This window comes from Adelges cooleyi, unplaced genomic scaffold (genome assembly GCF_023614345.1).
Source record: "Adelges cooleyi isolate 19-005CV unplaced genomic scaffold, UGA_ACOO_1.1 ACOO_flye_CR_arks_rails_tigmint_CR_PRNA_23, whole genome shotgun sequence".
Taxonomy (NCBI): domain Eukaryota; kingdom Metazoa; phylum Arthropoda; class Insecta; order Hemiptera; family Adelgidae; genus Adelges; species Adelges cooleyi.
The window spans coordinates 13,116,824-13,171,914 of record NW_026095893.1 but is presented as its reverse complement, the minus strand read 5'-3'; the positions used below and the strand labels follow the sequence as shown (position 1 = coordinate 13,171,914).

General features: G+C 29.9%; 5 protein-coding genes and 1 long non-coding RNA gene across 12 annotated transcripts; 2 read left to right on the top strand and 4 right to left on the bottom strand.

The window, feature by feature from the left end:
* Positions 1-214: 214 nt before the first annotated feature.
* On the bottom strand, positions 215-24,829 carry LOC126836059 (WD repeat-containing protein 47). 3 transcript variants are annotated; one of them, XM_050569044.1, is made up of 6 exons: positions 24,097-24,829; positions 8,475-8,686; positions 1,465-1,805; positions 1,238-1,374; positions 757-979; positions 215-662 (listed from the first exon to the last, which is right to left on the bottom strand). In XM_050569044.1, exons 1-6 carry the CDS (start codon positions 24,721-24,723, stop codon positions 514-516), a joined length of 1,689 nt encoding a protein of 562 aa, XP_050425001.1. In that variant the 5' UTR covers positions 24,724-24,829; the 3' UTR covers positions 215-513. The 3 variants fall into 3 exon arrangements, with proteins under 3 accessions (XP_050425001.1, XP_050425002.1, XP_050425003.1); XM_050569045.1 differs by lacking the exon at positions 24,097-24,829 and adding an exon at positions 13,597-14,105 and having other exon boundaries at positions 218-662; XM_050569046.1 differs by lacking the exon at positions 24,097-24,829 and adding an exon at positions 20,040-20,330 and having other exon boundaries at positions 223-662.
* Positions 24,830-26,389: 1,560 nt separating this feature from the next.
* On the bottom strand, positions 26,390-27,758 carry LOC126835896 (WD repeat-containing protein 47-like). The gene is made up of 3 exons (XM_050568759.1): positions 27,475-27,758; positions 26,575-27,357; positions 26,390-26,519 (listed from the first exon to the last, which is right to left on the bottom strand). The coding sequence occupies exons 1-3, from the start codon at positions 27,756-27,758 to the stop codon at positions 26,390-26,392; spliced, it is 1,197 nt and encodes a 398-aa protein (XP_050424716.1).
* A 3,495-nt stretch (positions 27,759-31,253) lies between these two features.
* On the top strand, positions 31,254-35,560 carry LOC126836060 (tubulin-specific chaperone E). Of its 3 annotated transcripts, XM_050569047.1 has the most exons (12): positions 31,254-31,896; positions 31,979-32,089; positions 32,234-32,497; positions 32,561-32,755; positions 32,981-33,169; positions 33,231-33,378; positions 33,465-33,589; positions 33,685-33,793; positions 33,871-34,002; positions 34,192-34,348; positions 34,439-34,656; positions 35,227-35,560. In XM_050569047.1, the coding sequence occupies exons 3-12, from the start codon at positions 32,304-32,306 to the stop codon at positions 35,317-35,319; spliced, it is 1,560 nt and encodes a 519-aa protein (XP_050425004.1). In that variant the 5' UTR covers positions 31,254-31,896; positions 31,979-32,089; positions 32,234-32,303; the 3' UTR covers positions 35,320-35,560. The 3 variants fall into 3 exon arrangements, with proteins under 3 accessions (XP_050425004.1, XP_050425005.1, XP_050425006.1); XM_050569048.1 differs by lacking the exon at positions 31,979-32,089; XM_050569049.1 differs by lacking the exon at positions 31,254-31,896 and having other exon boundaries at positions 31,921-32,089.
* On the bottom strand, positions 35,333-38,440 carry LOC126836061 (general transcription factor 3C polypeptide 5). The gene is made up of 2 exons (XM_050569050.1): positions 37,235-38,440; positions 35,333-36,371 (listed from the first exon to the last, which is right to left on the bottom strand). The coding sequence occupies exons 1-2, from the start codon at positions 38,068-38,070 to the stop codon at positions 35,675-35,677; spliced, it is 1,533 nt and encodes a 510-aa protein (XP_050425007.1). The 5' UTR covers positions 38,071-38,440; the 3' UTR covers positions 35,333-35,674.
* A 1,050-nt stretch (positions 38,441-39,490) lies between these two features.
* LOC126836058 (cleavage and polyadenylation specificity factor 73) lies at positions 39,491-46,100 on the bottom strand. Of its 3 annotated transcripts, none has more exons than XR_007685268.1 (14): positions 45,790-46,100; positions 45,361-45,424; positions 45,186-45,283; positions 44,989-45,117; positions 44,313-44,580; positions 43,950-44,100; positions 43,680-43,855; positions 42,919-43,048; positions 42,685-42,860; positions 41,608-41,757; positions 41,400-41,508; positions 40,758-41,086; positions 39,742-39,938; positions 39,491-39,671 (listed from the first exon to the last, which is right to left on the bottom strand). XR_007685268.1 is itself a non-coding variant. In XM_050569041.1 (14 exons), exons 1-14 carry the CDS (start codon positions 45,867-45,869, stop codon positions 39,579-39,581), a joined length of 2,076 nt encoding a protein of 691 aa, XP_050424998.1. In that variant the 5' UTR covers positions 45,870-46,100; the 3' UTR covers positions 39,491-39,578. The 3 variants fall into 3 exon arrangements, 2 of the variants coding, with proteins under 2 accessions (XP_050424998.1, XP_050424999.1); XM_050569041.1 differs by having other exon boundaries at positions 39,816-39,938; XM_050569042.1 differs by lacking the exons at positions 45,186-45,283; positions 45,361-45,424; positions 45,790-46,100 and having other exon boundaries at positions 39,816-39,938; positions 44,313-44,599; positions 44,989-45,111.
* Positions 46,101-50,586: 4,486 nt separating this feature from the next.
* LOC126835356 (uncharacterized) lies at positions 50,587-52,744 on the top strand. Its single transcript, XR_007685193.1, has 4 exons — positions 50,587-50,910; positions 51,170-51,274; positions 51,380-51,471; positions 51,935-52,744. It is a non-coding gene; the product is annotated as an uncharacterized LOC126835356 (long non-coding RNA).
* Positions 52,745-55,091: the final 2,347 nt, after the last annotated feature.

Here is a 55,091-nt window from a genome sequence, read left to right as displayed (position 1 = left end):
TTACAAAACTATTGTTTCACCATTAAATACTTATGATAAACCAGAAGGCTATTTAAAAAAATAAAAATGATATTGTACACTATATTTTGTATAAGCAACAAATGTAATTTTATTACAAGTACTTACACACTTGTTTTTTTATTTTTAACGCATATTGAATGCGCACAATTAGGCACATATTTTATTATTAAACATTAAAAAATTTTAAAAAAATTAACAAAAACATTTGGTAGAATTAGAAAAAAGCAACAAACAAATATATACGTAAGTAGTAATATAATATATCTAACTAATAATAATAATAAAATATATAAAACAGATCGTAAAATTTTATAACACTATCGGTTAAATCATAAATTGTTAGCTCAATAAGTTAGCAAAAATAAATAATTGTTATTTAGTTTTTAAATATATTTAATTTAAAAAAATCGTTCAGTAATAAGCATGTGTTCAAAAGCTGGCGTATATTGCATAATAATACATAGATCGTTGATTATGATTAATTGTAAATAATTATTTGTACGGCGGCAAAGCCCACAATGTGGTTGTCTTGTCAGCGCTGGTGCTCAGAAATGAAAAGTCTGTCGGGTGCCATCGGCCAGATATCACTTTATCTTGATGTTGTGCCACTACAACACTTGGTAAAGTGGTGGTCAAGTCGCCTGTAACCAAATTATAATATAATGTTCATAAACTAACTGAAATCACAAACATATTTTCCAAATTACATATTGTTTGCGAACATTTAAAATTTACCTTGCAAATCGGTGAGCACCAGTTTGTTGTCGTATCCACCCGTCAATAAGTAATAGGCACTGGGCGAAAAGCGCAGCGACCGTACATCGGCAGAGTGTGGTTTAAAGCATTGCAAACTCCTCGATCCTCGAATATCGTAAAGAACACAAGCCGAGTCCTCGTGACCGCTGACCAAAAGACGACCTGAAGGTTCTACACAAACTGCAGCCACCGGAGAACCTTGCTGTAAATGTAAAATAAGGATAATTAGTTGTTTAAGGGACATGCATGTGTTGTTGGTGGTAACGCTTGGCCCTGACAAAGTAGGTTATTTACTGCCTTTTTAAAAACGACCACTAAACCAGAACGATATTTGTATTAACAATTCATAAGAATTTAGAATCCAATTCTAAGAATTACTAGTTTAGCCACTTTATTTCGGGTTTGAAACTATACTTTGAGTCAAGCGTTTCGCATGGGTCAGTCACGGCACTAAACTTACCCGACTGGTCGCCGACGTGATCGGTGTCACTACGTTTACACATCCTCTCGTTCGCAAGTCCCAAAATCTGATTGTTCTGTCGTTGCTTCCACTTACGAACATGGCTCCTCCCCAATTGTATAACGTCAGTATGTGCCCTGCGCATTATAATACACCGTTGAAACATTATTGTGTGCAACTTTATGTGCTCTTACTGCTATAATAGTTAGGTAAAACAAACAACACACCGGAATGGCCACTAAGCGCCTGGTAAGGTTGTGCGGTTTCGCAGTCGGTCACATATATCTTGCAGTCGCCAGCACCTCCGCTGATCAGCAAGCTGCTCCTGTTGATGGTGTCCTCGATGAAGCAAACGTCCCTGACGGTACCGTCGTGCATAGCCAGCTCGATTTCTTGGCCTTCCAGATTTGAAGTCTCTGGATTGAACTTCATCAACTTGACCGTTTTGTCATTGCTACCGGTAGCTATCAGCGAACCGTCGGGTGTCCATGCCATGCAGTATATCGAACCTTTGTGGTGTCTGGTACGTTTGAACAACACCGTCGGTTGTTGGGCCACATGGTTTTCTCTGAAATATTAAGTAACATAAAGTTTTTTTCCAAAGCATAAGCAATTGACATTAAATTAAAAACATTTAATTCGATCCATTGTTTGAATTGAACAAAACTACAGTTTACTTATCTCGTCTAAACCTACAACGAATACCCAAAACATAATTAAATACACCTGTCATGTTCACCCGAGTCAAACTCGTTTAGGGCTTTTTTAAATAAATTAATATGCGAGGTACGTTGCAATGTATCAAGGCAAAGCGAATATGTTACGTGACAGATTTATGCAAAACAATAAATCATCCGAATACCGTCTTTACTTTCTAATAACTCTATTAAAGTTTTCATTTTAACGTTAAAACCCGAACGGAAAGCAGAAATTCTGACGACACACCAGATAAGGTAAATGTAGTTCCAACATACTTTATGCAAAAATCTCAATTAGGGAGAAAATAACATTTTTGTTTATAAAACATATCCGCCCTGATAAACGTCTCTTGATACAATACTGTTCACGACTCTCATCAATAATGCCATTTAACCATATTCTAATAAAAAAGGTTGTCTGTAATTCGTGTGGTCCGCGTACCACGTGAAAGTTAATGTTGGCAGCGACGGGCCTTGGGGTCACGGCGATTATTGAGATTATACAAGTCTATATTATTTTTATAATATCTCAATTACTACTGCCTACGTTTTATTTTAACAAACCGATGTAAGGCGGAATTAAATCGATTCTCTATAAAAAAAAAATTTTAAAAAAACATAGAAAACCAACAGAGTGATTAACGTTGACAGTCGCGCGAAAGGCGGAAACTGTTGCTATAATTATTATATTTTACTACTAGATATGTTTTATAATGCATTAAATCATTGATGTTTTAATACTATGTGTATTGCACAATATTAATGTCAAATCTACTCAAGTTCGGTACGCTCGAGGTTTAGACCACAGTCCACACACGTTTTCTTATGCAAACAGCATTTAATTACGACCAAAAACGAACGACTGCCACCAAATCCGCGGCAAATTTGACGAAAGCAGCGAGTAGAGCAAAAACAGACGCGTTCAATGTTTATCTCATTCTTCGGCTAATGATGCTTCGGCTTTTGATGGTTTGGTGTGAGGTATGTAGATTGTAGGTATTGTATAGGACTTTTGCGATGTTACACAATTATTAGTTATTATTGAAATACACGTTTTACGCGACAACACGAAACACGATTAGTGAAAGCCGGTATTGAAATAAGAATCCTGGCGCAGGTCGACGGATTCTCCGGAAGAAAATTACGTTTTAGTTTCGATGCGAAGCCAAGAAGATAGTTTACTTTGTATAATTAACTCCTATATATTTGACCAAGGGTTATAAAAGCGATAGAAGGTAAATCATTTTCTGCGATAACGGTTGCGCAACGCGTTGGTAAATATTATGGCTTAAACCGGTCCGGAAGATCACGTAACGCGCTTTGACATTTAAGTATAATTTTATTTTTGAAATGACATTAAAAAACCGGAAGAACTAAAAAACCATAGATCTCTTTCTGTGCGCAGGTCTTCTACACTCGGGCATCCGCCGAACTGGTTTTGTTTATTCTTTTACTCGTTTCTTAAGTTTTACCGCCACCATTGATCGCCCACCACACATAGCCGTATTGGATTACTTAAAATCGCGTTATTTGTTTTTAGGTTTGATTTAAACTGAAAAGGTTTTAGTTTTACAATAGTAATATAATAGTGGCTAATATAATATATTGTTTGACGTTTTCGTTTAATAGTACACAAAAAGGCTCACACTCTGATGTGCAACAACACTGGTTGACGGCAATCAAATAGTAACGTACCGATTAAATTTACCATAAGCCGAAATATCAAAACAATATAATGTCTACCTACACCTACTATCTTTTTTAAACGTTTAAATTTCAAACGCACATTAAAGGACGACGGAAATAGTAATCCGTTCACCTTAGAAATGATTCAGGATAACCAAGGACCCGTAATCCCTAGAGTGAAGCAATTCGGACAGAATGTACAATAATCGTGTTTTAACTGTATAATGAGAATGTTTAATTACTATGACCCAGTCAATATCTTAAAAAAAGATTAGACTTTTTGAAATTATTATTTTTTATACTTCCACAATTAGCCCAAATTAGATATATTTTTCAACAATATAACCTTATACCTTTTGTTTTAAGACCGTAACCTAACTTAAGGGTTTTTTATGGTATCGTACATATTTTACTAACATTTTAAATTAAGAATAATTTGCTAAACAATTTGGCTATATTCGAAAACCAGTTTTGAGTCATAAATTTGAGTTTAAAGTTATCAAAGCTTAAAATGTAGGACGGGAGGTGGAATGCGGTTGAGTAACGCGCGAAGATAACACTAATACTACACTTCACCCTTCCTCCCGTCTTAAAGTTTCAACTTTTATAGTAATTATTCAAACTGGTTATTGACCAGTCGATATTTTCAGCAAATTATTTTTAATTTAAAAAGTTAATAAAATATATGCATTACTGTTTAAAATGTTTAAGGTTTTAACACATTAGAAATTGGGTTATTTTTTGAAAATTATATCAAAATTGGGCTAATTATTAACTATTAACTATAAAAGTATAAAAAAGAATAATTTTAAAAAGTCAAATATCCACTAAGATATTGGTCATAGTAAACCAATTATCCTGTAGTATGCGTGTAAGGAGTCTGCACAAATGAAGATAGATAATATATAATAGATACCAAGTAGCAAGTAGTAAGTACCTACTATTAATTCTACAATTTTTCGAGGAAACAACCAGTTCCAACAACAACAGTAAGATGGATATTTGAGCTTGGATATTTGATAATCTTGGATGACTATAAAAACTGGAAAAAGTGTGTTATGTTTTCCATCGAGTATGTTTAATTTAAATCCAATAATTTGTATTATGTTAGCCATTGAAGTACCAAAACGAACTGTTTTGCTATTATGGCTTCGCGTGAGAATCCTCCGTGAACAAAAAAAAAAAATCGCGTAAAAGATTTTTTTCCAAACACCGTAAATCAAAATAAAACCTCAGCGGTTTCCCTCTAACTAAGCTACACTAAAAGAGAAGAGAGACAAATCACTATAAATTCGGCCATTAGAATTGCACGTAAGCAGTAATAGCTTTCACTCGGTTTTCAATTGCGGCGGCTAAGCACCAAAAAAAAAAAATATATATGTATAAAATATTGTAACAAACCACTACGTTGCTGACCATTGAAGGAGCAATATCAAAAGTACAATTTTCTTCTCGGCTCATTACTGAACAGGCCGAGTAAACGACCATGGTTACGACGGCTTATCCATAAACCGCAAACGACGAATTGTCTATTAATCGATCGCGTATGTAATGCAACGTAAGATTTCTTTGAACGTCTCGAAATGGTTGTTCGAACCGTCACGAAACTTATATTATTATGCTGTTGTTGTGTGAACACCTTTACGTATAATATAATAAAGGTATACGAGAAAAGCGCGTTGACTTTCAGAATTATCAGTCCGCGTCTTGACTCGTGTACAAATGCGTAAGACGCCGCGCCGGAGAGATCATAATCCCACTAGATCGTATATTAATATCTTTACTCACAATACACATTAACACACAGATTCTAAGAAATGGTACATCATTGCAACAATGAAATTCATACCCGCGGGATTCGAATTAGACTACGTTAGAACTTATTTCGAAAATGATTTGCTAATAAGTAATAACAATATAGTTATATTGAAGTACTTTAATACATCAATACGATAACCAAACATTAATGTAAATTGTTAATGTATTAAACTTTAATTAAAAATGAATATGAGGCCAAATTTAAAATTTGAAAAATAACTGGTATAGCGTTTGTAATGTACATATAACGCTATTAAATAACACAGCTTTCAGATATATATCCTTAAAATATTTCCAAAGTACTTGAAAATAACAACATAAATCGCTGGATCGTGTATTACGCGTAGATAAAACAATAGTGACATAAACTAATATGTATAAAATAAAAATAATTCTAATACTTAGGGTTTAAATATTTAAAATTAATACATGGGATGCATTTTTTCACGACTTCATCGATTTGCTTATCACGTTCTTCCCGATTTTCCTCAGTTTATTATATATTATCTGAAGGTCTTTTTTGGTAACTTCTCTTTTCTTCTTTTATACTTAAGCAAAGTTGATAAATGAGGTACCATTTTAAAGATTAAGTTCCCCGGTTCTGACGAATCGTTACTTTACAGTTGCACATTGTATTAATTGGTTAAAAATCTAAGTTGAAGATTGAAAAATAGTATTCGTGTGTCAAGTATAATACTAGATATTTGTACCGGTTGATTTTTTTACCATTTAGTGAAATCGTTTTTTTAACTCAACGGCGGCACTGGCAACAACCATGGCGGCGGTTCTAACGATTATATTTTTATTATTATATTAACGCTGTTGTTCAACTGCGGAGTATTCGCACGGGCCCACTAGTATGTTAATATTCTTACTCTATTATATTATATTGTAGTAATAACATATGTAGATGGGGAGTGTAGAAGTCTATGAGTTAAACAAAACAGTAATTTCAAAAAGACTACGACCTCATGCAGCCTCAGTATAACAACAACAATAAACTATTCATGTATAAATGGATAAATACATTTAATATTCATGGATTCCACAAGACAATCGAACGGTAGTTTCTTTTTGTATTACAAAAATATTCGTGTCAACAAATTATTATAATGTTCGTCTGAGTATAAAACGACACGTTTTTATAACTATTAGTGGTAAACCGAAAGATTCCAGCCGTAGTTGACCACAAGGATTGTACGATTCCCCGGCTTTAAGTGTTATTCGCGTAAAAGGCAATGGTCGAATGAATACATATATACTTATAAGAAAATTGCGCGCCAAAAACGAAACAACACATTCACCAAAAAAACCGTTAACACTGGTTCACCGTTGAATTGGTCGTATAACATTATGAAAATCTAAATAGCAAAAAGATATCACCGACACACTTGAATACGCGTCATATGCGATTCGGTCGGTTGCAAAAGAGTTGACTTTATCGGATATAATCGTACAGTAAATAATGCATCAAAACGTTTTTGACGCGGACATCAGTGTACACGACAAGACCGTTGAGAATATCATTCCGTGTAATTTTTTAAAAATATATATTATTACTATAATATATGATACCCGGCACGAAGTATGCTGACAAACAGAACGCAATTATGTGTAAAACCGTCAATATAAACAAGAAACGTCTAGACGGATGTGAAGAGTAACTACTTACTTCGCGAGATAGAAAGACGTTAGGAACACAATATAGTAAGCTGCGTGAGCATAATAAACGCTAGAACTGACTCCGGGACGTTGCATTTAATCAACATGAAAACGACTGAACAAGATGATTTAAACATATTATATGTTATATTATATTATATATAAACAATTACTTTCTTGATAAAATTTATAAATACATAAATATAGTTATAGTTTATAGGAAATCCTGTGAAAATATACGATTAATGAGAAAATTAAAGTTTGGGTACAATTTAAGTGTTAGATCTGGTGTTCTTAAATTGGGTTAGATTAAGTTACTGTTTGAGGCACCTATAGCTAATCGACGTCCGACCCTTCAATAACGACGGCCAAGGCAAAAATATAAATTATATTTATGTTAAATCGTTTTAATATGACTTAATTTTTAGGTACTTTTTTAGTATTGCGGGTTAACTCAGTAACCGGCTTTAATTGCAAGTCATTTAACACGTTTAATGCAGCAATTAAACGACATAATTTGCGTAAAATAATCTTTTATTAGTCGATTTAATTCCACAGTTCTTGTATTATGCTTGAAAAATGTAAAGGATGCAAATCAGTAACGTTTAAAATAAAAATCTCTTATTTTAATAAATTTAAGGAAGATAATTTTTCAATCACTATATTTGTTAAATAAAAAATGCAAGGGTTATTTAAATTCGCATAGAAAATACGAAAGTCAGCCCGCAATTACAATTTTCATGTTATTCGCTTGATAACTTAAGAGAACGTCGATGTCACGAATAATAATAATAATTTGAGGACAAGGTACCTAAGCTCTTAGCTCGATGCATAACAAACGTTACGCAACTTTAAAGAGTATTTTTTATATTATGATATCCGTCGCCTACACGGCATTCACTCACCATGACGAGTAAGTTTTATTTTCTGTATAGACCTTAGCTCTCGGTCAATATAATTCTATTCGAACCGGTTTTTAAACATAATTTTTGTTTTTGCATTCTTCGACTCTTTTAGCCGGTAATTTTTGATGTCTATCATAAACGAAACGATTTCAGTCCCTAGTTCACAGAAGTACCACTTCTAGAGTATGTTCGCGCTATACTTAGATTGCGCTAAAAAAATACAGCCCATTAACAATAGAGACCTTTCGAGACCTCTTAACGATTCACCTAATCTTTTAACAGCAAACAAATGAAAACGCTATTGAGTTTTTACCCTAATTTCCCTAAACTAAGCATTGACCACTCGATTTTTACTCATTAAATATGAGACCAGATTCTGTAAGTAAGTACTGAACCAACCTGCAGTCTTCACAAACTTACTAGTAATTATTATTTAAGTATTAAAAGATTATTTGTGTTTGTGCTGACCTGATGTCCGTCACTTTGGGATAAGCGCATATACGCAATGTCTTGGAGTTGGAACCCACAGCATACACTGATCCGTGGGGGTGAAATTCAGCGCACCGGACCGCTTGCACGTCTTCAAGTCGGGTGACGGCCATAAATCTTGGTTTGCTACCGTTGTCGTTGCTATATATATCCGAGCCATCACCGTTGTTGAGAGTTTTAGTCGCCGTCGGCTGCAAAACAAAAAAAACCATTACCATTAATTATTATTGCTATCATTATCGACTTAGGTCTGGATTAATAAAATGTAACAAAATTGTTGTCACATTCGGTCACGGTCGTGTTGGTTTCTAGTGCGCGCCCTATAGAACGTGGCGTTTGGTCAGCCCGAAGCTAATAAATCCGTGAAAATCGGATTTGGGCTATAACAACACAAACAGATACACATAGCGAAAAATAATAAAATGCCAGAACGGTTAGAGTTTTATTTTTTTTTCAACCGGTCGTTTGACCCATTCGACATTCCATAAATTCAAAAACAACTTATATGTGTTAACCAATTAAGCGGACTATCAGTTTCCCGCGGCTGTAGGCCACCAACACTACAACAGTAGTGTAAAAGTCGTCTGATTATTGATAAAATTAGGTTAGTCTGTTATCTTGGTTAAGTCGATTAAAAAAAAAATACTAACTCTTACTGACATAGCATAAATATTTAATACGTTTTTAAGGTTTTCTTAAATACTCAGCCGAAGCCGTAAACATCAAAATATAATAACCAATAAACTTGTTTTTTGTAACCGTTCACTTTAGTAATTAATACTAATCACGTCTAGACCAATTTATAATTTCTCAGTTTCTCAGAGAATGTATAGATAATGTTTCAATTCTCACTAAATATCAAAAACAACCAAAAGTCGATACTCAACTACTACTAGATATATCACTAACAGTCATTATGAACATATACAATGTTTCATAATTAATGAGAGTATACACATATTCAGCTGCTGACAATAACTTTCATAAATAAAAGCAGCAATAAAACATATTAAAACCATTGATTTATTATTAAAAAAAAAAAAATGTATTTGATATTTTCATTCAATAACATTAGTGCTTGATTGCATGAACGTTATTGAAAGCTGAATGAATTATTAGACATTTAGTGATTCCTCAAACATTACAAATCATTTGATTCCGACAACTCGACAGAAGCATGTGAACTGTGAAGTATTTGACTACTTCATTTATAATAAAATATTAGATTTGAATACTAATTTTATTTTGTTCTCTAATCACAGGTTAACAAAATACCAACAAATTTTAATACCAAAATTCGAAATTAAGAAAAATTTAGTACAGTAATATCAAATACAATACTTTAAAGAGAAGATTACATTTTTTAAAAGATTAATCACGGTATTTAATTATTTTTATTAGAAATTTATTTTTTACTTGTGTGAACATATCGTCAGCTAAATTATAACAACCATACTAGTAATTACTTCGTGTTATAAATAAACATATAATTAATTAAACTAATACAACTTCCTAGGAACCTACTAATAATTAATTTTTGTAATAGCTGTACTGATAGTGTTATGTAGGCATTCTACATCATAGGTGGGCGATTGCACAAGTTTTACATATGAATCATAATTGCTTTTAGTCTTTAATGTTAGTTTTGTTTCCAAGTTTTCACAATAAATAGTCATAGCAGTTTATTATGTAGTTCATTGAATAATACATACATTCCATATTACCAGGAAATACAAATTAAAGACATGAAAATGTAACATTGAATATTAATAAAACACGTCACCTACATTTGTTATAATACTGATTACAAATATAATTAATATTTTTAAAAACCATCACATGCTTTTGTGACCTAAGTATTGTATCCTTTAGCTTTCTTTATCATAATACAATATAAAGTATACTATTTAAAAGTAACCTATAGTTTAAAAAAAAATGTAAATACAATTTTAGAATAAACATTTTAAAGAAAACCATTTTTTAAATAAGAGCGATTTGTGTTATTACAAATTTGCTACGTTCATTAAGAAGGTAAATATAATCAGGTTTCGCTAAAATAAGTGGGGGTGCTACTGAAAATGTAAGAAAATTGTCTTATTCGCACAAGTAGTATGGTATGAAACATAAACACTTTTAAGGTGCTAAGAACATCCAAACCCCCTAATTTATCTTATACGTATAGTATTTATTATACAAAAACAGATTGTAATCACATTGTTCAAGGTAAATCTTTAATTTGTTTGTCTTGACACAATGTTTGCGTATAATAGGAAATTCTTTTAATAAATTAATAGATTTTAGTTAAATTAAACCATAACGAATTGACTTAGTCTCCAAGCAAGTCATGTTGTATGTTAACACGCTTTCTTTCAAATTTTATTTATAAGTCTAACATTTTAATTTTCATAACACAGAAAACCATTTTTAAAAATCTAAAGATAACATTAAACGATAAAACTGTATTACACCCCTATTGGCTTGACAAACCGCTTATAATTAAATACAAAATATCTATTCATGCTGTTATATGTATATTATAAATGTTTTATAGTTTCCATATTGCAAACTTTAAAAATTTCAATTTACTCTTACATTTTGACATGTTTATAAGGGGATTATCGGTTCCCTATTACCGCCATCCCCTCCCAATCTTATCCCCCCCACCCACTCCTTATCCCTCTCTGCTCCTTTCCATTCCTGGCGTTACGAAATTTTGAGTGTTTGGTCTGTTTACTGTGTTCTAATTAATATATTGCATTTTGTTACGAATTTTCAAAGGTTTTGTAATAGTAGTTGTAAATAAATCACTTAATAATTGCTTGTTTTGACTGGAAAAGTTGAAATAATGAATTTTCAATAGAACGCTAGAATGATCACAAATTTAATTTCGCTATGCAACTGTTGCATGGTATTTATTTTTTTTGTTACATTCAAATCCACCGGAGGTAAAAATATTAACATTTTAAACCTGCGTTGCTTTGCTTTTATTGAATAAAAAATTTCAAACGATATTTAATTTGCACGTTGCGGACGCACTCGGTAGTACACGATTATATTGTAATGATCACTGAATAGCGGTCGTGCAAACGAATCACCGAGTGCGTACATCTCTAATGGATCTGTTTCACTCTTATCAATTATTAAGATTTCTATACAAGATTAGAAACGGCCGCATTTCATCTGGCCGGCACAGTTTTGTAAGGACTATAAAAAGGCGATCATCGAACCTGACCAACCACAACAATCTTTTAATTTTTCCTAATTTGGACCCTGTGTAAAAACTTTTTTTTTGTGTTTTTATTATATTTATTTTAAAGTTTTCCTGGCTTAGTGCCATCTAAACTTAGAGTTCATTTACAAATAGAGTTTTCGACGGTTTTAAATATGATCACTATTTACAATAAAAATAAAAGAAAAGATTGTATAAAAACTATTATACTACTAAACCTTCCAAGAAATTTCCTAACTACATATATAATAGACAAAAAATATATGTAGATTTACTCAGTAAAAATTATGATTAAATAGAATTCAAAATCTCGGCGAAATATTATTTACTATAAAATCTCTGGTCATATAATATTATCCTAGTCAATCGCAATACATTGTAAAATATAATATATTGTGTTTAAGAAACACCAATAATTAGCGACCACCAAGTCGGCGGCGATGGAAGAGTTTGATGAAAAGTGAAATTAAACATCGCCATATACCTATTTTTCTTTGCGGTCGCAATATTTCTTTTCCAGTTGACGATAACTTTTCGCATAACTATCCTGAGCCTTGAGTTCATACACTTCAGCGAAAGTATAAAAATAAATGCCAGTAGAGTGGTTAGGTATGTACAAACAAATCAATCGATACGGTTGATGAAATACTGGTTTAGAAGCGAGTGTAATATACAGTATACACAATCTATATTATATCAATAATACAATACAGACAGCTGCGCAACTTACCTATTACTTGGACGTATACGCGACCGCAGAGTAATAGGCTGCGATGCAAAGAAATCAATTAGAAAAAGGATCGGTCGATATCTATTATTTATGAAACAATTATAAATAATACGAGTACGACGGATAACTCATCCGAGAGAGTTTTACTTTCTACGGCCTACGTTTACTTTTTTAATAATTTGTTATCAGTATGCATAAAAATGTAAGTAAATCAAATAACTTCGTGCAGCATAATATAATGCACAACAACAATGATATTAAAAGTGTCTTTACGCAAACTTTGAGTAACTATGCACGACGTGATTTATATTTTACAGTAGAATTATACATATATTGTTAGGCAAACATGAAGAGGTGCGTTCGGAGGATGTAGTTTTTTTTTGTTTTACATAATAACAGTGGGATAGCGAAAAACGAGCGAAATGTTTGTCGCATCATTAAAGTGCACTTAAATTAGTACATAGGTGACGTCAGTTGTAACTCGTAACAATCAGCAACCACAACTTAAAGGTCAGAGTGTTCTCAGAGAACGAATGTTTTGTAACCCGTAGCTAATCTGACGGAATTATATTAATTTCTTAATTTTCTTCATCCGGCAAGAGCTAATTAAAATGTATTATTCTTAAGGTTATCGTACAAAACGTTCCATAAGTATTTTAAATACAACACAACGGCTATTTTGAAACACGTCAAACTGTCGTCTTCCAAACACGATCGACCTCGATCGTCTTCGCCGACTATAATATACTCCAAGTCGGAAATCGAGATGAAGCGTTCTACGAGAAATCGTGGATATGACCTACTAGACCTATTGGAAACGAATCTCAATCTCTCACACTACCCATACCGCCTTTGCCCTATCTGGCCGTTTCACTACACTATCCGCATCGCATCTAATCTACAGAAATAAACTATTTTTATTAAATAAACAAGACAAATGTTCACAGAACATATCTATTGTCACTACTCACTCTGCGATTTTTATTCGCAGCGGTTATCCAGTTTGGATTTAACCAACGTGTTTCACCTTTGATTCACGTATGTAATATAGATCCATTCGCATGATAATAAAACAGCGCAAAACTAAACCACTTCTTGTACAAACGGTTTTCTAAGGTGTAGGATCAAAATACTTGGCTTACGTCGTATCCGTATTTCGGTCTTGCGGCCAAAAGACTTTCCATGGATCTCCGTTTCCATGCGTGTCTGTTTTCTTTGTCGTAAGCCTTGGACTTGCGCCGTACGTTGCCGACGTTACTACTCTTTTCGTAAATACCGCGATGGCCCGTCTCGTCCAGTTCGACCACTCGGAGGAGGTTTTCCAACGATCTGGACGGACGTGGCCTGATATAAGCGCATCGCTGGTGCCGAGTGGCAACGGACCGAGGTGGCGGAGGTGACGGCGGGTGTACAGGCCGACTTCCAGTACAACAACGGTACGCACACGGGGTTCGTACCGACAGTGGCGGACCTCGAGCGGCCAAAGGCGTGCGCAGGGCAAACGCGGGTTGTGCAATAGGACAAGAACACGGGGAGATTATATAGCACGCGGTCGTAGATTCCCGGCGGTATTTGGCCACCGACGTTTGTTGAACGGCGGCCGGACGATAAACAGGCGGCCATGCGCGCCTCATCGTACACTCAGACTGAACTGTAGAGACTAGAGTCGTTTGACGGTACGGCGGACGCCACTTTACCGCCCGGCGATAGTCCCCTCTAGCCGTCGCATAGCATACGGCTAACGTATGCAGCGTTCAAATGAAAGACAAGTCTTATTGTGGTGTTGACGGCGCCCGTGAAATGCTTTGCGGTAACGATCCGAAATTATGTTTTTGCAACCGATCGACCGAAAACTCGTGTAAGACAACAATTTTGGTAACGACCTCCTGCGACGAGCCAATAAATAAATAATTATGCGTATAATAAAAACTATTGTCAATGACACACTAAATACACGCTTGGAAATTGTATTAACTAGGTCGGTCCTGTCTAATATCAGTGACATGATTACTAAAAAACTGACACGTTTAATACTTGCGTTCTCGGACCATCCTACTTAATGTATCTTTTATATGCAAACATATTTTAAGTAAATATCGCACCAAAACGTTTTGAGTATGTAATGATTGTTGCACAGTGCATTCTCTATAGACACTTTTAAAAAAGAGACGTTACTCGTAATAGTTAAACGAAACCGAAATATGCACACATTTAACAACGATTCAGTTATATTACACATTGATATACTCGAACAAAATAATTAGAGACTAAGAAGTTAAAATTATTTTATTATGTAAAATTCGAACGCGGTAAATGTATAAAATTAATAATATAACCAAACAATATTTCTCCACCATTCTTCAGCGTAGGGTCGTAAAGTGATAATAAATGTTAATACATCGTAACACATTTCACTCACGTTTAAATAGTCACTAGGCATTACTCATTACATAACACTTAAAAATAACTTCTATAAAATATTAATTTAATATTTATGCATTGTTCCATGATAATAAAGGTATATAAGTTATTTGTGAGTTATTTTTAAATGTATTATATAACAAAAATATATAATATAATACATCAAAAACCATTATATTTATAAGTTCATTCATTATGTCGCCTGGTATTGTTGTGGTTTAAGATATTGCAATGGACTGTACTTTCTAATATCTGCACCGATCATTTCCGAATATACATTTTGTTGATAAAATATGTATTAGAACTTAGAAGTATAAGAGATCGTATAAGAAAAATGAATGGGTAATGGACATTAAAAAAAACACAAGTAATTAATAATAGCTTAAATATAAATTTTTAAATAATAACACGATGTAGCATTTATTATTATTTATTTATTTATTTAAACGGGCTGTGTCCATCAACAAATATATAATTTATACGTTTAAGTATACTGTATACTGAGCGTAATTATAAATACATGACGGACTTTAGTAGACTATCATATTACTATTTTAATTCATCATTAAAAATTCAAATCATCAACATTAATACGCATGAAAAAATTAATATATTATATATTAACTTTACATTATTGTATGAATAAGAGCGTTTGACTGTTTTTAGTATGGCGGAATCACACATAAAATGTATTTCTTTATATTGTTCGTCATAAAGGAACAGATTATAGAGTATGATACATAAAAAGTCATAATCCAAATATTGTTTATTTCACTGGAAGCACTATACTGCTAAAATGCAGTCACTCCTAGATCTCAACAAGATCAGAATCGCGCTTAACACTATTTCAACCTAGTTAAATCCAATTTTACCGACTTTTCACTTATTAATTAAAAAAAAAAAATTCTATTCGTAAAAAAATGCCGTCCTGGAAAGTATACCTGTTGTCTAAATTGATTTTAAAAAATAGCCCATACGATCCATTTATGTTGACCGCAATCATTAATGTCACGAATAGTATGAATTTCGTTTAATTTAGAATTGTAAGGCTAAGAATTTTTGGAGTGTGACACTAACAACCACAAGTTTTATAAAATAATATTTAAAAAACGTCAACAAACAGTCACTAGTAGAAGTCACAAGCAATGATTCGTATTCACCATTGACAAATTTTAACTGATACTGCGAATACTAATAATAAGACAATGAGCTCTCTACTTCAAATAGACACGCTTAATAAACATTTAACATAATACTACTAAAAAAGTTACTACACGCATTTAATGCATTAAACAAATAGGTAATCATCAAGTAGAAAAACGTAATATACAATTGTATCTCTATTTCTCTCGATAGGGTCTGTGACCCCTGTCAGTATCTTAGTAAGACCATATAAACATTTATTTACCGACAGGATTCTTGTTCCTACTTCCTTTTTAATTTAATTTTTTTCGGTCAATATCGAACCTTTTTTCTTTTTTTTCATGCATGTGCATCATTAAATATCATAAAATGACCAAGGAGGGGACCAGCCCATGAGGGCTTAAATTGTTTAACTCGGCTGAATTCATGGTTTCCCACTCTTAAGCCCACACTAATTATAGCCATTAATGTTGTTTAATGGTCTTAATCAGCAAAATGTATACAGACCACAATCTGAGTAAGAGTCATAAAATTAATTTAACACAGAAACAGATCTAAATAGCATAACAATGAATAAGGAAACACCGGCCGTTAACAATTTATAAAACAAAAGAAGACCACACACTATAATTAAAATCTCGGTTTACTTGTTTTCTATACCTACGCATAACAGTATATTAAAAATTATAATAATTGAAGGCTATTCAAATCAAATGCATTTTAACACAAAATTATATAATAATATTTGTCTATAATTTCCCCGTATAGGCTACGTAAAAGTTATAGATTTTCACCTTTCACAATTTTTTTTTTTTGTATAAAAGCTTAAAAACGAAATTATTTTAATTAAAGTTTATTGTCTTATAGTTATTTTTAATTTAAAAACAAATTATTAATGTTCTTATAATTTGTATAAAATTGTAAACCATATTTTAAGACTAAGTGGTTTTTAGAAGTGGACATTATTATTTAGAGGCGTATTTTGTTTACCAATAAATTGTAATGAATGAAATGAAACCGTATTCTTTACGAGTAGACTAGTCACCTAACATTTGTATTATCCCTATAAATATTAATCAGGCAAAACAACAGGCAGTAATATGTATAAGTGAAATATTCCCAAGGTAGAAAGTAAATATACCCCTGAACTTTTAAAATACGGCAACACATACTACATATATACAATATAGTAAGCCACTTAAAACACGTTAAGGAAATCACATTGGTTTGTTAACATTTTACCTTATCTGTTTTTATATCTTGCCAATCATTGTTATAGGACGCTAACCAGGCCATTTCTAAGAAGTAAAGTATAGGCAATTTTTTGAAAAATTTTAAATTAGAGTTTGAACTATAATGTATACTTATTAATACAGTAATGAGGATACTTTGTTGATAGCAATTTTTTTTGTCAGACCATCATAGGCCTTTCTATAGGATAAATTACAGTATAAACTGCTTTGCGCGGGACAAGTATGTGAGGCTAGTATTAACGGTAAATTTACCAAATTATAACAATGTATAGAGAAGAACTTTATCCACGGTGGAGCGTTTTAATTTTTTCGATATCTATACTTAATATATTTTTATAAACAAATTAAAAAAGGAAAAAATATGAATATTTACGAATGAATAATTTTGATTGTGCCTAAGTTGTCAAAAAACTAAAAACGCTACCCCGTAGATAAAGTTCTTCTCTATTCATTGTAAAAACTGTATACGGCTACTCTAAATACTGCCCTCACATGCTTGTCCCCCGCAAAACCATTTTTTGTGGATAAATTAGGGGTGGGTAGCGTCCTCTTAATCGTTTGGATACGAAATATTTGTAAGTAATTTTAAATCCAATCATAATTAATCTTACGTTTTTTATAAAAGGATTTTTTAATTCGATGAATATTAGGGATTTGGGATTAATTACAATAAAATTTTACACTTTCTTTTAAAACTAAAACTTATAAACATCAATATAATATTTTTTTCTTATTGTTTGAATCTTTTGCCCAAATTATACTAAAAACATGTTTTACTGAATACTGAGAACCCTTTTGAAACAAATATGTTCAAGTGGTTTATTTGACTATCACATTAGTTTCAAAAATATTTAGAAAACTGAACTTTCAACATTCAGTGTTTATAATCAATGATAATACCTAACGGTAAAAAATTTACTTGTATATTACCCCAATAATTAACTCGTAAAACAAACTACAATACAATTATTTTGATAAATTTAATTCTATTTTCAAAATTCAGTCACACGCTAGTCACTTTTGTTTATGGCTTAGACCGCTTAGGCGTTGGCGAACCTTTTTTGTTTTGGCTGAAATCATACTTGAGTGAAAGAAGTTATTTTTTTCATCTCTTTGGTAAATCGTCTGTTAACTTTCCTACTCCAAGTCGAGTACTCCAGGGAAGTCATTTGGGTCCCTTATTGTTTAATATTTTTATAAATGGTATTTTTTTTATTGTTTCTCCGTGTCGGATGTTGATTTTTGCTGATGACACTAAAATATTTTATACGACATCTAAAAGAGAGACTGTTTGACTCTTCAAAAAGTTGTTTACAAAATTGTCATTTCGTGCAATACTGTGTATTAATAATGTGCATTTAAAACGTGTTAGTCGAGTAAACGATTTAGTTTTTCTTTATGTCCCTTCTCTTGACCCTCGACCTCATATTGACTTGTTGATATAGCTCTGTGTGAATTAGGGTTCATTCGTCGCGATTCATCGAACTTTAAGTCTCGTGATTGTTTAGTTGCTCTCTATAGCTCCCTTGTTCGTTGGACTTTAGAATATTGGTCTGGTGGAGCATTGGTCTGGTCACCTTACACTGCATTTGATAAACGACGAGTTATTGAGGTACAAAACAGGGTTCTTAGCTTTCTGGTTATGCCCTTAATATCGCGCGCCCCGCCCACGATTATAGTCCTATAAATCGGATACTCAAGCTTGAGTCTTTGAACCAACGACGCAAGGAATTCGGTATTAATTTCGTTGATAGATTATTGGGTGGTCATGTTGATGCTCCGCGTTTACTGCGTGACTCAATATTCTTGTAACCAGTATCACTAGGCTTCAGAATCAATTATATCGTCAGCCTATTAAGCAATGGGCGTAACTCCAAAATACCAAATTCCACACTAAAAGGAAACAACGTTAAATTTTTTCTATTTAGTTCAATAACAATTTGCTTACTGATTATCACACACTTCATGAAAAAAAAATCACTGAAACAGAATCATTATTATACCAGCCGACGCACAGTTTTTTTTCTTTCAAATAGTGTAATATATCGAAAATTAATTTTTTTTGGAGATACGACTTTTGCTAAATAGGCTGACAATATGTACCATTACCATTCAATAGCACAAATTTTGCTAAAATGCACCCCTTTATAGGATGATGCGTGAATGCAATGACATTGTTTAGATTTTGTACTGAGGCTTGTGATTTATTTGTATTGTAAGTTAAATTAATTTTATTGTCGTTTTTATTGTTTTATTCTATAGTACTGTTATACATATTTGTATATACTCTTAAAAATGCCTATTGGCGTCAATTTATAAAATAAAACTTGATGACACTTTTTATTGTTAAATAGTATTTTTTATAAGTACTGGATATAAAATGTACATAAAAAACGTAGACACATTTTAACAGCTATAGTGAAATTTACTACAGGATCGAAAACTAAAATAATTGTTTAAAACTACTTTCATTTCTATTATTACGAATTTATAGATGTATTTTAATTAATTTCCATCACAAACAGTTCGCCCTTCGCACCTTCACCGATAAACCACACGCCTTATCTTATCAAATATCTTTGCGTTAGCACACGCAGCAAGTGTATACACCAGATGGAAATAAGTCAATATCGCAAAACAACAAACATTAATTTATTTCGAAGATGTTTATTTAAATAATAATAGCTATTACGCGTTGGTGGAGACCAAGGAAATACCTTAATACACAAATGGGATTTAAATTAGTAAAAAAAAACAAATTAAATTACCTGCATTCTAATTTTTAAACATGGAATAAACACGGATCCTTTGACCGATAAATATTGTAGTTATTCATAAGAAAATAAAAATAAAAATAATCTCGTATGTAAACACTTATAGTCACTACGACATCTTTAAAAATAAACAACCACTTTTATATAACCATACTTGATTGGTCTGTAAACTTAAAGTAAACAGCGAACTAAATTATCAAAAAAAAAATTCGGAGTGACGTTCATACGAAAGAATATCAGCATAGAACGAAACTAACGCGTTCAGTGATGAAAACTACAAAGTAAAATCTCTTTAGTCAGGTCGACTGATCATCAAAGTGTACTACTTTCTTTCGGTGTATCAAAACCAACTACTGCTATTGGCTCGTGGCGATGGCGGTGTGGCGGTTCTGCCGGCTGCTACCGGTACCACAGTAATAAAAAAAATAAAAGAAGCGCGCGTCGTCTTCGGCGTATCATCCGCATTACCTAACATAAAACTAGCTCACTGAGTATATTATAGTTTCTCTATCTTCAACTATACTACAGGCTGACAACAAGGACATAAACAATTCTTTCGTCCAGGGCCTATAAGAAGATATGATTATATTGAATAATTATCGATAACAAAGTGGATCTTATCCAGCAAACGACGACGCAAGAACAGGTTAAGTTTTGTTAGCCACTATTATAATATACCTCCACAAAACAGTAATCGAACCGAAAGGAGTGGCAGCGTGCGCCGTGAAATGTAAATCATTTCACTAACGGGTGGGATACAAATGATTGAGTCAAAGTGGGGGAAGACCCCGTTGTTTTTTGTAATGTTCTTATCGAAAAACAAAACCGGTTTTAACGCGCAAGAGGCTGGTTTGTAAAAAACCTCGAGAGCCCAAGAACCTAAGAGATTGAAAAAGGATGACGAAAATTTTAAAAATCAGCCGATTTTCATACATCAATACATACAAGATATTTGGATCTAAAGCGTACGTACTACGTACGAACCAGAAGACAACAGTCAATGTCGCCGAGCCGTCAAAAAATTAAAAGACTTGTCATTGTTTCCAATATTTTACACTTGAAATAAGGGCCGGTACTCTTTGATTCTCCTCTCAGACCGGTCGATAACTTCTGTTGGGATTAAAGCGAAATGAAATCTGTTCTTGTCGCGTACTCAAGAAAAATTCTTGTCAAAATCATCTCAAAACCGTCACTAGAATACAATTTTTTTAATGGTATGCACTAAACACGAATCGACAAGGTCGTAAACGCTCCTTAAAAGAATTGTAAGTGACTTTGACGTAACTTATTAAAATTAATAAATAATTATATCGAAGCCAAAAGTACAAAAATGGATGTCCCGTTGGCGGAACTCGTTTTTCTCGAAATAGGTACAAAACAATTTTATTTCCGTGAGATGCCGAAACCATAACTTAACCTTGACCGACGAATGACGATAACTAGTGAGAGATTAGTGCAATACGCATATACGCAACTCGCGTGGGCTAAAAATAAGGACATTTGATCGACTACTGCTACAGCACACCACGCACCATCTTCGCGTATGGCAAAGACCTTGAGCCATCAGCCTTGATGATGCTATGTAAGCTTGATGGATATCGTAGTCGTCTGAATTGTACTAACGTGCATACACCTACTAAAGGAATTGTTTACGAGAATAACAAAAGTTGCAACTATATTGTTTTCTTCTAAGTAACGTCAACAAATTTGAGTAGAATAATAGATAAACAATTTATTCAAATTTAAATATTTTTATTTCAGAAAATTTTTTAAGTGTTAGCTTTTACAATTTACACATCTAATTTAAATATTGGACTTCCAAACAAAATTGTTTTCTTACCCTTCCAATCGGCGACTGCCTAAGGAGAAATCCAAACATTTTAGACCCCTAGGGCCTAGCTCAACTTTAAGTACTACCTCATGATTTTATATTTTCTAATTGAATAACATGGGACACTAATTTTTTATTTAAAAAATGTTAACTTGAAAGTTAATCAACATTTTTAAAATTTAAAAACATTTTCCTAAAGCTAAAATGAGAAAAATGTCATAACATTTTTTTTTATCAAGTTACAGTCAACTGAAACTAATAAAACTGATAAATTAAAAAATTAAAAAATATAGCATCATTTTAATGCAAAAATATTTTCTAACTCTTGACTTAATTTGTTACAAAATAAAATCATAATAATTATAAATTACATTAAATTTTTACTTAGGTCAATAATAATAAAAAACGAGTTAAAAAACATGTTATACTTTCAAGATATTCTTTTAAAAGATTATTAAGTCTTTCTATACATTTTCTCATTCTAGGAGACAAAAAAAAATTGAACTCGGGAAGTATGTTCAAATAGTAAATTTATTTTTTAATAAATTATTATTCAAAATATTATGAAAGATGAACATATAGCTAAATTTTGATAAAAGTATGCTTCTGTATAGGGAAAAAGGGTTTTTATAATAATTTAACGGTTAGTACAATTACGTCAAAACCTAAAACTTTACTCTCTGCGTAAAATGTGTATTCCTAGCTAAGCATACTGATATTACTGACCTGTTTACCTACATTATAATACTCGACCTGTGGTTATTTACTATGTGTGTAGTTTATTTACTAATTGGTTATTGTTGCTACTTGCTAACTATATTATTTAACAAAATACACAATGACGATAACACAGCTGCCTAACATTATTAAATTCAATGCAATAAGAAGAATAGCTATAATTAAACCTACTTCTATAGCAACACTCATACATAAACGCCTACTACGATTGAAAACACCGACCAGCAAAATTTAATTAACTGACTTATGACCACGAGCAAGACTGTTAAGAAAAATAAAATAAAAGAATAATAGCAAAAACAATTTTTCTTTGAATTAATTTTCTAAAAAGTAAGCATAATACTTCATATTGGGGAGGAGGGGAGTAATCTCAGTTAGTCAGTTTTTGAAAAAGTGATTTTTTTAAATTTTTTATCTTGCAACAAAGTATTTTTCTAGATACAATATTTCATTGATTAATGCGATTTTCGAGTAAATCGTTCCAACAATTCCAGGTTACAATGATGAGGATATTAAAGCACGTCGTTGAAGTTTTAGTCATGTGAGTTTTAAAAATATGTTAATCCATATAATAGATAAATTTTATACCTAAAAGCAAAAAGCAAGTACCCAGATTGAATTTAAAAAGCTTGAAGCTATATTTAATCTAGAAAAATTGTTTAGAATAAAGGTTAAGTACTAAATTACAAAATACAAATTAAGAACTCAATAGAAGACCTCAATCAACAACAACAATGACTGTTATAATCAGGTTGTGTTTGGAAATAACACATTGTTCACTTAAATGTTGCAGGAAGGAATTCTTCGAATTATTCAAACTGGAGAAACGGATTTTTCAGATGAAATAAACACGATATTTTTTAGTATATAGTTTTTCAACCATCTTTAGAAGAGCAAACGATATTGGCCGGAGGCCGAAAATAATCTAGAGCCAACGACCCACAAATGATTTTCTGATCGTCCACGGCAAACACACACGTAAATAATTGGCGTTGTCAACAACATCATGTGTCCCGCGATTATAAGGCGTCACAATAACGTAAGCGTGTACAACAAAAGATAACTATATAACATCATAAATTGACTATCGTATCGTTTTGACAAGACCGTCGTCGTCCAGCATAACAGTCGTTTGGTATATTGTCAACGTTCAAGGCTTGATTTTCAAAGGAGTATTAGCCATCACACACCACTCCGCGGTGGAACGTAGAAGTCTATACTGTTCGCTGACACGCGCTAACAATTTAAATTATAACATTTATTAAACGCGGTAAGTATTGTTAACGGGTGTAATGTACATATCGCAGTTACATTATGTTAAAGAACAAACGTGATGCAACGGCGATCTGTGCAAGTCGTGATAGGACGGAAAGTGCGATCACGACGCTCGTAAAACGCAATCGAACGAATGAAAACATTATATAGATCATATAGGTACCGTTGCGTCGTGCAACCTTCATCCGTACTTTACTCGGGACTTACCCGCGAGCTTTCCTCTAAAATAGTGTCTTCGCAACCGGCAGAAGATCCTGACGATCCTCTTCTGTTTGGGTCCCAAGAGTTGCGACGCACGGAATCCAGCGAATCGGTGGAGAACCTGCGCCACGCCGGCACTGACTCCTTGCGGCCGGTGCCAGAGTCACGACGCAACACGACGCCCGTGGTCGCCGTGACCGTCGGCGGCGACAGTGAGTCCCGGCGTCCGTTTGAATTCAGCGAATCGCGGCGCGGCGGGTTTGCGGATAACGAGGATGAGTCTCGGCGCAGCGACGACGGAAACGAAGAAGGGTGATGGCAAAGGGTTTCGCGACCCGGCGAACCCAGCACGATGGAGTCGCGACGGCGCATGCTAGCCGCCGGAATAGAGCCGGTGATTGGCATGGATTCGCGCCGTGAAGGCACTGACGATACGATGCTAGCTTTGTGATTTCCATGAAGGTGCTCGGACTTACGGCGACCGTGTATGTCACAGTCTGCGGTCACGGCGAACGTGACCTTTTCTACAGACCCTCTCTTGGCCCTACTAAGTGGATCGCCGACATCGTTCTTGAGTTTTACGTCGTCGAACAAGGCCTCGAGCCTTTTCAGAGCAGCTGCAGTGGCCGTCATTTAGTTACCACGAACGAAGAAAAAATTGACAGACGATCACTATCCACGTGTGGCGCGATGGCAAGGTAGTCCGTGATCACAGGCTACGCGTACACTATTGAATGTTCGCGGGAACGACTCGAGCGGCGAGCCACCCGGCCACGGTATTGTGTCCGAGGCCCCACCAAACCATATTCGGTTGCCGGTTGGAGGTCCAGCACCATAGCAATATTCGTTGATGTCGCGGCGCTCACACGGTGTATAACTGTATGACGCATCATACTCTACGCTAAACAATACTTTGCGATTAACAGTTTTCTCCCGAACAATTTGTATTAATGTCGTGTTGAATCGATAATAATAGCGCTCTTGTTTTTCGTTATTTATGCTTCTTAATTATAACGAAAAAGACACCAGCAAATTACGTGGAACTACACAATAGGTAACTAATGGAGTATTACGGTATATAAATTTAAAACGGATATTCGAACGTGTAACCATAAAAAATAGCATAATCATATTTATACATATTAATCATTCTAACGTGCTTCAACTGGAAACGGATTTTCAATAGTAGGATATATAACTAACTATTTAAAATTTTTTTTTTTTTCGATATCGCCACAAGTGCCACAAGTGCAAGACACTTATGTGCTCTATAAATCTAGAAAGGTTCATAACCGCCATGTGTCGTAGAATTAATTATTATATTTTAATATATTTATTCACGCAAAACAAAATATTAATGCTATATTGCTGTATTAGGATATTTCAATTTCATAATAATTGTTTCAAACAATTTGTTAAATAATATCAATAATTATAATATTAACTTCGTTTACTTTTTTTTTAAACAAAAGTATGAATGTAGGTATAAAAATGGGTTTTAACGAAATGTTGTTATAAGAAATACAACTGGTAAATATTCTATCAAAATATCAACTATATCTGATTTCTGAATATTTTTTACAAAGTTCTAGCGTATAAAAGTTGAAATATGAAAAATTAAGTTTTCTATAAAGAAGAGTGAGAAATGGTGAATTATTAAATTTTTTATCAGGCATAGTATTTTAAGATTAGCAATTTGTAGAAACGTTAGTCTTGTTTACGCAGATCTGATTGGACTTAAAAGTAGTTTCAAGGTTACCCCCTATCATGATTTAGTTATCAATTTAATCAGTTACTAGAAAACAATTAACCAAATTAACACGCTGACTTTAAGCCAATGATCATACTTTTTTAGCGTACCTATCCATATATATTATTCTAAACAAATACTTTTTTTCTATATAACTAGCAAAATAGCATTTTATTTGGTACGCTACAAATTTACCAAACTAGCAGATATCCATCAACATTTTTATTCACGCGCAACCAAATTATACCGAGTAAACAAGTCTCACCTTAACCAGTAGGTGGACCTCACCCAATAAATATCATAAAAAACAAACGTTAACCTTGGACAGGTACGCCTAGTTACCACCTATGGAGCTTTTAATGCGGGTAACTTATTTTACAAAACACAATTTAAATATAACTAATTAACATATTTTTTAAACGATAATTATTCATTAGAATCTCGTCGAGTACTATTAATCTATAATCAGTCTGACTTAAGTCTATAACCGATTTTTTTAGGTGATGATTAGACAGATCAAGCATAAATAGCTAATTTGTTAGTGTTATGTTATTCTCTTACTTGTATTTGTCGGACATTTTCATTTATCACATTAACTTTTGTTGGTACCGGTGGTTTAGCAGCATTTGGATTTGCTAATATTTCAGAATCACGAGATAAAGTTCTATTGGATATAGTTCTAAAAAGAAAATAATATTATACAAACATTTCGATCTAGTTATTTTTACACATACCCATTGTCTTCTTGAAGTTTTGATTCGGTATTTCGTAACTGTTGGATTAACTCAAGACGTTCTCTTTCTTGATCTTGCAGAGCATCTTGATACCTTTGTTTTTGTCTTTGATATTCTTTTAAAAGATCACACTGACTATTCTGCATATCAAAACTGGTATTTGATTGATTTATAGACATGGACTGGTATCGATCAGTCAGCGAATCCCGTCTAGACGAACGCGTTGTGTTTGACGCCGTTGTGGAATTTGACGATCTACTTGGTTCAGGAGAAGACAGTTCAGAAGGATTTATTCTGTTTTCCTTGACTGGTGTGACGACTTCAGTTATAGACGGAAGTTCTCCATTAATGCTATTTACGAACACTTCACTTTCAAATAACTTATCTACAGAGCTGGTCATTGCCGAATTGCTTTTTAATCCTGTTAGATGAAAACTAGCAAAAGACGATTTTACTAGATTCGATGGTATGTTTGACACTCCAATAGACGACATGAGAGATGAAGATGATGTAGTTTGATCAAGATTCGGTAAAAGCGAACGAGACATTATGTCAGCAGCAGATCTCGGTCTCGTAAAAGGCATAGCAGAATGAGGAAATTGTTTAGGTTTTATAGGAGTGACAAGCATGTGTTCTGTCCATGAGGTTTCGAGAGAAGGTCTTTCCAATTGTTCGAGTTCAACATTTAAAGTTTTTTGTTCAAACGGCACGACAAAAGTTTCAGCTGGAATGCTTTGAAGCCACGACATCAAGCTAAGATCTGTATCTTTATAACTACTTGAGCTATTAAATATGTGGGAGAAATTCAAAATACTAGAGCTAAAAGGTTGTTTACTTCCAACCGCCTTAGATTTACAAAAATTACAACACGACTCATATAGTATGCCTTTTATAATTAACTGTATCAACCGATCATTTGAAGAATCTGGTATAACTGGTTTTTTATCGCAAGGCAAAAATTTCATCACTAAAGGATAAACTTGCTGAAAACACTGTACTCTAGCTGTACTCGGGTTCCAATCTTTATATCCCAAGTTGTCAGAAAGTCTCGGTAAAGTCAACATCAAACATAAGTTAGAATATTCTTCTTTAGTCGGGCAAACTTTTTCTAACTCATTTAATACTTTGACTACTTCCTCTACAGCAGTGTCTACACTACCAACTACAGTTGCTTCTGATTTCATACATATTAATTCCGCATATTTATGGCGTAAGATACAGTATCTGAATTTATTCGTAGGAAAATTTGGTATTGCTTCTAAAGGTTGAATAAATTCGAGTACGTCGTCCCACTGACCATCCAGGATAAGTTGACGAAGGAATAACGCATCATCTGAATAACTTCCATTTATTACACCCGTTTCACGTTCAACACTTAATTGGGAAATATGAAGTTCACGATTATATAAAAATTCTAAAGTTAATCGGATAATATCTTCTTCCCGCACAGAGATCTTTGCTGTTGGCATCACGTAACATATATATGCGCTGAAAAGAGAAAATATAAATATTTCTTTACTGTAAAATATAAAAATTCAAAACGGTAGCACATCAAAAGTGTACAGGTCGAAGTAACTGAACAAACGACACTACAGGAAACATTGGTACAATAGTTATAAAAATAGTAAGGAGAGGAGTGCTCTCGCAACACTCCTTTCCTGTTGGTTAATTTTAGTATATTAATAAGTATAACCCTTTTCACAGTTCACGAGCATATCCATATAAATAATAAAAACTAATCTTCATAAGCCTTCAGTTCAATTTTTACATGAAAACATTTAAAATTATTAAGATCATTAACTAATTGTTTTTTGTACTACTTATTATTTAGACCTCGTAGTAGGTACAATATAGATGCAAACGTTGGATAAACTGAGAACTTTATTTCTAGATACACGATAGAGAAATATTCTTGCAGTAATACTGCCCAAATTTAATGTATACTACGTTTTTTTTAAGTTACCCATTCAATGTCTCATATGGTTTAACTAGTTATTGAATTTTTATTTTTCGTATTGTTTTTATAAAACGTGATTTCAGTTATTCACAAGTTTTTATATTTTAACCCCCTTACGAATAAGTTATTTTTAGATGAACTTTTAAAACTTACATAGTAACGTAGATATTATCAATTTTTTAAATAAAGAATAATTTACTAAACATTTTGACTGTTCAATAAACAGTTTTGGATAATTATTTTTGAAGTTATTAAAGTTCAAAGTTTAGGACGGGAAGAAGGGTGGTGCATATTATTATTTTTACTCGCGTGCATTGCTCAACCGCACTTATCTCATACCTTATTTTAATACACGAATATTTTATTGCAAATTACGATGTAATTCTAAAAGACACATGACAACATGTATTTGGGAGAAAGTCCGTTGTATAAATGACCCAGTATGAAAAGTGTACCTTAGAGTACAAAATAAATTAAGCTTTTAAGTTAATTAAACTACTGCACTGCTTTTACAATACACTTATTTTTAAATAATTAGGTTTTTTCGTAAATATTGCTTACAAATTAAAATCCTCGGACTCCATTTTAGAAAATGAACAACAAAATTATGTTTTTTTTTGGAAAAAGAACCAAAGTATATAAATTTTTTTCGTTTATTCCAAATCCGGACTTAATCCTAATTCTCTAGAGAGTCTAGTTATTCTTTTAAATACCTCCAAAGTTGTAAGAATCCTGTTTTGTGAAATTTCCAATGTGTTTTGTACGTTGAACTAATTTAATTAATTATTATAATAAGTGACCCGATACATGAATCGATATACAATATCAGATATTGTAGAATAGGTTTTTTTTCAAAACCGATAACACACTTAATATTATAAAAAAAAATCACCGCCACCAGCATAATAATAATCAATTTATCGAATATTGAATTGATATCGGTTACATGGTTTTTCCAAAAAAATTTGGTTTTTTAATGTATAGGTTATTATTTTCTACTTGGTAACATATATTGGAATGTCAGAAATATTAAAAAGTCCTGTCAGCCCCCTCCCTTATAATTGTAACGGCTGAGACAATACCGCTAACCCATAATAATATCAGCCTATATTGGTTCTATTGTCTATTAGTTTAAAGAGTATAGTTTTTCTAAAAATCTAAAAAAAGAAACAGTCGTTAAGAGAACAAAATAAAATGACTTATGTAATGTTTTCTTGTATTACAAGGTTAAAATATTTTTATATACATTTTTACTTAATAAAAATAAATTGTACATATTACATTAAAATGGGAACGTTTTTTTTTAAATTTTTATGTATGAAATACATTCAAAAAATATTTTTATGCGAGGACGTTTTGCTGTACAGAATATTTTTTTTATAAGAGTGGCCAATTTTATTAAGCATAAGAGGGGGGCAAATTGTAAAGTCCTCCCCTGATTATGTTGTTAGTATTTCTTTTATTAATACTATTTTTTCTTAATAAAAATTGTATCTTGATATAAACTTAATGTGGTTAATATGGAATTAATAAAACCTAGGGAAAACAAAAATAAAATGACTATTATTATAATATGAATACAAGTTTTTTGCAATAGAATTGAAAGTGATATTGTGTTAATTTAACAAAAATAGAAACAAAAGACCAGTGATAAAAAAAAACTTAGGAAAATAAATGAGACGCAGAGCGCCAGAAAAGCTTAGCCAACAAAAAATTAAATTTTGTTTTATTAGGTACAAGAAACATTTAAAAATAATATATTATTTCATAACCAAACTGACCCAAACCTAAAAATAGTTAATTTACATACTAATAGTTGATAACTTAATTTGTCTTAAATTGTCATTTAAACATATGTAAGGCGCACTGGGTAAAAATCTACCCCACTGACATGATATAAAGAGTGGAGCATTGGAAAGAGTGATTTTCTGATACAAATATATTGAAAAATCAATCTTTTCATTACCCTACCCTTTGTGTGCCTAACGAGAAAAGTTTACCTTAATCACGCTTAATTTTAATGAGACTAAAAACCGTTCTCTCAATGGAGGGTTAAACAATGACATCTAAAAATTATAATTGGCATATTCTTGATATAGAGGATTTGACGTTTAAGATTTTCTGGCACTATGCATCTTAAATTAAGAATAGGTACTTATTATAATGAATGAACACTTTAATTACAGATTTTTTTGTTAACAAAAACTAATGAATGATTTTTCTCTAACCTGTTAATTAGTATTTAATTATTAATCTTTTCAAAAGTATCTAATAATAGTTTCAATAGAGAACCAAATCAAGTTCTATTTTTTATTGATAAATATACATTTTATAACTTCTCAAGGATTATTCTGAAAATTTCTTTTAAATAATGTTTATATAGAAAGGCCAAATGGACTATTACCTTTAAGGGATTTTTAAAATATACTCACCACGGTATAACTCAATACTAAAATGATATGATTAACTGGACTTTTTTTACCAACCAATTATAACTATTTAGTCATACCTTCGGTAAACATTTATCCTGTGGGCACCCTTAATGTAGTTACCAGTAAGTAACCCTAATAAACCATCAGATCTACATTTCAGATACTGTAAGTAAAAAGATTTTGTATTGTATGAAAAATGTAAGCTTAGATTGTCAAGTTTTCACTAATTTATCAATTAACATATTGATTATATCTTGAAGCTTTTATTCAAAATGATATACTTACCGTTATTGAATGAAATCTCTATGACATTTAAGGATAATTATTCCAGAGGTCAACAAACTAACATATTAATCGTTTACAATATAAAACCGTAAATCGGTAAACTAACGAAAATAGTATTTATTGTTTAACATGTCATTAAGCGTCTGACGAGTAACGATAAACAAGTTATGCCACTACTGAATAAGAATTTTAGATTAATTAGTAGTCAATTCAATATTTCAATGTGGGCTGTCGAATTACCTGCTAAATGCTAATTTGAATGTATAGAACTGCTATATAAAAACAAATACCATAAATGGTTATCAAACATGAAATAGATAACAGGTCATGATAAATCTATAGGTATGTCTACTACTTGTGTTATCAATTTTTACAATATGGCTGATGCTTTCCTTTAGTAAGAAATTGAAGTGATCGCATGGAAACCCGGGAAGCCATTTTGCGACTATCACAAATTGAGGACATACCTGTTTATTTATCGAGGCATACTTTCACAGCTCTTAATAACCAAAGTATTTATCCATAAACATTTTATTATTATGTTATCAAGTCTTGTGTAGTTATCACATTTTATAATGGGCTGAACGCTGATTAAAATTATAAAATTAGTAAAAACTATGAAAACTGCTAACTACCGAGTGCTGAATAGTAAGTGATAACTGTTGACTAAAGCTAAGTGATGTACTCAAATATTTTTTTCTTAATAATATTTAATACTTATTACTTATAGATGACTGTAAACAACTATACTATATCCCAGCAATATACTCATCTTCTATAACAATTTAAGTTTTTAACAATTGAATTCGTCTTAAGTTTTTGATTTTCGACTTCTATTTAAGTAAATTATTAATGTATTATACGTCTTTACCTGTACACAGTACAACTTATATTAATAAACCTTAAACCTAGTCATAGTAGTAATCTATTATTATAATGATAGAGTTGTAATCTGTAATAAATATTTTCTACATTTTGCGTATAGCAAAGTATTGATTGTCGGAAAGTACCTTACCGGAAATTATCTTTAACTTAAAAAAAATAAGATCATACTCATGTCGGACATATTAAAAGTTAAACAATCAATTAAAACTGGACGTAAGGTGTCTATTGATTCATATTATGGAATTGTTCGATATGTTGGACCTATTCCAGGAACTGAAGGGATTTGGGTTGGAGTTGAGTGGGATGATCCACTTAGAGGTAAACACGATGGTATTTACAATGGTACTAGATATTTCAAAACTACGTAAGTCATCTTGAAAGTAAGATAAAAAGTGCAATGTCTTTTGATAAAAACTAAATATTACAGACATACAAATGGAGCTTCATTCGTACGACCTGAAAAAGTTACACTTTGTGAAGTTAGTTTTTTAGAAGCATTCAAAAATAAGTACGGTAAAAATTGTGATCCAATTATTGATGAAGAAATATCTGCAATTATAAAGCAATCAAAAATGTCATTGTTTGAAGTTGTTGGAATGCAAAAACTCCAGGAAAAACAAATGTCAGTATTACTACTTTATTATGTTTAAATTTAAACAATATTTTTAGAAATATATTAAAAAATGTAAATTGTATTGTGATCTACCGAATTTAGATTCTATTATTACTGTGGGATTTTATTATTATTGTTATTGTTATTATTGTTCATTTTTCTCATTTATGTATCTGTTTACTCATTTTACTGTAATAGTTAAATAAATATTTGTGTTATTTGTGCGTGTTTCAGGAATTTTAATCAGTTAACCTATGTAAATTTGAACCATGAATCTATTACAAGTGCAGACAAATTTGGAGAAATAGAAGAATGCTGTCCACAGATAACAGATTTAGAGCTATGTAGTAATTGTTTTTCAAACTGGGAAACTGTTTCTCAAATATGCAAGCAGTTGAAACATTTAACTAGCTTGAACTTAAGGTAATTTCTATTTGCAATTTTCATCAGCTAACTTTAATTAAATGTATTCATAATTTTTCAGTTTTAATATTATAGAAATGCCATTAGATTGTAAAAAGTTGAACGATTCTTATAAAAACTTAAAACAAATTATTCTAGGTAATTTAAATTATAGTTGGAATAATGTCATGTGTTTGTGTTCAGCTTTTCCTCTTCTTGAAATATTAGAAGTAGGTATTAAAATATAAGTTAGATACTCAAGTTTTTTTTCATGAAAACAATTTATTTTTTACAACACTGAATATTTATATTGAAGGTTCCTGATAATAATATTGGTGAATTAGAAACTGCTACGCATACCATTAATAATTTAGTATTTCTAAATTTGGAAAACAATCATCTTTCCTGGTCAGAAGTTAATAAACTCAGCTCACTCACGAAGTAATATATCTCTTAAAATTAATAAATACTTATATCTTGTATATTCAATGATTTATTATTACTACATATTAATAAATATGGTACCATATTTATAGATTAGAATGCTTAAACTTAAACCAAAATAAAATTTCTGCTATCAGTGTGTTGCCATCATCTTTTCCATCGCTGAAGTACTTAATGGTTAGAGATAATAATATTCAAGATGTAAGACTTTTTTCTAATGTTTATTTATATACATTTAACACATTACTAATTATTAATTCTTTTTTTTTTTTATTAAGATGGAGTCAGTAAACGAATTTAACAAATTGGCATCACTCACTTCTCTAAGTATTCAAAACAATCCACTCCTCAAAGGAATGACTGTTGCAAATTACACTTTGCAAATAGTATCGAGGTTATCAACTCTGACAGTACATATCTATTAAAATTTTTATTTCTGACAACATTTCATTTGTTTGGAAACTTACCATATAAACTTAATTTTTTTCTTTTGTATCCATATTATTCATTTATAAACATACTTAAGCAAAGAGCACTTAATAAAAACAGCACATGAATTATTTAGAAGACATTTTTATTATATTTTTAATTTAATTTAGACATTAAATGGAACTGCAATCACAATAATTGAAAGAAAACACTTTGAAAGAGATTTTTTAAAGGAATTAGATATAATATGGCATAGACAGTTAAACAATGATGAAGAAAGAAAGGATTTTCTCCTAAAATACCCACGTTACTTAGAACTTACTGCAAGTATGCAATAAAAAAGTTTTTTTAGTTCTGTTCAGCAAACTATTTGTAAAATTATTTTTTTTTTAATGATTGTGTACAATTTTTTTCTAGAATATGGTTCCGATTATTCAGAAGACATTAACACGTCAAACAAAATCAAGACTATAAGCATTAAATTAGTGAGTTTTTGTAAAGAATCGAATGTAAAACATAACATGAAAACAAAAACTCTGCCTGTGACCATGACTCTTAATCGATTAAAAGAGTTGAGCAAACGATTATTTAATTTAGGAAATAAACCATTAGAATTCACTTACTCAACATTACAGGTAAAACTTGTACTGTTAATATTTTTTCGATAACTTTTTTTATCACATTTAATAAAATTACTATTTATCTTAATACAATCAGTAGCGTATTTAACGTCAGGCTAAGTAGGCTGGAGCCTAGGGTGGCATTTTTTGTGAGTAGCAATTTTTTTTTTAATGATGTACTTCAATTAGTAGTTGGTATAATTACCTTTAGTGAATGGAACTTTATATCTCTACAAAAAAAAAATTGAATGTTCGATGAAAAATTGACATTGCTACAGAATGACGGTGTCTCGTCAGTGCGGCGGGATTTATTCTATTCGGTATTTCTCTAAAAATATCACAAAAATCTATGGTGAATTGGATTATCATTTACTTGCATCAATAGGTTATAATGATTGGAAAAATACAATTGCAAAAAATTGGAAGGGGGCTTAGAAAAAATAGCCTAGGGACGCAAAAAGCTAAGTACGCCACTGAATTCAATATTAAATTATAAATAATGCTTAATTTTTTGTATAAAAAAAGTTTAATTCAAACAATTTTCATATTGTGATACTAATAAATGTATGCATTTTTTGTTAACAGAACCCAGATGTTGAATACACTATGAACAATATGAACCAATCATTAGATTATTATTCTGTTGAAAATAACGACACAATTTTTATAAAATGGTAAAATAAGATGATTGTAGCTATGTTACAAAGTTTTAAATATGATATTTATTTTTAATTTTTTAAATAATATAATAAAGATAAAATTACAACAAAATTAATGTAATACTAATAATTTTCTACATTATGCAGCAAATTGTGTTATTTCAAAATGCCAGCCCTGTCTTAATGTTCTAATAATTATACACATCCCAGTCGTGATACACATATAAATTCTAAATATGTTGCAATTTTGCATCAGCACTTAATTTGTTGAATTATTAATAAATATATATGTTATAAGTGTATGTAACATTCTATTAGTATAAAAATATAAACGAAAAATTACATTATTTTGAAAAATAGCATTTAATTTTTCTTTAACTAGTAACACTCAAGTTATTAATTTTAAAATCAACATCGTATTCATTATCACTACCAGGATTGGAGTTGATCGCTTCTGTTTTGACGCGAGAATCTGAAAAAACTATTTTAGCTAACTCGTCACGATCCAGTGCAGCCCATTTATCATACTCATCATTAGGACCTTCATTTTCAAAATTAATTTCATCATTTTCTTCACTGTCTTGATTGCTTTCCTCATGCCCTTCTAATATTTTTGTTATTCTCTGTCTAGTATAATCTAAATTGTCTTCTTCCATATAATCCTTATACAATTTAATCTGTTCAGTGTCATTTAAAGATAATTCTCCCATTAAATACTTTTGCCATGCACTTTCTAAATATTTATACATAACTACTCTAATTTTATCAATAAACTCTTTACTGAGCCATCCTGCCGTTTTACTACAAGAAGACGACAGAGATGCATTTTTCAACATTTCTTGAACTTCAGGCAAATGAATATCACATAACTGATAATTGGCTACAATTGATAATGGAATTGAATTTGGTGAGAAATAAAACTGTTTTTCAGCAGCATTTGGATCGTAATCTTGGATTTGGAATTTGGCTTTTTTTGGATTAGCTGGGTGATGGTCATCAAGCCAGTTATTTCGTATCTCAATTAATTGATATATGTAGTTAGACGGATCATTATGATAATTGTATCCATGTCTGTAAAAAAAGTTGCATTATTTAATAAGTTAAAACATCTTATAAGTAATAGAAACATATTTTTTACATCCAGTGTACTACCCGCCTAATTCATCATAGCCGAATGGGAAAAGGAGGGTGTTAGGGTGGTAATAGATGTCATTAATATCTATTCTACCTATAATCTTCACAAAAATTATCACTAACCACCAACCCCTTTTAACACAAGACAAATGTCTTCTTAATGTTGCTTTTTCATATTACCACAGGACTAGTACCCTTCAATTCTAAACCGCTTCTATCCTCCTTTTTTATATTTTGTTAAACATAATAAAAATACTTATAACGTTCACTCCTTCAATATCCAACTTAAACTTAAGATAGAAAAATATCCAACATACCTAGTCATCCCAGTTAGGAAAACAATTTAATTATGTTATTATATTTTTTGACCATAAATATAATGCATGATTAAATGTTGTTTAAATATTTTATTATTATTGTATAATAATAAATATAATGTTTACTTAAATTATTATACAAATGCGTGTTTTAATGCTTATGATTTAAATGATGTATCAGTTTTTACTGAGTCTGTGTGTAAGAGTAATCAATAATGTCAAAATAAACTCCCTTTTATACATTATTTAGATTTTGGGTAAAAAACCAAAAGATATGTTACGTTTATTCTTGTACTGGTCAGTGACAACTATAATAACAATCCCACTGGTACAATAATGAGTGAAATAAATATCACCAACTGCAAAAAAAATCTCAATAGCCACATCATGTTAAAGAAAAACCTTATCCTCACCATCAAGTAACTATTTCCAAACTTTAATAATAACTAATAAAAACTTTATACAACTCAAAAGTTAACTTGCCTGACCCACATGCGGCGAAAAGGTCCTGTTGTTGTGAAGTATCCTGTAGTTGGCAGTAAATATTTCATTTTTTCTTTGTTTATAACTTTAGCAAAATGAAAGAGTGCAGGTTTTACCCAAATAGGTCTTTTTTCAAATAGTTTATCAATTAATCTTTTTTCATCCGGTGAAAACATTTTGACAGTTAAACAATACTTCAATAAGTCAAAAGGTATAGGTGGTAAATCATTATCATCAAAACGATTATTCTTAGTAAAATTACGAACATATGGTCGTAATCGGTGTTTTTTTGATAACATGTCAAGTTTTTTAAGATTTACTAGATCATAAAAGTCAGACTGTGGTTCATTATGATTACCAAGCTTGTTTGGTAACAAAACTAATGGAACATTTTTTTTTAACGCCCATTGCATATCTATCAAGTTTTTAGAATGCCATAATTCTGAACAATTAGGTTGAGATGGAAAATAAGCAAAATCTATCATATTAGTAAATGTATAAGTCTTTTGCACAACACCTACAACTTCAATAGATTGAATTTCCATTGAACTTTTTATTCCGGTTTTTTTATTCACTTTAAATTTAGTTTTCACAGATACTAATAATGATCTGCCAAAGTTTTTATGACCACTTAATGTTGGTCCAAATTCTGATTTTACCAAACTAACGGACAATGTGGCATCTTGACGTTCAAATGCATGTGCAATTTCATCAATACCACCAAGGTTTTTAATAGCATGATCCACATTGTTAACAACACCAGGATAAATTACACAATTCAGTAACTTTAGTTTCGGTGGTTTAACAACTCCAACTTCTTCTGTTGACTCCATCATTAGTAAAACATTTAAAAATGTATGGATATAATATACTTTAGTGACAAAGTTGTTTTAATGTCAATATGCTTCACTGACTTCCATATGTCACTTTCTTCCTTTACTTATCTTTTTATAAGATTTGTTTTCGTGTATTTTTTGTACTTGTGGTTTTTGATTAATTTACGAATACTTAATTAAAACAAAAATAATATTTCTTATCTCAATAGGTATCTAGTAATACATTGTTGAATAATAAACGACTAAAAATAAACTTTCGACTTTAAGAGTAAAATCTCCAAACAAGAATGGTCCTGAAATTGGTAACATATATTGAAATAAATTGGAATCTGGAAATTAGAAAATACTATCATAATTTTATATTTGTAAGTTGTAACTGTTAAATCATAGAGTAATGAATGATAAAACAAAAAATATCTCATTATTGTTATTCTGTGATAATATTATAATTAAAATCACTGATTAGATACAAATGTTATCTAACATATGATAACATCAACGGTTATAGACTTGGACCTCTTACTCAGTAAAAGAGTAAAAGGTCTATGGTTTTAGATCTTAGATAATGGCAGCTTCCGAGCTGCTGTTGTTATTAAATAAATAAAATATTATTTTATGTCGTATGATTATATAAATATTATAAATTTATGTATGAACAATCAAAATGTATTTGAAAATAAGGTTATAAATAAATATACAATATGTATATGAATACATATTTATTATTATGATAAATTATTAAGAATATAAATGGTGTTGAATTATTTCCAATGTGTCTTTTAGTACTATTAGACACATTTTGACTAATTTTTGTTTAGGAATACTACAATTCTTATAAAAAAGAGTTGAAAAGGAATGGCGATGCTGCTCCTCGTATTTTAAACCATTAGACTTTCACCTACCAATTATCAATCTGGTATCATCAAATAGTGTACACATAGAACATGTAAACGTCTTCATTCTGATTTCAAAATTATTTTAGATTTTACCGTTGCATAGTAGCAGACACCAGGTTAATTAGTCACACAATTACTACTGTATTTAGAGTTTAGATCTACCATATTACGTTATGAATTATGAGATTTAAACACTTTTTAAACATTGGTGACGCAGTATCAATATCACCTGACAACTGTACCCCAAATTGTATGTATTATTACCAATTTAATTTTCACACAGAGTAAACACTGCTAATGAATTTTAGGGTAAAATTGCGGATGAACATGAAAACTAAAACATAAAATAGAATGGATTAATGTCATATAGTTTTCATTTTCACTAGAAGAAAAGAATTATTTTATGTTAAAATGAAAAGTAATAGCTATTAAATAACATATTCAACAAAATAAAAATATTTTATTTTGACTATGACACTTTATTAATATGGTTAATAATGTATAATGTAATAAAAAAAAACAAATTATGTTATTTACATTTAGTTTATTTTAAAAAAATATACATACAAAACAAAGTTGCATCTTTTCAAATTTTGTTTTTATTTATTATATTTAAAATTTATTTAAAGGTGTTACTGTAGTGTGTAGTTTAGATACAGCAGCTTGAACCATTCTTTGCAAACTTTCATCTTCACAAGTGACCTCCTATAATAAAAAAAAACCATAGAAAATAAAATAATCATTCTACAAAACTTGAGCAAAATATGTGAAGTACATAGTTTTTTTGTAGTAAGCAAATTTTATTTCTTTTTTACTTAACGAACAATGAAAGTGTTAAAACTATCATACCAAAGTTTTCAAATTAATATTTGCCTTCTTTCCATCAACAGCTACAAACAATTTTTCACCTCTAAATATTTTAGGAACCGATTCTTCACCAAACATTTCTTGTAAAATTTCAATTAAACATTCCTGAAACAATTATAAAAATAAATTATAAAAAACTGATAGTAATAGTAAAATATTATTCAAGATGTTTTAGCATGGAACATGCTTAAGCATTTGTCCCCAGCTCAAAAACGACACAAAATAGCAAAGCGAAAGTGGCATGATCTAGCAGTTGCTTTTTTATATAATATATAAATAAATATAATTGTATATAATATGTTCTGTCAAATTATATTTGTTGAAATATATTTACTGTTTATAATAACGAACACAACTAAATGAATCGTTAAATTTATCCAAAATAACTAACTAGGTGAATGTTGCTAATACACTGATTGAAGCCATATATTACAAAACATTTGGCCACAAGGAGATTATAGATCGGAAATAATCATTATTCAAGAGCAGGCAGACTAAAACATGTTTTTTGTTTTATTATATTAGCTCTTAGGTATTAAATAAAGTGTAATTATTTTCTTTAAATTTGTATAATTATTATTTTTTAACTATTTACCCCAAACATTTTTTTTTACACTTATTTAAGTTAATTCAAGTTATTCATTTTTATATTATTACTTTTTATTCAGTATTATATATTCTAAAAGTAATTTCAGTGTGTGTTTTTAAAACTTATAATGACAAGGATATAATTATATTATTTAATAAATGTATGTACGATGAATACATAAAATAATATTAGAATAAATAAATAAGGAGTTTTATAATCAAAAATAATGAAATTTTAGAAGATATATTTTTACACAATATCGTTTATTCATATATCCCCCAATCAATGTCTATCATAACGTTATCATGATAAGTTTTAGAATTGTGATAATTTACCTTAAAATGCATATGGTCATACTCTGTAAATGGAACTGATGTAATATTTTTCATATCACCATGATTCATTGTTTGGATTTTCATTAATACTTGAACAGCTATATCAGCATACATGTCATTTTCAGGTGTAGTAATCCATTCCAGAGTTGCAAAATTTTTATCTACTGATATGTCCACAGAGTTCAATACTCTTAATTTTTTATTGGGATATATTACTTCAGGAATGCATCCAGTTAAATGTGACAACATGTTTTGCAATACAGTAAATGATCCTGTAAACCTATGAACTTGTTTTTGTTGGATTTCACTTAATAACATGTCCGAATATCCTAAAATTAATCAATATTTATATATAAGATTTTTAAACATTTATTTTCTTTATTGAATATTAGCCGGTGAGAATAAAAGTGACGTAAGTAAAATTTTTAAAAAAATCTGTAATATCGCTAGGGAATATCAGTATACTCTAAAGTCATTTAGTCAGTAGAATAAGTCAAGTTGAGCCTTTGTCCGGGAGAGAAAATTTTGTTAGTCAATGTGTTTGTGTGCAATACAAAACGCAAACCCTTCAATTTCTCAAAACAACATTTATGTGACTAACACCACTGTCATTTTCACAGGCTTATATATAAATTATCATACTTGGTATATCTTCAGCTGCAAATATATGGTAACTAAAATTTCTTTTTAATAAAACACCACTTAAAATTTTATTTTCTACTGGTTTGTCAACAGCTAAAGTTCCCATTACCTAAATAATGAACATTAAATATAGTTAAACAATTTAAAATATATTTTTACATAACAGTTAAAATAAAAAATATATTAAAATTAAATTATAATTACACACTTTTGCCGTTTTTTCACCAGTGAAATAAAAATCTACTCCAACTGTATTCCTGGGGTTATAGACTTTAATATCTTCTGCATTTTCTTCATATTCTCTAACTAAAGCTGATTTTAATCTTTGCATTTCATTTTGTTCACCATGTACTAAAACCTAAATAAATATTAATAATAGAGGTTATGATTACACACAGATAAAAGAACATACCAATATTTATCTAATACCCAATTTTTTTTATTGGCTTATTATATAACTGAATACATAATTATTTGAGTGTCCAAATATTTAATAACTATCAATAGACTATCAAAGCATTTGCCATAAAGGTATGGCTAATAATGTACACATTCAAAACAATGATTTATGTAGTAGTTTTAAAGCAGGTCCACACATATGCCTAATAATGGCGTCACAAAATTATTTTACCGCGGCATTTCCAGAGCCGCACGGCAAAATTGGCGATTGGGTAGGTAAGCAGTCTAGTTCAAAGAATAGCCAGGCGGCCTGTGCTGATTTGACCATGCCGAGATAGTGTAGACGGGCGGTGAAAACGCCGGGCGGTTGTAATTATGCAGAGTGATCGATTAATGTGTGACACTCATTTTCTTTAAAATGATTATCGTTAATTGATCATCCTATATATCAAATTTAGTGTTACCACATCACGGTGAAATTTATTTTCAAAATGTAATTTTTTTTTTAAATATTTTTTTTTGTGTTATTCACGAGATCATAGCCCTAGTGCACATTTATGCGAGATTGAAAGAATAGTATTTTCCTCCAACGACATTTTTAACCAGACTGATGTGTCAGATTATTTGATGATCAAAATATTTAGTACAGTAAATTTACTAAAAGCCGCAGCATGTATGCTCCGTCTATGTAGAAAGATACTCCGTTACGCGCGGCCATGCCGGGTGGCAAAAGCCGCATAAGTGTGGCCCGCCTTAACATATTTTATTTAGGACAAAATTAAGGCGTTGAACAGTTTTAGAAATAATATTTAACATAAACAACAAAATTGCATTTTAAAATTTTCCTTGAAAGTAATTTAATGATATTTTCTAAATTAATACTTACAATGTGTGGGGGTTTTAAAATATTTAAAAACTCTCGTGTTTGTTGATAATCTGTATGAGCTGAAAAAGAAATATAATCAACTGACATTTTTAATGGTAATTTTTGCCCAGTCATTGTCATTATATCTTCAGGATCAGACAGAATAGTTTTGGCTAGTGTCCCTTGCACTACGTAACCTAAAATTCAATATTATATTATTTTCATTTTATATTTAATTCTTAGTTTTGACATTACCAGCAATAATAACACCATTTTTACTATCAGTACACCACATTTCAAAGAGCTCTCTAGATAAACCACTCTGCATCATACCCGGTGATGCCATCACAACACATGGACCTATATCTTCAAAATGATCGATACTCTAAAAATAAATAACCATAAAAATTCAATTTAGTAACCAGTCATTAGTAGCACCAATTAGTTGTTAACTGATTAATTTTTTTTTTTTTTTAATGTTTTGATGTTGCAGTTGTTTAGACCAACATACAACTAACGATTAGTTAATAATTTGTTTTGCTTTAATTTTAAAGACACTGTTAAACATCTAAAAATGTTAAATTAAATTGACTTAAATGATTTGAAATAAATACAAAAAAATCGTTTATTTTAATTATGAAAATTATACTAGTACACAAGCTATAAAGTTTCACCTTTTATGGGATGAAAATTGCATTACCTTCATAATTTAACTGTTACATTTTTCTATAAAAACTGACTACATTTGTTTATTTATTGAAGTTTAGGCAACTCAGGCTATCAGCTTTTTTGGTTATGGTTTTTACTATTTTTAGTTTTAAGGTTTAACTCTTAAGTTTGTTGACCGTGGAATGAAACCCATCAATACTTCAAGTACTAAGAATTTGGAATGATAAAAAAAATAATAATTCAGGAATACCAAAATCATTTGTGTTTTCAAGATATCAGGTCATTTAATAGGGTCACCGGAAAAATTTCCGGCAGATATCTTTAGTATACCATATCTGCATACATACTTTCAAATTAGTGATATGTTTAAACACAAAAGGGTTGTTAACAGCTATTTGTCTTTTGATGCGATCATTCATTGCGTTAATGTAAGTCTGATACACAGACATACATTTCTTAGCCAGAGATGATGCATAATAAATAGGAATATCATGCAGTTCTGGATGAAGACCCCAATATTCATCTAAAATTAAAAACAATAAACAAGGTGCTTAGAAACCAGTGGATACATTTTACGTGTTTTTTCCTATGCAGAATTTGTTAAGTGTAATAAATACCTAAAATTAACAAAAGTTCTTGTGCTCTTCCTAATGCAAAAACTGGTATTAAACATCTTCCTCCTCTATTAACAATATCATGTACGAGCATAGTAAATCGCTGTTCTCGTTCTTCACGGTTTTCATGAATATGTGTACCATATGTAGATTCCTAAAAATAAACAATATTAAAAGTTTCTCCAAGAATTGAAAAATCAGGAACCAGGAGAATTATGTTGCATAACAGTAATACAATTTTCATTTGAATACAGTTCAAGCAATATTACATTTTTATTAACAGAACATTCTTCACTCTCGATTTTAGTACAAAACATTCCTTTGGTATGAAAATACATTAAATGCATCAGAAAATGTATAACTCACAGTAATTAATATTTCTGGTCTTGTAGGTGGGATTTCAGCGGCCATTAAGTGTCGATCCTCTTGTCTTGAAAAATCTCCAGTGTACAAAACTTTCACACCAGCAATTTCAATCATAAACATTGCAGCACCTAACACATGACCTGCATTGTAGGCACAAAAACGAATTCCCCCGACATCTTTTTCTTCATGGAAGTTAATAGTTTCAATGCGGTCCATGCTTTTTTCTAAATCAGCTTCAGTATAAAGCATTTGCTCAGTTCCTATGTTGCTAAATAATAGTTAATACACTATAATTTAAAAATTAAATAATAAAAGTTACTATCAGCATTAAATTAGTGATTAATAAAAAAATATATATCTCTTTTATATACACAGAACCAATGAGAGAACACTCTTGTATACACTTCTTTCAGTAAATATATCCATAAATCTTATCCCATAAGATTGTAATGCAAGCAATAATTGTATATATATTTGTAAATTAACACATCGCTATGCAAACATGTGAAAATTAATTACTAATAAAAATAAAAGAATTTATATTGGCGTCCAAATCAGGCGTCAATCCACCTTGTATTAACGAGAGGGAAGGAATCGCCAATGGTTCCACAATTGAATCAAATCATATTAGCCACTAGCTTTTACTACATTAAAAATATATTAAATTATGATTTACCTGACTTTGATATAATCCGAAAGAAGCCATCGATAAATGGCTTTGGTAGCGTGTGTCATATAACATTTTCCCTTAAATTTAGTCTTTAATAGAAACCATGGCAGCGCTCCACTGTGATCCAAGTGAAAACTAGAAAATTAAATATTATTTAATAGTACACATAAGTTTAATACACACCTAATAACATATAAACTTACTGAGTTATAAGAAGTAAATCAATTTCATTAGCTTCAATAAGATCAACAAAAGGTAAAGCATCTAAGCCTTGGAGGCCTGGATGGATACCACAGTCCATCTATTAAAAAAAATAACTTGTTTTTAAAGAGTGGGTAGTAAAAAATACAAAATCAATCATTAATTTATTTGCCTCACCATTATTTTTTTCCCTTTAAACTCCATGACTATACAAGATCGACCAACCTCTTGTCCAGCACCACTAAAAAAGTACAACAATAATAAAATAATGTTTTATTATTCAACTATTCTATGGAAACAAACTTTTAAATTTACAAAGTTTTTTTTAGCAAGTCACAGAATGCATTTTTTGTTCATTCTCTTGATAAAATCCTAATACACACCACCTCTAAAATGCCAAAATCCCATGTGCTAACTTTTTTCAAGTTTTATTTTACTGACATTCCTATTTTTAAATATTATGTTAATCAAAAAACACTTATAATTTTAAGGCAAAGTTATAATTAACAACTAAAATTGCTAACCAAAAATGTTTTTTCAACATAGTATTATAGGTGTAGTTAAACATATTGAATATTACTGTAGGACTAAAATGTTGATTCTTACAGTGGCGTAATTGTAAGTTTGTCATTTTCTTCCTCTGATATTGGAAATTCTTCACTCTTTTTATCCTGAATATTTATCATTTTGACACAGTTTCGGTAAAGTTTAATAAGTATTAAAAAACAAAACTATAATATAATTTATGATGCTAAAAAAATATAAATTTTCAATAAGAATTTTAATACTTCATTATTTTATTACATATATTTGAATGTTTAATAAAGTATAGCGTATTATACCACTTTTACACACTACACATTAAACTATAATTTTTAATAAAATTAGTAATTACTCAAAATTTAATAAATAAATAATATATAGTATAGTAATTAGTTAGTAATGATAACCAGCTAAAATAAAAATAATATATATATATCAATTAATGTTAAATACTTAAATGTTTACGATTTTTATAGTTTGAATTGTTAAAACTAAACTTTTAGGTTATTTAGAAGCTGCTATTAATGTTAGCAGATAACCGTAACCGCCTACCGGTCGCTAACCTGGAGCATTGATTAAATGGGGTAACACAGTTACCACGAATGTTGCGTGCTACGATGTTATGTTACTCCGACATTTTTGTTACGAATGACAATTGCTTCGACGACAATTGACACGAGTACATTTACAACGAAAATAAGTTTTCGTTAATTTTTTTTATGCCACGATTTACAGTTACATCGAAGTTCCATTTTTAATTATTGCTTCGAATTACATTTACCTCGAATTCCAGTTACATCGACATGACTTATCAAAAAATCTTAATGTTATGATTTCGCTATTTTAAAGGACATTTACATTGATAAACATTATATGGACCTTAAATTCCATTTACACTGACATGACTCAACAACTAATTTATATAAAACTATAAATAATAAATTGATAAACTGTAAAATTGTAATAATTATTCACTCCGTTACTTTATCGATACAAATATAGTATACTTAAGGTCATTTTATCAACTGCTTGTTAAAATAATTTACACTTTATTTAATGTTAATCTTTGTTAAACTAAAAAATTGACTTTATCTATTTGACTCTTTCGGTTAAATTTTAGCTGAATATTAATCACAGTTAGTTAGCATATTATAGTTAGTTAAAAACTTTAAACTGAGAATTGAGATTAGTATCAATATTATCAAGTAATATTTAATTTTACTGAAATATCTACTATCTATTGTTTTATAATATAATATTCCTATATTATTATTAGTTATTTGCTTGCTTTTACACACTTAAAACCTTTTATCGAATTATAGTGATGAGGTATACTTTATGATTGCATGTAACAAAACATAGAATTAACAGTTACATTGTAGGTAGTTATTTCAATGTAACTACCAATTCAATTCAAAACGGATGCTTAAATTATAAATATTGTATTACCTACACGTTTGATATAAATTGTATGCATATTTAATTCTAGATGACTGAAATAATTAGATTAGTAGCAGTAGTAGCGACCATAATAGTGACGCGGAAGTTTATTTTTTAGATTATATTATAAACCAATATTTTCAATTTTTTATTTAAAATGTTATGCCTAAAATAAATTCAAATGCAATTCGGGAATAAATTATCATTGAATTTTCAAAAAAATAATTTTGGAGATCTTCAAAAGAGAAAATTGCAAATTGACTTCCTAAAAAACCTAGAAAATTTGTCGAAAAATGCATACATAAATTAAAAATTAAAATCCAACATTGGGAAGTATGTCTAATTAAGCACCGCTAGCAGATGATATTTACCAATATAAAGTTAACAACATTTTTATTTTAACGTTGTAACATACTTTAATTAATAATTATTAATAAATAAACCTTCTGTTTGTAAAACCCACTTTACTTAAGCTAGGATTAAATTTGACTGATAAATTCAGAATTTTTTTAATCTCCGATTAATCTTAAACCGAGATTACATAAACGACATTTTAACCACCGAATGATAAAATTGTCCTTAACAATAATGTATTTATAATAGTAATAAATTTACGCTAATGAGGCAATTTACAATTTGTTTACAACAAGTTTTACAATAATTTATTTAAATATGTACAACAATATGAAATAAACTTGACAAATGATTTACCAATTACAACTAAAATTGTAGAGAAAAATAAAATAAGTATAAAAAACTTGTAGAGTTAATAGAAGACTATAAATAAAAAATGTAAATAATAAATAAGCTAAGTTAAAAGTGCTTATTGAGAGCACTCAATAAGCCAACATTTTGAATTGAATTACACGAGTTATAATTCGGTTTACTGGACCGAGATAAATTTGTCGTTGTGTAGAAACGTAAAATTGCGTATAAAATCGTAAACTAATATTTAGTACAATAAATGAATCCAATCATCATTTTTCAGAACAGTCTTATATTTATATAATTTATGATATAGTTATTTATTTATATGATATATTTAAAAATATATCATTTAAATTCTGTCAACATAGTATTTTATAGACGATTCAACAATTGGCTTTATTTTCTTAAAACTTTAAAAAGTAAAAAATATAGGAATAGTTTCTGGATCGATTTTACAGATTGCTAAGGAGACTATGTTATAATTCAAAATAAAAGCATATTCAAGGACTGACCTAACCAAATTTTAGTAGGTTTAATGTGATTTATGCATTTTGTATTGTTAACATTTTAACACAGGGTCGGATTTATGGAGGAGTGGGGCTCCCGTTAGGTTGTTAGGGGGGGGGGTCACCATTAAAATTGGTATGAGCGTTAAAAAAAACAATACCAAGTAACATTTTGTAAGTTTTACAAAAGACAACATAATATAAAATTAAAATGAATCTCCATGGACACGCATATTCTTTATAATAATTTGTTATTTACAAAATAAATGATTGTAGAAATGATAACATTTTACTGATACTTATTATTTTCAATAATGAATATTATAATAATAAATTTAAAAATATTAACAATTTAATAATATTTTAATTGTACGTCGGTGATTCAGTTTTGTTTACAACAATTTTTGTTTTAGAAATTAGATTATATGTAGATATAATAACCTATAAAAATTCTCTATAATCTATATATTTTAGATTCTGTAAGATTTCTCATTTTAATTTTGATAGAATTATTATTATAAATAGTAAATACATAATCATATACAACGTGATTGCCACCGCCACGTACATTGTAACACGCAAACGACTAATAAAATCATTTTATTTTCAGAAATTAATAATATTATTAAAATTATCTGTTTTGACAAAAAAAAAAACCAAATATTTATATTCCTAACCAGTAATAAAATTATAGGCTAAACTGTACTTAAATTTTACCCAAACTACTATAAACGGCCGTTAATGATATTTCCTAAGTACTAAAAATGTAATAATTATTTATGAATGATTTTAAAAATCTCAAATATATATATTATGCTTAAAATTTGTTTGCTCTAACCTCGACAGAATATTTAAAAAATAATTACACTATCTAATCACTAAATGGGATAAAGCTACATTTTAATGTTGTTAATTATGTTAATTGTCTTTTTTCAATCTTGAAAGATCCCATGATGTTGTGAGCCCTGGGTGAGCGGGCCATGGTCCTTTCTGGTATCCCTTAATCCATTATGTTGCGATATAGTGCCTAGTTAATATTTACTTATTTGTACAAACACTGAAGCCAAAAGTCAATACAAATACAAAATACAAATTGAATTATATCAGAGACGATTCTACAAAAAATGTTTAGAGGGGTGTTGAACAAATGTTTGATACATAACATTGATGTAGAAGATGAAAAGTAACAAGAAATAATTTCATGGTTTGTATCACTTTTGATAAACAAAAGCAGATATCCAAAAGTCAAGAAATTTAACAGCACAATATAAATGTTTTTAATTTACCACTTAATAATGTCATTAAAAAAAGGTATAATCTATACTCTATACCGTTGATTTAAAATTTAAACACTGGTTTAGGAACCAAACTATTCAATATTATTACTTTTTTATAATACAAATTTGAGTGTTTTCACATATTAATCGTAATTAAAAACCAACTTTTATATTGTAAGTTATTGTCCATTTTAAGTGACTCTCGTCTCTCAGTGTCATACAAAACCTCAAAATTGTTTATAATACCAGTCACAACGGATTAACAACAATATATATATTCAAAAATCTATCTGAAACCCTTGGGACTTAATTTGAATCAATCACCTACATTCTAAATTATATATTACAATCAGATTTATACTTATTATTCATAAAAAAAATTGTTTATAAAATTCTTCTATCTTTTTTGTATAACTTTTCTATTTCAAATGTATAGCCTACTGTATTCAATTATGTATGTCAACTAATTAAATATAACCCTTACAATGCCCTTTGTTGCCCTTGCCAAAGGTTTTTAACCAATAATTAAAAGAAAGATATACTGTAAATTAAAATGTGCAATTGATAATAAAGAATACACTATAAAACGTAATTAATGAATTTAATATATTAAATTCATTATGTACAATAACCCGATTCTGTCTTTAAATTTATCAGTAGTTAGTCAAAAACTTTTGTGTAGAGTTGGATTTAGTTGCGGAATGGACAGTGTTCGGCCCATTATAGAAATTAACTCATTCGGCCCACAATACAGTACTAGCGACAACTATATTTAATTAGTAATTTGTAATTTCCCTGTTTGTACACCAAACGAGTTCCAAATCTAAGACATACAAATACTGACAATAATATATAATATATTTTCATTATACAATCATAGAATTCACGGAATAGTCGGTGCCCGGTGGTCAAGAAGTGTACAGGGCAGTTCTTCCAAAAAATGATAAGAGATAAGAGTTCTTCCAAAAGATAACACAATTTTTATTTTATCAGCGTGACCAACCCAGAAACACCAAAATATAAAATCACATTCTATCAGTCTGCCAATTCTATTAGAATAAAAGTAACTAAAATATAACTAACGTTTATCAGAGTTAACTGTTATCTCTAGAACTAAACGGCAATAATTCAAATGATAAAAAAAAATAACCGTGTTAAAATATATTATATTTTCTTAAATAGTACACATTTTTACGATACATTTATAATGACAAAAAACCAACTAGTTCATATGACGACAACGATAATTATTGGTAAATAAAATTTACTTTCGTTTCTTATTAATATTAAATGAATATTTTTATTAGAATTCTTTTTTAATTCATAATTCAAAACTCTTATTTTCACATAATATAAACTTGCAATATTTAATATGAATAACATAATATATTTATTAATTATAGTACCTAGCGACAAAGTTCATACATACACTATATTGTTCTAATTTGTGTGACAATATTATTACATCCTATTTAAATAAAACTATTAATACAAGTAAATTATGTTTTACAGTATGATGGTAGTTGTCTGAAGTCATAAAAAGCTTATCGGTATGCTTATTCATTAGAGCAGTTCGATTCCTGAAACTATCTCTAGTCTGATTAAGTGTGGTAACAGGTATGGAGTTATTTTTTGTAAAATTGTTTTAATTGATTTAATCTCTATTATTTTAATAATTAACATTTCAACTTTTAACTTATTTATTAATAATATATCTTTCAGTTTTAAGATAAGTCAAAGATTCTGGTTGAACAGTTCTCCTTCGACACTAACTGGAAGAAATAATTGTTTTATCATTTGTCTAAATAGACTAGGTAAGGAAAACATTCTAGATTTGTAGTATTAATACAAATATTGATACAAAATTAGTTTAATATCAATCTAAAACACCCTAATATAGGGTATTTAAAAAAAAAGAAATCAAATGTAAATTATCTTTCTTTTTAATAATTTAATTTACTATTTTCTAACATTGTTAGTTTTTGTACAAGAAAAATTGCATTTACTTGTAGATCTTACGTTTCATTGGTATGAGATAACAAACTAGGTCCACTTGTTATATACCGGTCACAAATATAGTCTATTCATGAAATCACTCTTCCAAGTGTAATTGATAGATAATTTAAGTTGAATGGTATAAAAAAATGTCATTATCAATTTTCGTTATATTTAATTTTAACTTCACAATTAACAAACGTTAACATTAGTAATTCATTTAAAATTGGTTTTATATTATAATTATTATTAATATTATTTAACCATTTGTTGTTTTTTCAGCTAGAATGTGACCAGAGGAAGATTAAATGGACATATCATATATTTCTCCATGGACACTGCAATCCATGACGGATTTTTGACACTATATTTGAATATTTGTTGTTGAAGTTAATTGGATTTTGTGCAAAACCCCTGGAAGAATATTCTGTATCAGACTAACAGTATAAACGCCACCCAGTATTTCTGTTTACCTGCTGTTAAACATCGTAGTATCATCTCCAATCTCTTTATATTTTGTTTAATTTTATTTAAAAAAGTCTCATTATAATTTATTATTAATCAACTGTAATTCAGTTGTTTATTTATTGAATAACTTATTATCCTGTCTTCAACGTCCATATAAACTGTACTGTATTTATGACCACTACACTGATATCTCATTTGGCTAAATATTTTTAATTTTCAACTACATTAAAACAAAATTAAGATTGTTTAAAATTTTTTTTTTTTTTAAATACTTGTATTATTGTTTGAATATTTTTACACTTTAAGTGTCAATACAAGGTATTTTTAGGGTATCTTTAGTTTAACGATACTAACAGTATATTACTATTACAATTTTGACAAACATAATTATTAGCCTACCAAATAAATTATAAATGTAGCTTCTGTATTTGCTTATTTATTAATATTTACTTACCTTAATAACATTAAAATATTAATTTATTGTAAAAATATCTTGACCTAACTGAAAGATTGAAAATTTGTAAACTGTTGTGAAATTATGTTGATGTTGTTAGGAAAAATTGTGTAGTCAAAATTTTGAATACCTAGATTAAAAAAAAAAAACGGTACAATTTTTTTTTGCTAAACCAAGTAATTATACATTTGTACATTTTGATGTTTAGTTTATAATATATACATTTTTAGTTAAAAAATATCTTTACTTAAGTATCATTTTATACTATTTATACTTTTTACCAGATTATTTTATGTGTTTTAAACTATTACATTTATTATTTCTATTATTACTATTTATTATTTATTTAAATGACTTATCAAACTTTATGAATTGTACTTTATAAATTATAAAATTGGTCTGAAATGTATACTGTGTTACTATAGGTAGCCTGATAGACAGGAAGTCTATATTGTTTTTTAGAAATAAAAGTTGTTTTTTCTTGGTTAGCTTAATTATATAGTGTGATTGACTAATTTTCTCTCATAATAATTTTAATTAGGTAAAATTATTTTTCAAAACATTTTTGTTTGTGTTATTTTACAACTGAAAACATGTTTTAATAACCACTTACTTTTTTGATAATTTTTAATTAAATAATATTTAATTATGATAAAAAAACAAAGCGTATTTAGTATATAGTATATATTTGTTTATAATTTTATTATTTAGAAATGCATTAGTTTTTAGATGTAGTTTTTGACACAATAAAGTAAAAGTAAACCAAATGTATTTTTTCTAAATCTGTTCTCATAGACACGTTTACTCTCGATAACGAGTGATTTGTATCTGTGTATTGTAATAAGTGATATTATATAATACGTTTAAACGAAGGATGTTTAACATATTGAATACTCTCTTTGAGTATACAATGATGTGTTCGATATAAATTGTATTATAAAGTCCAGATACCGTTATCTTTATTTATATGCATAGTATAATGTAGTAAATAATTATAGATTCAACATTTAAATAATAAATTAGCTTTAGTAAGTTTAACCCTTAACAATACCTGCTATTATCTAATAACTATAGATATATATAAATAATGTCTTGATAATAATTGAATAGTTTTATAACATATTCAATATTTTTGATATTTTCATTTTAGTCAGTTATCAATGAATCAAAGTATACAACTATTTTATTTTTAATAGTAACGCAATTACATCTTATATGAATCATAATTCATGAAACACAATTTTGTAGCTCTACACAGTTTTGACCTCTAAACTTTAAGTTATCTAGATTAAAATAGTTTTGAATATTGAAAACCATATGTTCAGTTTTATTCAAATTCAACTATAAAAACTCGTAAAATCATGTAAATATGTTTTAATAACTAAATGTTATATTACTTCATTATTTGGGATTTAATGATTTTTAAATATTTATGATAGAGACAGTGATAACGATATTGGTTTATAATGGCTACAGTCTAGTAATTATAACTAGAGCCCTAGTAATTATAATTACCGACTGAAATAATAGATAATAACTACTGAACAATTATTTATTTCCTGTTTTGTGTAAAGGAATGAAGACACATTTGTTAAAACTATTGGGGCACTTACCTGAAAATAATGATAAATTAAATACCTACAACTTTTATACTTTTCATTGTTAACTACAATTTAGTTAAGTACAACTGTTTAACAGTATAAAGTTAGAATTATCTTCTACTAGTTTAATCTAGTATTTCTAACCAAAATTATGGGGGTATAAGATATTCCTAACACAATTATACCATTTTTAATTAATGTTAAATAAAAATGGGATTATCTAATCTGTTTTTAAATGTTCACTTAGTTAAAATAGAGTTAACCTGACCGCTTGATATTCATTCTTTTAATTTCAGATTTGACAATTTTATTATATACATATTAGTGAAATTGGAAATAGCCTCATTAGTTTTCACATTAAATATGTCCATAGCTACGTTTAAATCATTTAAATTTTCACAACTTCACCAATCTTAAGTAAATATTAACATACTTAAATCAGTCTTATTATAACTTATTAAACTTATTGTGGGCAAAAAGAGCTTTAACAGCAGATCTCGATGAAAACGAGATAAGAGATAAATAAATATGATGAGATGCTGCAACTTGCAATTGTATCTATTTATTTTATAATATGTATTATTTCTATTTTTTTTATAATATAAGAAAAGTATACATTTCTTAATAAATGGAATGTAGGCAGAATTAATAACAGAAAAGTTATAATATCACTTCTATAAGAAACAAATCTAATTGATAATAATTGTATTTCTACAAAGGCAATCGAGGTAAAAGATAATTAGCCAAGTCTTTGCCAGGCTTGTACAAAAATATTTTATTACTTTTCACTAGTATCTTACAGCATCACTTTAAACATTTAATTCTACTTATGTTTGGAAATGTGCAATATCAAAAATTCTTATAAATCTATGGATCTATGAAAATATAATTTTAAAAGATCTAAATGAAATATGGA

Coding starts and splice junctions, on each gene's coding strand:
- LOC126836059 (XM_050569044.1), bottom strand. CDS start 24,723: ATGACGGCCACTGCAGCTGCTCTGAAAAGGCTCGAGGCCTTGTTCGAC. Junction 1,806..8,474: donor CCCAAAGTGACGGACATCAG/GTCAGCACAAAC, acceptor TTAATATTTCAG/AGAAAACCATGTGGCCCAAC. Junction 663..756: donor GGTGCTCACCGATTTGCAAG/GTAAATTTTAAA, acceptor ATTTGGTTACAG/GCGACTTGACCACCACTTTA.
- LOC126835896 (XM_050568759.1), bottom strand. CDS start 27,758: ATGAAATCAGAAGCAACTGTAGTTGGTAGTGTAGACACTGCTGTAGAG. Junction 27,358..27,474: donor TCAAATGATCGGTTGATACA/GTTAATTATAAA, acceptor CATATTTAATAG/CTCAAGTAGTTATAAAGATA. Junction 26,520..26,574: donor AAACTTCAAGAAGACAATGG/GTATGTGTAAAA, acceptor TTTTCTTTTTAG/AACTATATCCAATAGAACTT.
- LOC126836060 (XM_050569048.1), top strand. CDS start 32,304: ATGTCGGACATATTAAAAGTTAAACAATCAATTAAAACTGGACGTAAG. Junction 33,794..33,870: donor GAGATAATAATATTCAAGAT/GTAAGACTTTTT, acceptor TTTTTTATTAAG/ATGGAGTCAGTAAACGAATT. Junction 34,003..34,191: donor CGAGGTTATCAACTCTGACA/GTACATATCTAT, acceptor AATTTAATTTAG/ACATTAAATGGAACTGCAAT.
- LOC126836061 (XM_050569050.1), bottom strand. CDS start 38,070: ATGATGGAGTCAACAGAAGAAGTTGGAGTTGTTAAACCACCGAAACTA. Junction 36,372..37,234: donor TTTCGCCGCATGTGGGTCAG/GCAAGTTAACTT, acceptor CTTTTTTTACAG/ACATGGATACAATTATCATA.
- LOC126836058 (XM_050569041.1), bottom strand. CDS start 45,869: ATGATAAATATTCAGGATAAAAAGAGTGAAGAATTTCCAATATCAGAG. Junction 45,118..45,185: donor GATTTACTTCTTATAACTCA/GTAAGTTTATAT, acceptor TTAATTTTCTAG/TTTTCACTTGGATCACAGTG. Junction 39,672..39,815: donor ATATTAATTTGAAAACTTTG/GTATGATAGTTT, acceptor TTTTTATTATAG/GAGGTCACTTGTGAAGATGA.